The 71,594-nt window shown below is 40.4% G+C and overlaps 1 protein-coding gene across 1 annotated transcript; it reads right to left on the bottom strand.

Annotated features, from left to right (window-relative positions):
* Nucleotides 1-19,043: 19,043 nt before the first annotated feature.
* Nucleotides 19,044-64,438, bottom strand: TEKT3 (tektin 3). Its single transcript, XM_028534461.2, has 8 exons — nucleotides 64,312-64,438; nucleotides 55,611-56,218; nucleotides 53,208-53,291; nucleotides 38,384-38,454; nucleotides 34,825-34,968; nucleotides 29,940-30,162; nucleotides 26,274-26,428; nucleotides 19,044-20,317 (listed from the first exon to the last, which is right to left on the bottom strand). The coding sequence occupies exons 2-8, from the start codon at nucleotides 56,187-56,189 to the stop codon at nucleotides 20,101-20,103; spliced, it is 1,473 nt and encodes a 490-aa protein (XP_028390262.1). The 5' UTR covers nucleotides 56,190-56,218; nucleotides 64,312-64,438; the 3' UTR covers nucleotides 19,044-20,100.
* Nucleotides 64,439-71,594: the final 7,156 nt, after the last annotated feature.

The raw sequence follows: 71,594 nt of genomic DNA, 5'->3' as shown, positions 1-71,594 counted from the left end.
AGTTCATCTTACTAAGGTCCCTGGACTGTGTTGGCTTCTCCATGATGATAGAGTAAACAGAAGATGACTAAGTGTTTTTGGCACCCAAGGCCATCCACAGTCCAAACCAGACTCTGGGAGAAGTGTATTTTGAACATCTTAACCTCAACTATGTGAGGGAGAGAAAAACTGAAGTCCTCTTAAAACAATATTTATTCAATAGCTATTTATTAAGCAGCTACTATGTGCGGGCCAGGAGTGAACATCGTCACTTGGCTTCTTCAGTCTTCACCAAATGCAAAAATAGCTACAAAAACCTCTCATTCCTATATGTGTGCCTCTTTACAATGTGGCTGTTATATTTCCTCCATGAAAAGGTGCACTCTATTCTCTCACTTTGTGAATCTGGACCTGGCCAAGTGACCTGCTTTGGCTAATGGGATATTAACAGTGTGACATAAGCAGAGCTTGCATGGCGCTTGCTAAGGGCTTGCCCTGTTACTGCTGGAGATGATTCCCCCATCATTGCAACAAGCCTAAGGAGGACTCAGGGAGGCCTGCTGGGTATTGACCAACTACGTGGAGAGCAATTCTGACCAACCCAACCAACCCAGTGAGGCCCTAGACACGTGAACCACCCCAGGAGAAAACAGCTGATCTCCCAGATGAGAAGGGATGCCAAACAAGGCCAAGCCAGCCCTCAGAATTGGGAAAACCAGTAATACATCTTTTTAAGCCACTAAGCTATGTGGTGATTGTTGCACAGCAAAAGCAAACTGATCATTAAGAATCCTAGAAGTCAGGATTAGTACAAAACACACTATATTTAGAAGCAAGACTCTGCAGTAATCAATTGACTTCCACTCACTCTTGGTGCTCTGCAGCCTGGAAAATGGACTGGACTATTTGGCTCAGCAGCATCTTTGAGGAAGGAGAGTGGTAAGGTTAAGGAGATTGAGATGATTCCTGAGGTTCCATAGGAATTGCTCGACTCTGGAGACTCAGGTATTTTCTGAACCTTGTGTTTCTATGGAGAAGCCTGTGGGTCTGTGAAGAGTCCTAGATGTCTGTGGAGCACACTGAACTGCAGCATGGAGCAGGACTTCTCAAACTCCTTTCTTCCTCCCTTTCTTTCTTTTTTCTTTCTCCCTCGTCCACTAGTCAGTTACATGATCCTGCTAGACATGTGAGATGGACATGGGCACTAATCATGCACAAGTGTATCATGCTACATAAAATTGCTATAAACATTTTTAAGTTCTGTCTCTCAAATTCTGTATTTATGTCACAGCAGCCCTGTGACAGCTTGCAAGCTGGCTCTGGTTGTGCGTGTGGACCACATTTTGAGTAGCTGTAGAGAGGGCTGAGTTTGGCCCTATGGTACCTACAGTCCTGGCCTAGAACCACATACTCTTGAGACCTGGGGCATGAGCTTAACTATTACAATTTTTCTCTGAACACTGAACCAAATGGCATTTCTTCAAACCCCACTGCAAGATCAAATAGAAAGAATCCTTTCTTGAGAAAGGTGCTGAATAATAAAAATAACTCAACCTATAGCAGCTCATTGGCTAGAAAAAGTAGTGGTACTAAGAAGCATTGTTGTACAACCAACTGTGAGTCACAGTCTTGATGATAGTGCTGGTGAGAGGACCAGCCTTGTTCTGAGTGCAGCGGCAGCACTGCTGTGTGAGTCTGCACATGGGGCTGTGGGAGCAGCAACCACAGCCAGTGGAGCAATGCAGCCACACTCAGAGGCACCGTGCCCCCTTCACCGAGCCAATCCTTTCTTACCAACCTGCACACACCAGAAGCACAAAGGGTGTCATTGCCAGAAAAGTTTGCAGAGTGTCCAGTGAAGTGTCTTCCTGAGGGAGAGTCTTATGGCATTAACATTTTCTTCTCTCGAGTCAGAACAACATGTAATATATTCTGTATTGCCCTACAAAAGGTGTGAAAATGAAAAGAACAGAAGCTGACCTTTTGAAGAGGTAGGACTGCTGCAGCTCCTTGGCAAGAAACCTCCCTGGAGCCCAGGATATTCTAAAGCAGGGCTGTCACACTCATTTTCACCAGGGGCCACATCAGCCTAGCAGTTGCCTTCAAAGGGCGGAATGTAGAGCTCCTTGCCCCTAGTTAAGGAGTAGTTATATTTATACAGTCCTAAAATTACATTCAGCCCTTTGAAGGCAACTGTGAGGCTGATGTGGCCCCTGGTGAAAATGAGTTTGACACCCCTGTTCTAAAACCTGTATTCTTTCATCCATAGAGGATGAACAATTAATGAAATGTGACAGTTGTATTCACCTGTTTAGTACCAAACATTATCGTCAGCCCAGAAATCTTCTTCAAGCTCCTTCCCAGTTGATCCCCAGCCAGGGCAATCACTATTAACAATATTATTTTTGGGTCTATTATTTTTATAGTGATTATTTTTAACCAATGAGGAAAGCAAAGTTTAGAAAAATTAAACCATTTTCTCAAAGTCGAAAACCTCAGGTCTTCCTATTTTCAGGGTTCACTTTCAGAGTTCAAATGCCATTTGGTTTTTTCCTCTATGCTGCCTCCCAGTGCTTTATGATGCAGCGTTGTCCACAGAGGGCTCATCTTCATTCTGAGTTTTGTTCTAGAGTGCAGTTAAATTGCTTGGAAACAGTTTGATCCTTTCTGTCTTTGCTTTTAAGGTTAGTTAGCAGGTCCAGAACTGTGTTTAGTCCAAAGCTAATGACTGCTCACTGCTGAAGCAAGAGTCTTCTGACTACTCCTCCCAACACTCCCTGTTTTTCCAGTTTGGACAGCAGGAACAGGCGTCATTTCCAGCCCTGTGTGAGCCCTGAGTACTGTTCCCTCTCATCCCTTCAAGTGGTTCTTTCCCTGTGTCTCAAGTAGCACATACACATGTGCTTCTGCGTATTCCACTGAGTATTTGAGGGTTTTCTCTCTCCACTGCTTTCTGCGCCCTGAGCTCTAGTCCTGCAAGTGCTGGCTGCTTTAATGTTCTCAGAGGCTCAGCTCTGTCTCCTCTGCCTCTTTCCAGGTTCTTCCGTGCATTATAGCTTGCAAACTCTCTTAGTGTTGTCCACTGGGTGGCTATAAGTTCCACCTAATTTGTTTCTTGTCTCTTGGGATCACTGTTATTTGTTCCCTGATGTCCAGTTTCTATATATTTTGCCTGCAGTTTTTTGTTTTCTCTTTGTTTTCCTTTTCTTTTTGTGTTTTTTTTTCTGGTCAGAAGGTAAATAAAGTGCCTACCGCTCCTTCTTGGCCAGAAACAGAAGCCCCTTTGTTTTGTTTCTGACCAGTATTTTCCAAGCAGGCTCTGTATGCTCTTTCTCATCACTTGACCTTAGTCACGCAGTCATTAAATGACTTATCTTCCAAGAATCAGCTCCGAGATGACCCTCTTCCTAAAACTCCTTCTGAGACTCTCTCCCTAGAACTCTATACTTTATATAGAACAGATTCTTCTGGCCCATGAAAAATACATTCTGAGCACTTCATGAGTTTCCACATGGCTGCCCACTGACACAGTTCACCCTGTCTCTCAAGAAGACTCTGATTTCTGGAAAAGAACAATTGCTTCTTTAAAGGTCTTTAATATCTTCTCATTTTTTATCATTGTCACTAACAGCTGGCTTTTGTTTCAAGATTGTCTTTCACAACAAAACTAAGGTAGGATTTTATCACTTTGTGAAGGTGTCTGTGTGGGTGGCCCCCAGAGAACCGAGCTTCTCTGGACATGGAAGATGGTCAGCTGGCCACCTCCTCACTAGTGCGGCGACTTGTTCCTACCCATACATTTCACACTATGCTCTCAGCCAACCAGTTTATACTTTGCCTCAGTGATATTAAAATCACTACATGTATAAAGAAACTGTGGTACATCCAGGCAATGGAATATTATTCAGCACTAAAAAGATATGAGCCACCAAGTCATGAAATGACATGGAAAACCCTCAAATGCATGTTACTAAGTGAATGAAGCCAATCTAAAAAGGTCACATGCTGTATAATCTCAATTGCATGATATTATGGAAAAGGCAGAACTATGGAGAGAGTAAAACTATCAGTGGTTGCCAGGAGTTTGGGTAGAGATGAAGGATGAATAAGAAGAGCACAGAGAATTTTTAAGACAGTGAAACTGTTCTGTATGGTATTGTAATGATGGATACATGTCACCATGTATCTGTCCAACCCCACAGAATGCACAGCACCAAATGAACCTTAAGTGTAAACTGTACTTTGGGCGATTATGATGTGTCAGTGTAGGGTCATCAACTATCACGAAGGTCCAACTCTGCCTTCGTGGGGGTGGGGGTAGTAGGGGAGGTTATACCTGTGTGGGGGCAGGGACTATATGGAAAAAATGTCTGTTCCTTCTTCCCAATTTTTCTGTGAACTTAAAACTGATCTAGAGAACAAAGTCTTTAAAATAAATCTCTGCATATCACAGACCTGTATGACTTCTCAGAGACTGCTGACACCATGAATACCATATCTAGTTGTAATGGACCTACTTATACTTGATGGCATTTATTTTTTTTATTAGATTCCTCCTAGGTTATAAGCCTGTGGAAGACTCTGGGACTTGTCTTACTATTTTCCAATTCCTATGGCTCAGTACAGTTCCTGGCATAAAATAGGCACTTCACTGATATCTGTTGAAGTACTGAATGAACATGTAGTTAGAAAAGCATATGGCTCTTGCACCTCCATGTACTACTAGAATGACCGCACCACTGTGACCGGAGTTTGTATGTCCCACACTGTGGTTGTTGAACTTTGCTTTGAGCTGTTTTTCAAATCATCTACTTATGGTACTTAAACATTTAAAATTTTCAAAACTGTAGGCAACTTATCTTGGACTTCTAGCCTCCAGAATGGTGAAAAATACATTTCTGTGTTTCATAGACACCTAATTTATGGAATTCTGTTATAGAAACCCAAATGGATGAAGATATTGACTCAAAAGATAGAAGCAGCAATAAAGAACTCAAATGCAATATCAGGGCTCAAAGAGATGGGGTCTAGCCAGGTCATTCAGTGGGCACTCACAGTGATGTGAAGAAGAAATGAGTCCTGGCTGGTGTGGCTCAACGGACTGAGTGCTGGCCTGTGAACCAAAGGGTTGCTGGTTCAATTCCCACTCACTCATTGGAATCGAACCTGGGTTGTGGGCCAGGTACCCAGAAGGGGTGTGTGAGAGGCAAGAACACATTGATGTTTCTCTCCCTCTCTTTCTCCCTCCCTTTCCCTCTCTCTAAAAATAAATAAATAAAATCTTTAAAAAAGAAGAAATGGACTTCCCTTGGGCTCAAAGTGTCATGGGAATAGAAGACAAAACAAGATCAGTGTTATTCAAGAAAGACAAAGTGACAAGTGATAATTGGACCAAAGCAGGTAGAGGGAAGCTGTTGTTTTTTAGATTAAGAAAAGCTTAATACAAGAGGTGAATTTAAAGTTCGGACAGACGAATAGTACAAATTGTGACAGAGTTAAGGGAATGGTATGAATAAAGGTATAGGAAGAAGGTGAGGATTTTCTAGGTGGATGGAACAAAGGATCAGGGAGGAGAGTAGTGGAGGACATGCTGGAGAAGGCATGTTGAGCCATACGGGGGAGTAATTTGAACTTTGCCTACGCCCATGAGGACCAGGGTCAAGCTGTGCTTTGGGAAGACACTTTTGCCCATGGTTGATAGGTCTTTGAAAGGAGGGAGGGCAGGAGTGACAGAATTAGCAATGGGTGGGATAAGTTTTGGAAGAAAGGAAGTTTGCCTAAGAGATAATTGCAAAGAAATACAATTCTCATTTAAAAAAGAAGAAACCCAGAAGCTTCAAGGCTGTTCTAGAAAGAGAATCTCTTTTTGGGGGAGGCTAGACTTGAAGCTGCTATTCTCTTCTCCCAAAGGGTTCTTCCCCCTGGAAATCCCTCATTAATTGCTGAGGCCCCCCACTCTGTGTTAGGGATGTATTTGGAGCTGACTGTGCCTGCCTAAAGTTTCTATGTTTAACTACTAATGCCCTGTATCTCAGAATGTGATGATTTTGAACAGAGGATCTTCAAAGAAGTGATCAAGTTAAAATGAGGTCAGGTGGGTGGGCCCTGATCCAATATGACTAGTGTCTTTAGAAGAAGGGGAGATTAGGACAGAGACAAATGCAGAGGAAAGGCCACGCAGGGAGCACAGAGCCATCCACAAGCCAAGGAAAGGTCTCCGTGGAAAGCAGCCCTGCTCACCTTGTGATCTCAGACTCCAGCCTCCCAAACTGGGAGAAAATCAGCATCTGCTACCCCAGCCACCCAGGCTGTAGCCCTTTGTTACGGCAGCCCTGGCCAACTCACACAGGCTATGTGGAAAATTACTTTTGATATCTTACTGCACAGCTAAGAGAAGATGTTTAAGGCACGCTTTCATAAAATATGGGAGACAACAAAATGTGAGCAACCTGACCACTCAGGTAAGACCAATTCATCAAACTTGTAGTAAATGGCTTGCTTTTTAAGACTTGAGCACCCTATCCCGTTCATAAAATGGCTTCAGTGCCTTTGGCTCCTCCCACTGCCTGGGGCATCAGGAGGGGCAGCCTGACAGTACAACTCTATCATGTTTGTCATGCAGCTCTAAGCTCACATGTGCTCAGTCAGAGTGGGGTTAGGACTCAGGCCACAAGTGGCCTGTGGCTGGAGTTTGTGGCCAAGAAAAGAGCTGTGGAAACTGGTGTCACACCCCAGGCTTTGGGACAAACCAATCTGGACACCCTGGGCCTCTGTGTGGCCATGGTACCCCATGCAGGTGCTGGGAGGCTCATGCACTGAAGGGGGCATTCATAAGCATGCAGATGAATACTGTGTCCCACATCCCCAGGCCTGCCTGCCTGCCTGCCGGCAGAACAGGCAGCTGCCCTGCACGCACGTACAGGGAGGAACATTACAGGAACATTCTCTGGCACAGACTAACCCTCCAGAGCTCCAAGAAAATAGCTTTGAACACAGGAATTGCCAGGTCTGGATAAACATAGTTCAGTCCCTCAGATGTTTTGAACATGACTGAGTGCTCATACTGCACAGCCTTTCATCAGAGGCCTTCAAATAGTTCATGTAAATTCCTGATCTTGTTCCAGGCAGATCTGATCCCCTGTTCTGGTGACCAATGCCACAAAAGGTGGACTCTTTTGAGATGCAATGAACCAATGAGAAGGTCATTGGCTCAGTTTTAGACTGAGCTCGTGGCACAGCATCGCACTCACATGGGGTGGTCCGACTCTGGTCTTCCTGCTAATTGACTAGGGAAGTGTCTTCACATCACAAAACTCATTTTCCCCATGTTTAAAATGGGAATATAATAAAAGTGTGTCTTCACACACATGGCTTCCAAGTTTCACAATCAAATTGAAAAGCCAAAAGGACTGGCCTTTGCCATGGAAAGGTTCTCGAAGTCCCTGAACACCATGAGCATCTGGGAAGCATCACAGGGGGAGGTGGTGAGAGGGTAGTGATGCAGAGGTCCTTCAAGGGGATGTTCATCCCCACACTGGACATTCCAGAGATCTCCATACTTGAAGAGTCTGGTGAGCATCTGCTTCCCAGCTCATAGTTGGCTGTCTTCTCCCGATGTCCTCCTTGGGTGGAAAGGGCCAAGTCTCTCTCTGAGGCCTCCTTTATAAGGGCACCAACACCATTCTTCAGGGCCCTGCCATCAAGATATAATTATCTCCCAAAGCTACACCCCTTAATGCCATTCCCTGGGGGTTAGGTTTCAACATATAAACTTTGGGGAACACAAACATTCAAACCATAGCAGTCAACAATACCAGTGCTGATAGAAGGAATATTTTGCTCTATCGTTTCATATTTTGGTTCATAGAAGAATATGCCTTGCTCTTCTCCTCCCTGTGAGAAAGTGTTGAAGAGAACATGCTGGCCTTTCTCTACACACTCCAAGGAGGGTCCTCCTCAGAAAGGAGTGGAGATCACTGATTTTGCAGCCCTTGAAATTAATTTGTCTACTGGTGGACGGGGTCACTGGGTTAAAACCAGAGCTCCTGGGCCACATGCCCTGCCTGGTACTTGCAGTGGCTGCCTAAAGCCAGCTGGCTCTCCTTGATCCTGCAGGAGAGTCAGGGAGCTGACTCAGAAATTCTCTTGAAGCCCTTTCTCTCTCTCTCTCTCCATCAGTATCTGAAAATGTAGGCTCCCAGATTTCAATTCTGGGGGAAGAGTCAAGAAGTAAGATAACCCCCTTCTCATCTTGTTCCAAGCTTGGAAATTCTCCTTCAAGTCCATAGTGCAAGGCCTGCACTTTGCATTGGGATAGTGGGCTTTTCATTGGTGTACCCAATATCCCATTGGAAAGGAAGCATGGAAATGAAAATGTTTCTCTGTTGCTTAGAGAAACTTATGTATAAACTCCACCAAGAGGAGGAAAGACTGGCCCTTGAAACCACTATTCATGTCATGGTAAAATAGTCAGAAGGTTAAAGGAGGGGGATAAATTAAATAATTGGGGCAGTACTTGCAATAAAGGGCAAAACATAAAATCATTTGGGGATATTGCAAAAGACATTGTCTAATAGCACAAGGAATAAGCAGATTCTCTGGAGATTATCATCTTTGACCATTTCAGATTGTTCCCCATTTCCAGGGAATCAAAGAGGTAAAGTTTTCTATATCATCTGACCCTAGGGATAGAGCTCTGCCTATAATGTTTTTACCAGTCACCCAAATACAGGATCTCCTGGGCACAGGAGCTACCTCTCCCAAAATACTTAACTCAGCAATATTCTGAAGCAAATTTGTTGATAAATTACCTTCCCAAACCATCCACCCAATGGAAAAACATTTCCTGATGAAGATTGTAGAAAATGGGATACATTTTAAAGTCAACTTTTACTAAGTATATTCATCCTGTACAGTGTGATCTACCTAACTTAGTTAAGCACTTAGTTTTATTTTCTTTGCAAATTATTCTTTTAAAAATGTATACATTTTTGTTATTGTCACTGTTTTTTGTGTGTTAAATCCCAGTTCACAAAAAAAAGTCAATGACTTAAAAGTGGTTTGTTAAAGAAAGAGCATAATGAAAATAGCAATATAAATACTACAGTTCAAAATAGCATCATATATATAAATAGGAAAGAAGACTCCATTCGTGTTCAAATATAGACTATAATCTGCATGTCCCAGAACGAGCAAGTGATAGGCAAGTAGGCTGCCCACAAACAACCCACTGAGAAGTCAAATGGGATGTCTGACAGTGAAGCTTTTGACTGGATTTCACTGGACCCAGGAATTTGTCTCTGCTCAGTAATGATTTGTCTGTTTAGAAACTTAAATAAGAATATGAAGATTTTGTATTATTTTCTCACAGTGACCTTTTTAGTAACCCTATTGAGAATGTTTTTTCGAGGATGAGTACAAAATATTCCATTCCAGTTTTAAGTTAAATATTTTTATCTAAGAGTCTAAAACTTCAAAGCCTTCTCAAAGGCATAAACAGGTTTGAGACAAAATATTTTTCCAAAGTTTATAAAACCATTTTCATAGTTTTTGACACATTTATGCTGGGAGAAGGTAGAATAGGCATGTGGAAGTCATTAGAACCATTCACTGCCCATTACCAGGCCTTCACCTTCCACGTGCACGATAGTGCTGTGTCTCCCTGCTGCTTTTGGAGTTAGGCATGGCCATGTGACCGGCTCAGTCAGAGAAGAAAAGTGGAAAAACAACCATAAGAACTGGTTAGTGTGGCATGCTCTCTTCCCTGCTGCCAGGATAGCTTGTCAATCAATGCTCCAGCACTGGCAATGCTACTACCTGCCTAGACCCCGAAGGAGGAAGATATGGCACAGAACCTTCAACTCATCTATGCTGGATATGAACTTCACTCAATGAGATTCAGGAGCAATTTGTTACTGCGGCATAACTTAGGCTGTTCTAAGTGATACCCAGTGATGGATTTCTTTAATTGGTAGATACAAGTTGGGTGAGGTGGAGGATTAATAGCATATATTATGGAAGGACAATCCCATGGGTGCTAGGAGGGCTGGTGTTTGCTTTTGGTTTGTGGTTAAATGAAACCACTGATGTACCAAATTTTGCACTACCTCTTGGAATACAAGTGATGTATATTCAAGGAAGAAGAGGCTAGAGATTTTTTTCTGTTGGAATTTTCTAGTATGGGAAAAGAGGTATCTATTTGAATTGGTAGTTACTGTGTGAGTCATGGTGGGGGTTGGAAAGTATGTGTCAGGACCAGGGAACAGAGAACACTAGCTAAATAAGCTCTGAGGAAGGTAGTTATCGTGAAAATAAAAGAAATCACTCCTAAATGTCAGTCTTAGCATTCAGCATTGTACGAACTATTCATGTTGCAATAACACAGGAAATACACTAGAATCAGAGAAATTAAAATTGAGTGGTGCCCATTTGGTATATTTCTTTCCAGCACATTGTACGAAGATGTTGACAGAAAGTACAAGACTTCATTTTCCACACTGGCTGGATTGGACAACAGGCAATCAAATGAGTATTTGAAATAGAAATGAATTTAGTTTTTTTTAAGGCATTACTTCATGGCACTAATAATATCAATGAAAGCCATGTTATTGATATCAACTGATTTGCTCATGTGGTATGTGGAAATCTAACTAAATACTTGGTAATTTATGAAGATTCTTAAAGATATAGACACTGCAAATGACTTAATCACAAAGAATTTGAATAATTTCTGATATTTGATAATTTTTAAATTACTACAGGGAGACATAGATGACATGTTATTGAGTAGACAGCATTTTAAAACTGTAACCAAATGATTTCACAGAATTTTTCAAATTCCAAACCTCAATTCAACCTAAACATACATTTGTAACCACTCACTGCTACCTCACAGGTTTTGAGTTTATTATACTCTAATTGTACTTCTAGATGTTTTAGCTGATACAGAGAGTATGGGAGGCTTTCTTATAAGCTATTTAGTTTTCCATCAGATGATTTTTGATACAGTGACCTAGAATTTGCTTCTAGTTTCACTGGTCAATAACTCTGAGTTAGAATTTTGTGCTTTTGATATTTTTACATCATTACTAAATGTCCTCTATTTTATTTTTGTACATTCATGGTTTTTTAAAATATGTAATCATCTAGAATTTATATTAGCATATTACATTAAATTACATTTTAAATTTATTTTTTTCAAATAGCCATCCTTTCTCCAACTGTTTGAAGCATCAATTTTTATTAGATTCACATATATTTGTGGGCCTATTTTTGAATTTTCTATTTCATTGATCTGCCTGCCTACCCCAGTTTTAATTACTATAGTTTAAAAATATTGATTCTGAAATAATAAATAAGTAAGAATGGCTGAATGACATTTTTAAGAATACTGAGAAGCCCTGGCTGGCGTAGCTCAGTGGATTGAGCGCAGGCTGCGAACCAAAGTGTCGCAGGTTCGATTCCCAGTCAGGGCACATGCCTGGGTTGCAGGCCACGGCCCCCAACAACCGCACATTGATGTTTCTTTCTCTCTCTCTCTTTCTCCCTCCCTTTCCTCTCTAAAAATAAATAAAAAAATCTTTTTTTTAAAAAAGAAAGAAATCTTACCTTTAAAAAAAAGAATACTGAGAGATCTTACCTTACATAAATTGTTATCAAATCATTCATCTATCACTAGAAGATAACACATACAGTATGATTCTTCCAAGAGGCTTCATTTTTCATTCTCCCCATTGGGTTCTTTCTCCATGCTTACAAACCATGAGCACAATTTTTCTTTGCAGACGATACTAGAAAAAAAAGCATTGGCTTTCTTATGTTTTTCTGAATGTTGCATTTCTGTCCTTTTTTTCTGCTGAAACCTTGTTGCTCATGGTGCATATTCCTCTTTCCCTTAAATTCCTGTGTTATCTGGCTACACTGTGCTCCCCAAAGAGAACTGTTAAAAGTTATCAGCAATCTCCTTTAAGTCCTTCAAGTCTTTCTGATCTATTTCTGATCTTTAACCTCTGGTGACCCCTTACATAATATTGCACCAGTTAGCATGCTGCCTGGACTCACCTTCGTCCTCTCTGGCCGCTGCCTGAGCCTGGACTTCCTCTGGCTTTTCTCAGGTAGCTTCTCTACCTCCTCCCCTGCTGCCTGCTCTTTCTGTATTGTGTACACACTTCTGTGAGAATGGATGAGTTGGTTCTCCTCTAGTTAGTTAACTTTGCTTTCCCCAAATCCAAAGACTATGAGGTAGTTTAGCTCAAACAGCTTGTGTTCCTCAGGCATCAGCTGGCATTTTCACAACTCAGTCTACTATGAACTAATGCCTTCTTCACTTAAAAATGATGGCTTGCCTTCCTGTGGACTCCCAGGACAATTCCTCTCCTTCACATTCCTGTGCCATAATTGTCCGTGGTACCTCTTTGACATCTTCTGGGTGTGACAGAAAAGAGCCTCTAATTTACCTTGAAATACGTTTTTTCTTGAAATTCTCCCTTCTTTCCACCCTGACGCCATTACTAGCTCATTCATCCTATTTCCTACTTTCTCAGGAGCTTCCACTGAGAAGTCCATTCAATGCTTCCCTGGCTCCCTGCTGCCAATGGTTTAAACCCAGATTTCTGAGTCTACCATGCAAGACCACCACAGTCAGTGTGCAAACTCTGCTTACAGCATGTGCACCCATTGCCACTCTAATTAACATTCAGGTCAGAAGGATCTGGATTTCAAGCTGGACTTGGTCTCTTTCTCACTGTGCAGGTTTGGGCAAATTGCTTAGCCTAACCAAAACCAAAGATCTTGAAGTGGGACTGCCAGTGATATTTCCCAGACTGGGAGGGCTCAAGAGCCTGCAGAGCAGAGGGGCAGAACTTGACCCCTCTTGTACAACAGTAAGGGTACCACCTCCAAACTCCTGCTGGTGAGCATAGGGACCCTGTTTGCTTCTTTGGGACTCTAGGAGACCCACAAGCACTCCCCCTTCTTCTTCTTTGCTCTCAGAGGGCAACACAGTGATTTTCTTTTCTTATTGGTCACCCTTGCACTATATTTCTTGGCATCCATAAAATACTAATTATACTTACCAGATGCCCTATAAAACTATGAAAATAAATGGCTGTATGAGACTATCCATTTGTCGTAGACAGAAAGAATCACTGAGAGTCAGAATATCTAGGCTTATATCTAGATTTGTCCTATTCTGGCTCTGTGATGTTGAACAACTAAATAACTTTCCTGAGCTTTAGTGCCCAAAATTTTCATGTGGAGCTCTAGTCATTGTTCAATAGCCACACGAGGCTGGTTGCTACCATTTCAGACAGAGAATACATGGAGCATTTCCCTCATTGCAGGAAGTTGTATTGGTGTCAATAGATAAAACACTATGAGAAGACTGGTGGAACTGGCAGTAATGTCATAAAATGGTATTTACTGGAAATGCCTAGAACAGAAGCTTCACTAACAGCAGAAACACGGGAGTGTTAAGTGGGAGAGGCAGCCAATTGTCCCTGGGATGTATGCCAGTGTATCTGAAGAATTAGATTAGTGAAGATTCAGACAAACAACTGAAAAACCTCATCATAATTGTCTGGGAGTTATCTAGGCTTCTTCAATAATAGGAAGAAAAAGGAAAACAAGCTCCCACCTTATGTGGGAGTCTCCAGCAGGAAGCCAAAATATGAGGTAATTCAGAAGTTATTATGAGGTTTCAAATGCAAAAATGGTGGTTTTCAAATCTTTAAGCTTCTTCATTGATTTAAGAAATTGAGTCTTGAGTTGAAGAGACAAAGGGAATTGGTATTTATCTCAGAGAAAAAGAAAATTGGAAGAAGCTGGTAAGAGATTATAGCTTTCTGCAACCAGGAGACTTTGTCAGATAGGCCTCTCCTCCTTATCCCAGGGTCCTTTTCAATATATTTCTATAACTTGTTACTTTAATGATAGCCCCTGGCCAGATTGGCTTTACCAGCTGCACTATAAATTCCCAAAGGACAATAATGCCCACCCTTCTCTTCCAGAGTGGTCCTTCCTGGACAACCAGTGTGGTCCTTTATGAGTTGAGATTATGTCCCTCCCTGACTCTAATGGCTACATGACAAGATCAAACACCCACACCCAGGACCACCTATGTACTTTGAAGGGGCCAGTGAAAATGAAAAATACAGGGTTCCTTGTCAAAAAATTATTAAGAATTTTAAAATGGTGACCATAGAGCATGAAGCCAAGCATGAGTCCTTCTGAGCCAAGGGGCCAGACACTGCATGGGTCTTATGCACAGGAAGCCAGCCCATCCAGCCCAACTTCTGTACTCTGGGTGGACAATAGTAGGTTTACAGCCAGGAGTAGGTGAAGCAGAGTATTTCTAGTTATTAATTATTGTGTTATTTTCCATATGAACAGCTATAAAGCTACTTTTGCCTCAACCTGTGTAGTTTCTTGAATTTTCAGTCTTTTAAAATATAATTCTCTAGACCTGGAACAGCCATGGGGGCTCTCCTGCCTGCACCACATTGCATATTGATTTCTCACCTTTTCAGATAGCTGCTTAAATGTACAACTTTAAGAAAGACTTCCAAGGTCTAACCCTTCTCATATGTTTTCACATTTAACTCGGGGCTTTGTGTGATTATTTGATTGTCAGTCTAACCCCCTGGACTGTAAGTACCTTGAGGGCAGAGACTGTGTCTATCTTGTTCATCATCATATCTACAAAGTCAAACATTGCACTACCCTATGGAAGGCACTCTATAAAATTATATTTATTAAGTGAATAAATGAATGAACTGAAATGTTCTACATACTATAGCTCCAGAGAATTGGCTGGTGGGGCAGGCAAGAGAAAGATGACTCTGAAGGAAAGCATATCATAGTTCCGAGCCCAAATCCCAGTTCCTAGCATGGTTTCACTTCCTTCACCCCACCTGTGCTTTGTCAGAAATTTAGCCAGACAGTGAGAGGGACACAGCACAGTAGAGGAGCTAAGATGTGCATTTCTGATGACTGAACCATCCCTGCCATCCCTCTTGGTCTTGGTGTATTCTGCTCACTAGCCAGTGGATTTCACTTGTTTATATTTTATTTAGGGATTTTTACTGCTTATGTAAAATACTTAATTCCTTAAAGTCCTTTGTTTTTTTTTAATCCTGCTTGAAGGACACGGTGATGACTTCCAGAAGGTCAAACAAAGCCATCTTCCCAACTGGAACCATCAGACTGTCTTAAACCACTAAGAGCCCTGACCTCTGAGGAGAGAGAGGCTGGGGGAGGAGGTCAAAGGAGCATTTAGCCTCATCTTTAAGGTTTCATTATTTTAAAAGAATAATGTATTTCTATGTTATATAATTTTAAGTAATATTAAAATATGAAATATAAGTCCTTTGCTTCATTGAACTGGCCATAAAAATTTTAAACTCAAATCCTTAAAAACAATGATGTCCTAGCATATATATAATATATGTATATATGAGATATATTATATATGTATATATGCCGTATATATACATATATATTTATATAGTTTAAATGTAAAAATAAGCAGTTGCCTCAATACTATCACTTATGTGATAGTATCAATCACATAACTGACTTTACTGAGCTTTTCATCACTGGATTGATTTTGTTGACTAGTTTAACTTTTTTAGTTGTTTTGACTTCTTTTTTTAAATATTTTATTTATTTATTTTTAGAGAGGGAAGGGAGGGAGAAAGAGAGAGAGAGAGAAACATCAATGTGCCGTTGCTGGGGGCCGTGGCCTGCAACCCAGGCATGTGCCCTGACTGGGAATCGAACCTGCGACACTTTGGTTCGCAGCCCGCCCTCAATCCACTGAGCTATGCCAGCCAGAGCCTGTTTTGATTTCTTTACTGAGCCAGTGTGATTTCAATAACATCAATTTAGTTTTCAAATTTTTATTTGGTGTTTCTGCATCTCCAAGTTATACACTACCCATGCAGCCCTCTGTAAATTCATGTAAGAACAGGTGCCACCACATCCTTCACAATGACCATTTTGGGGTCTTGCAAAGTCCTCCACTGCATGCAGCCCACCTGTGTCTACCCCTGTAGCTGTCCTGTTGCATCTCAGTCTGAGCATTACAGAGTTCCAGGCTTCTTTATTTTTCATAAATAGAATTAAACTACGTGATCACACTGCTGTGTACACATGGAGGAATGTGGATTGTACTCTGGTTACATCTGATTGATTTCTTGAAACCGTATACAATACTTTTAAAGTTATTTTATAGGTCTTAGTTCTCCTGAATGATTTTTGATCCAGTTTCTCATTTTCAATTAAACTATATACTAGAGCAGCAAAGTAAAATTATTTAATATTTCCTGTCTTTATTAGTGCATTCTTACATTTCAGGGGCTGGTTTACCTCAGGCCCAATGTGGCTAGCAACAGTATAATTTATGGGGTGAATATAACAAACCTGTTCCAGGTCTGAATGAGGGCTCCACCTCCACCATTATCCTTATGAAGTTGCTCTGTAAAATAATCATCTGAAATATAGTATTATTTCAACCTTGCCCTCTCTCATCTCCCCAAGCTAAAGCCTCTTTACTCTTACAGGGTTTAAATAACCACAACAGCAGGGCACAGCACTGCCAGGCACACAGGACCACATTCCATTCGGCAATAACTGGCCAGAGCACAACAGTGGCTCCCTCTGTTAGGCTGGGCACATACCAGTGGTGATTCCCATGCCACCAGAAATGGTCGAAGGGCCAGAGGTAGAAGAGTGGACACCAGCAGGGTAGATTTGGGTGCCACAGTGAGCAGCAACTTCACTTCCTCCTTTGGGCTTCAGGTCAGCCCTGTGGAATCCATCCCTGTTTTCAGAGCAAAACAAAAGTTATAACCTAAAGCCAGACCCCACCTCAGCTATTTACAGTATGAACTCAGGATTCAAAGTGTCAGGTGAGATGTTTATGACAACACTCTCCAGAGACACAAATGGAAATTACTAAAATTATAGGTGACTCGGCTATTTAGGGGCAGTTACGCACACTTCTAAATCTGAATGACGCTTTGGTAGGTGGCAGCCTTTGACATTCCAGCAGCCCTTCGTAAAGCCACACAATATTAAAGATAGTGTGGGGTGAATATATACAGCCCAATCACATGCTGGTATTTGTGGTCTTGAGAGTCTGAGATGGGACTACACTCTTGTGAGTCTTGGCTGCTCATAGGCTTCGGCATCAGAATATTTGCCCTCACCAAGTAGCTGCAACATTTTAAACTAGAAACCAAATGTTTACTTGTGCAATTTAGCCTTGCCCACAGTTGACCAAAATAACAAGAGAACTAGCCTTTGTCTATGTTTGAACTGCATCTTCCTCCCATTACATTCTAGAGATGCTGGGAACATATGTTTAAGTAAAAGGACTCCACCAGCATATATTCCTAAAAAAAGATAACACAATTATAATTCATAGAAAAAGTTCACAAGATTTGCCCTGGAATGTATAACAAAGAAACATGTGGCATTTATGTTTATTCTCACTATTGTCTAAAACTGTGAACCATCAACACTTGATTGCTTTAATTGCTGAGTGTTTCAGTGGCACTTACATGTCCTTGTTTCCATTAGGAGCAAAGGGAGAATGACAAACCTACAATTTTATTTCTAAAATGATATACTGAGACCACAAAAAGAGCCCTAGGAGAAGCTTACCATGTTCATGTCAATTCTACTAGCATTTTGAGATGTTTTGTGAAGTTGACTAACCAAGGCCTGAGAAAGCTTTTAAGAACCAGAGAGAGGGGGAGAAATGGGGTTTGGGGTGAATCGGCAGAAGTTAGGGTGAGGAGCAAGGAGAACATAGGCATGCCAAGAGATGCTCATGGCAGGGCGGGGGCGTGCAAAGAGTGAGAAATATGAGGAGAAGATGAGACAAACCCTTTCCCCGTAGTAACTTCATCTGCCCATTTCAGAGCTTCTAGACTGAAGGCTTCAAAGCTAACATGCTATCTGCATCATATGGAATTGAATTCCAGCAGGTTAAATGTAAGTTAAGAAATCATTCAAAGAATTAGAAGAAATTATAAGTAAATAATCTTGGGAAGAGGAAAAGTTTTCCTGGTGTAACTCTAAGGGCATAAATTATAAAGTAATGCTTATATATGTTATCCCCCACATTAAAAACAATAAACAAATTGTAAAGGCAAGTGGCATGTAAAGAATATGTTCAGTACATATGATGAAAATGTCACATGACTGCAATACAGAAAACTCAAAAATAAATTTAAAAAAGATAAATACTAAAGGAAACAGGCAAATAACCAGGAGAAGCAACTGGCAAAAGAAATTCAAGAGCCTAGTGAACAATGTTCTACAACACTAGCTCCCAAAGAATGTGTTAAAGCACTAGGATCATTTTTATACTTTGAAATGGAAAAGAGAAGCAGCAAAGGTAATCAGAAATGCAGGCAGACAGGCTGCCGGGAGTGTAGAGTAGCATGAACTTGGGGAGGGCAATTTGAAAACACATTGTAGAAACCTTTTCAAAAATGTGTGTAACTTCTTATCCAATGATTCCATGTCTATGATGTTATCTTAAGAAAAATATTAAAGATGTTTACAAATATTTAGCTAACAAGAAAAAATCATGGCTCCATTGTTTGTCATAGAGCAAAACAGGATATAAATATCAAATAATGGGAAACTAGTTGTAGAATATTCTAGAACCTCAGTACAATGAAAAGCCATTAAAATGAAGTTGTGAAAATATGTTTAAATACACAGAAAGAGTGAACATTAACAGGGATGAAAAGTACAAATATGTTAAGGCTGACAAATAAGTGCTTTATAAGTGGTTATTTTATTAAGAAAGATTTCATTTTTGAGAGGAAAATATGTACATAAACACAGAAATAAAATCCGTGCATATCAAAATATTTAGTTTAGAAATCTGGAAGATATTTTCTTCTTTTGCTTGTCTGTATTTTTGAAATTTCTACCTAAATAAGTGATATTTACTCTTTTTAGAGATAAAAAGGAAAGGTTTTTAAAAAGCATGTGGTGGATTAACAATTAATGCCGTGGAACCCTATTTATAATATTTAAATAGGGAAAACAAGATTACAAATCAGCAGTGTGATCCCAAATGTGTGTTAATTATATACTTAGATACAAATATTATATATTATACATATTTATAAACAAATATAAGTATTACCATTACTAATATATGTAAATAACTATTATATACATATATAGTCAGTTGTAGAAAAAAGATTGAAAGCATACACAATAATGTATTGAAAACATCAATGATTATTTTTGGGGTGTTGTGATGAGTGTTTTTCAGGAGTTCTGTGTCCGTATATTTTCTCTTTGTCCAAAATACATGTCATGCAAATGTTTTTTTGTTTATAAAAATGAAAAAGTTATTTAAAGGAAAAAACTCTGATATACTGTACAGCTTCCTAGAATTTAAGCTGTCTCATTTTCCAGACCATCTGGGGTCAAGGCCACTGTATCCAGGTGGACCCCTCAGCTCTCCCTCCACTTGTAAAAGTCGTCATGCCCTATGACTTTGTTACTAGGTTTGCCTTGCTCCTTCCTTTGTTTCCACTATCATTGTTCAGACTTTCACTGCCCACTCCTAAGGCACCTCACCTGCTGTATCTTCTCCTGTGTGTCCTGCCTCGTGAATCAGTCCAACAGCTCCAAATGTACTCTAAGTTTCTCCACCTTTGTTCGTGCTCAACCTACCCCTATTACGATATACCCAGGGCCCTTTGTCCTCTCTCCAGACCTCCTCTGAGGCACATGTCCAAGTCTTACATTTGTGATTCCTGCTCCTACTGCCCCAGAGAAAGTATATCTCTCCTCTCTAGCCCATTCATGTTACACCCAGAATAAAAAGGATAATACAAATAAGTATTTTTATCTACTCTATGAAATTGATTATATTTCTTTATATCCTGCTTTTAGCCCAGAAGCCTAGTAAATAGTAGAAAATTAAGGCCTGGATGCAGAGCAAAGGCTTTCCAAGACAGGAGGCTGGTACATTTTGATCGAGACAATCCTTTAATAAGTGGATATATCAGCATTCAGCCTAAATGCTGCGGCAGGGCTCTGTTTCCTCCTTTCCTGGGGAGTAAGGAGATGCTCCTGGCAGGGCCCCTAGCAGAAGCCCACCAGCCGGAGGGTGTTGGGGAAGCTCTTGCGCATTCCCATGCATTTTTCCTGGTCGATATACAGAGAATTGGCTTTGACAGCCAGGTCGTGCTCCAGGGTGGCCTTGGTGTGAACCAGGGACTGCAGGGTGTCCTCAGCCTCTCTCAGGCGCTGCTGCAGGGTCTGGATAGTGTCATCCACCTCATACACCTCATTAACAAGGCTGTGGGATGGAAGAGACACCAGTCAGGTTAGCAGAAGTCACATTGCCAACAATGGTTATTCACTGAACTAAGGACACACCTCTTCAGGGGCACCTGGCCCACTTGTGTTTATAAGCTGCATATCCCAGAAGCTAGGAAAGACATAAGGAGCCTCAATGGCCAGACTGAAGAAATAGTCCTGTCTCCTACCTCACCCTCCACCCCTCAAGCTCCCTGTGAACAAAGGGCAGAAGCAGAAACCCGGCAAGCTGGACTCAGCAAACTGAATGCCTCTCAATACAACCATCTCATTTCCATTTGCAATCCCCAATGGGTAGGGATGCCAGGTAATAAACAGGAGGCCCAGTTAAATTTGAATTTTAGATAAATGTGTAATTTTCTAGTAAAATAAGGTAAAATACTTATGTATTTTTAAAATTCTGGTAAAATACGCATAGCAGAAAAATTACCATCTGAACCACTTTTAAATGTTAAGTGGCATTACCTACATTCACATGGTGAAACCATCACCACCATCCACTCGCAGAACTCTCTCCGTCTTGCAGAGTGATGTCCCCATTGAATACTAGCTCCCAACCCGTGGAACCCACCCTTCTACTCTGCCTCTATGCATCCAACCACTCTAGGGGCCTCATATAAGTGCCATCAGGCAGTATTTGGCTTTTTGTGACTGACTTATTTCACTCAGTACAATGTCTTCAAGGTTCATTTATGCTGTAACATGTGTCAGAATTTCCATGTGTCAGTGTTTTTCCTTAACATAAGTATTTTTAGTTTGAATATTGCATGCCATATGTAGGATATATATACTGAAAAAATATTCATTATTTATTTGAAATTCAAGTTCAACTGGCTGTGCTGTGTTTTAATTTGCAAAACCTGGCAACACTGCCCCAGGGCCAGCACAGTGCCAGGCCCCAGTGGGCTTTCACAGAGTGTTCACGTGGCACCAAAGCAACCACTGCTCTCCTCAAGACCCTTCTGCTTTCCTTTCCTTGAGGACAAATTGTAATCCTACTTAAGGAGATGCCCCAAATGACAGCTGTTGTAGGGGCTGGGGCAGTGAGAGGGTGGAGAGGGTGGGAAAAGGACTGCCATTTTGTATTCCATGTAAATCTGTACTATTTGAACTTATTTCAAAATCAGAACATATTCCTATCTTGTGAAATTAAAAACAAACTTTTAGAAAAAAAATGTAAGCAAGGTGAAAAGTTTAACATAGAACTAAAAAGGAATAATTTCTTCCTAGTGTTATCTTGTAGTGAGTAGGAGCATATGTCAGAAGGAGAAGGAACAACACTAATGTCTAATGATAACAGATGCTATCGGCAGATGATGAAATACTGTGCAAGCGATACTTTAAAAAAAAAACTTGCACTGGCCATCAGGAAAGAAACTTACAACATAATGTTGGTTGAAAAAGTCAGGATATTAAATCCTATATGCAGAAAGATCACAATTTTGTTAATGTGCCTGGTGGCAAATACAACTTGCTAACATTAGTTATCCCTCAATGCCACAAAGCATTGAGGGTGGTTTTGATTTCTTAGTTCATTTTCTGATATTTCTACCGTGAACTGATACTACTCTTAAAGGCAGGAAAAAAAACAATAAATATATTTCTAGAAAGGAAAATAATTTTGAGAAACTTAAACTCTCTTTGACCTTTAGAGAGGTTTCTGAAGTGACTCAATGTACCAGCACAACAGCTGGGAAACATCACATCACACTTGGACAGCACAGCAGTCCAATGCTGGATGGTTTACGGACTCCCTAGGATGGCCCTGCCACACCCACCTTCTGAGCACACCTTTCTGTTGGATGAGCTGATGTGTGGCTGACCCACGCCTGGATATGGAGCAGGTGGGCCACCAGCACCCCAGGCCACCTATGTGCCCCATCTTCAGCAATGGTAACATCATCCCCACGGATGCTGAAATCAACCCTCTGATCAACTTGACCCCATGCTCTTCATCACAGCTCCAGCCCTCAGTCATAAAGTCCTGTTATTCCCGCCTCCCAAAGAGCCTCACTGTGCACCACTTGCCCTGTGCCTGAGTCTGCAGGCACCTCCTAGAATGTGCTTGCTCTGTCCCTGACCTCAGAGCCTTCACCCTTCCCACCCCCTCAGCCCAACACTTTACCTACCACCCATCTGCCTGCCATCTGCTAACTCATGCCACCCTCCAAGCCCAGAGGAGCAGACATTTCTCCCTTAACCCTGGGACTAGGGAGCAGCCCCAAGTCCATGATGTCATGTGTCCCAACAGCACCAGCCCTCCCACAGCCCTTGGGGTGCTTGTCATACCTGTTTCCTACATTTGCCCTATGGGACATCGACTCCCAGAAAGCACCAGTGCCCTGAGCCAGCCTTGCCTGAGGCTAAATCCAGCAGCCTCTCCTGCAGTGGACAGGAGTGCCATGCATTTGTTGGATGAGGACCAACTTCAATGTCCTAGGTTAGGGAGGTCATGGTGGGAGGTAGGGAGCTATCCCGAGGCCCAAGTCCACAGGGTGTTTCAAGAACAAGAACAGACCCCAAGCCACAGAGACTGGGCCAGTATGAGCCTGGAGGCTCAGCTTCTAGCCCACCTGCCAGCAGCCTGAGAAGGGGAGGGATGCTGCAAAGCCCCGCAGCCCTCACCCCAAGCTCACAGAAGCATCTTCTTCCATCTTAGAACCTGTGCCTGTTCGCTCACTTTCTGTGAGGGAGGGAAAGGAAGGCAAACCTAGGTGCCAACTTTCTTTTGGTCTGGCTCTGGTAAAGACAAAGTCTGAGAACTTGTATGAAGCATATTTTGTTGTTGTTTAGATCAAATTGGATTCAAAATAAGTCTTTTTTTGATGATCCCAGGGTATAAAATACCACGAGAAAAGGAACAGATCTTCAGGGAGGCTGCTGCCCATGACCCGCAATGGCACTGACCACGAGGGCTGTTGACAGTCACACCCCTCCCTGGGCCCCTTCCATGGCTTCCAAAGGAACCTGAACCCACAGGTAGGAAAAGGAGTGGGAAGATATGTGAGTCTTCACTCCTTGCAGCCACATAATAGTCTAGTGGACAATTTACCTGAGGGAACTTTTGAAAATATACAGATTAAAATATCAGTTTTCTTTACAAAGGAATTCAAGATCTGTAGAGCACAGGCAGCTGACATCCTCGTTTCCCACTGCTGTGTGAACACAGCTAGTAGCTACTGCACTCCCCTTGGCTTTCACCATCAGAAATACTTTTCCTCGTCTTTGAAGGCCATATTTCTCTCTTGGTTTTCTCGTTCTTGGCAGATCACAGAGAGCTGTTCTGCTGAAACCACTCATTTTGGGGGAATTATAGAACTGAAAAACATTTTACATTCAAATACAAATAAAGCTACCATAGTTTAAAAAAATATATCAAGATCATTTAAGTAACACAGAGCCCAGCCTGGCCTGCCACCAAACATGCCAAGAATGTTTAGAATTACTTTTGAAAGAACCCATTTAGAAAATTTTAAATGAAAATAAAATTTTGAAATAAAAACAGCAACTTTTCTCAGTTCTCCTTCCCTTGAGTTTATGGGCTTAATTTTTCTTCATCTAGCTGGCCAAAGGGCTGCTTTCAGAATGATCAGTTAAAGAGGAAAAATACTCCCCTCCCCCAATAATAATCCTAAATTCCACTATTGTTACCCTGGGACCATATTTTTGGCTACACTATTTTAACAAGAAATCTTTATAGAAACAGAAGTAGGTTTTGTCCTAAAGTCAATGAAGGAGCACAGGAAATAGACATACTACAAAGTCGACGGGAAGTAAAGGAAAGGCAACTTGTGTTTAGCTCCGAAGGAGAAAAAAAAAAGAGTAAAAATCATTCAGCTTTGCAGAAGCTGCTGTGAATGACTCATTGTTTGATAATTCCAAAGTCAAATTAGACCACTACTCCAAACTCTTTTACAGAGCAACACTGGGTTTGTCTAATGGCAGTCTGACCCCTGTCTCTACTTGTGAAGACTCTGGAAAAATTTTCAGCAGTGTATGAAACTTCAGTTCAGCTTCCTCTAACCCTGTTTGCAGAAAGCCACTGCTGATGACCCAATCCTGATTGGCCAAAGGAGTGTGCATCCCTACTGGGCTCTTTTGAAGCACACAGACCTTGTGGACTGGTCACCAGGGGCCCCAGTGAAGGGCAGCTTACCCTCAATGATGGGCTCTGTGGGAGGGGTTCCAGAGAACTCACTGTGAGAAACACAGAGCTTGCCAAACTCCTCTGTGGCCATGACCTAAGACGATAGCTCCTCTGGGAGAAGCATGCTTCTTAGCGCCTGACACAGACACTGTATCAAACCAAACACGCTGATGCGTGATATGTTTTACAGTAACAATCTCCTCTGTGACCCTCAGTTTCATCCTTTGTGAGAGAGATGAGGACACAGTATGTGCTTTGCGGACTCACCCCATATGGGCATCATGATCAGATGAGAGCAGACACATGACAGGGAATGGTGAAAACAGCACATCATGAGGATTGGGGAAGCAGAAGCCAGTGGTTGGGTTGGTGGGAGAGCACTCTGCAGGGAGCTGGGCAGGGACTCAGGAGCAGCTCTCCTCCTCACCACCAGGTGCCACGTGGCCCAAGTCACTCAAGCCACTCCTATCTCAGTTTCCTCATTTGTAAATGAAGATAAACAATGAAGTGAGGTGCTCAGGACAGTGGCCAGCACAGAATGAGCTCAATAGGTGGTGGCAGCAGTCATTATTACCTCCATTACTATCTTTATTCTTATTTTCATCCTTGTTGGCCCCACAAAGATCACCCTTTCTTTTCCCTTCAGGAAATCCACACATGTTTCTTTGGTGGAGCTCAAACTCACTTCACCATTTGGATAAAGTCTGCATGCCAAGGGAATTCTATCGCAGGGCCAGGTAGTAAGACCAGTGCCTCCCACCCCCCAGAACCAAGCCTGGTTTCCAGTGATGCCCCTGTTCCTCCAGTGGCCTTGCCTCTGTGAAGCAGCACTAATGACCCAGTAATGGCCATGATGAAGGCCAGAGAGGAAAGGCAGAAGTGGGCTCTGGGAAATGAGAAAGGAACCCAGAATTGGGAGAGGGGGAATGGGGGAACCTTACCCAATTACTCACAAGCCCATCCTAAAAGGACTCTTCACAGTTAAAGTAATAATAAAATACATGTAGTGTTGAGTAGAGAGACCAGGTGTCAGACTCCTCCTGCCATGTGTGTGTGGGAGATGGGCTTGACGAAGCCCAGTTGTTCTCAATTTCTGCTGAGAACAGAACAAACTGAAATGACCCTAAAAGACCATTAGGGCTTACAGGGGCATGAGGATGGTTTTAATGACAAGACAGATACATTAACTGCCGTAAAAAGAGGCCAATGAGAGCAATGGATGAGAGCAGACAGACAGGGGTCAGTGGAATTGTAACTCAAATCTCTTTCCTGACAAGTCTCTGGCACTGAGAAGTACACAGCAGGCCAGCACACTCCACCACTTATAAGAAAGGTGTTCTGGAAACTCCAGAAGCCTCCAGGGAAGGGTGGAGGAAACCAAAATCCACCTTGGCTCCCTGAATGAGCCTAATGTTTATCACTTGTTTGTGTGTAATGTTGATGTCATTTCTTTTTAAAAAATTATGGCAGACTATACATAACAAAAATTACCGTCTCAATTATTTTTAAGTGTATACTTCAGTGGCATTAGGTGCATTTGCAATGTTGTGTATTCACCACCATCATCCATCTCAAGAATTGTTTATCATTGCAAACCAAAAAAAAAACTCCATACCCATTAGCCACTAACTCCCCATTATCAATACTTGTAAAGAACACTCCTATAGGGGAGCACTACTGTACACTTCCTTATCACTGGTATGTTGGCAGAAAGCTCTTTCCTGAAGAACACAGAGCCAGGCAGGCTGGTGGACTGTCCCCTCCTGCCCAGGGTGAGCCCTCTCCTCACCGTAACTGGGCCATGTCCCTGCAGAGCTCTATGTTCGGTCTCCTGGTCCGCTCGTCCAGTCTGGTCTGAGCCACCTTCAGGAAGGCAGACTTGTCCCTGATGGCCTTCTTGATGGCTTCTATGGTCATTTCAGTCTGGAAAATCTCCTGCAGTGTCTGCATGGAGAGAAGCAGATGCCTGAGGCTTTGGTGCTCTGCCACTTCCCACCTGCTCCCTTCCTCCTGCCTTCTCCAGTGGGGAGGCGGACTCACTGAGCACACCTGCTGTTTCACATCCCCATGCCTCCCCCATCCCACCCCCAGGGAGCCTCATTGCCCAGGAGAGCAGACTGCATGCACCTTCCAACTCCCACTTCAGGTAAATCAGATGGGGTGGGAGGGATTTACATGACAGATTGGCAAATGCTACAACTTCAGAGCTTTCCCCCCAGATCACCTGTTGTTAAATATTTACCAGCACACTGCTGTATGTCTCTGAGAAATGTGAGGCCCTGAGGCTGGAGTCCACTCACCCCTTAAGCTCTCCCTTCTCACTAACCTCACAGAGAGGGTTTCCTACCTGTGGAGGATTTGTTTTGAAGCAAATCAAGGTCAAGCTTTAGGGAGTCTCACTTGAGAGGGAAGGCCCCTGGCAATGTGCAGGCCTGATTTTATGTTTTTCTTTAAGAAGCTTCCCCAAACTACATGAACCTGGGCCTCTTCCTGATTTCTCCTCTGGGAGGTGAGCCCCTCCTCTATGCTCTGAAAACCCTTCCTTCTCCTGTGACCTTGACCTCTGCACTCCCATTTCTCCACCCCCCCCCATCACTCTCCCTCTCCCCCTGCCCCTTTCCTTCAGCCTGGAGACACACCCAAGTGTCACCCAATTCCTTTAAAACTTTATGTCTTTACACAACTCGCTCACACAATTCCACCTGGATGCTTCCAGTTGGTGCTCTTTCCTCACATTCACGGTCCAATAGGCTCAGCAGTGGCCTTGCTCACACCCTGCACCTCATGGTGGCCTTTGTAGTAGGTCTCTGGCCCCAGTTTTCCTCTTGAGACTGCTCTCAAAGCCAATGATGAGACCTCTCTGATGTCCCCCCTCTCTGAATCACTCACCTTGCTGAATTTCTCTGGCCAACTGCTGTCCTAATTACTTGCTTTTCTAACTATTGCTCCCCACTTCTGGTGCAGGGTATTGTCCCCAAACCACTCCTCTGCTCCATCCCTTACCCCTGCAGAGATCTCACAATGGTACAGATTTGGCACTGTGTAAGCCAGAATCTCTTACAACTGTCACACAAGCTTTGCCCACCCTCCTGCACTCCGAATTGTCTCCAATTATCAGCTTTCAACAACCGTTCTACTGTTCCTATCACCAGGCCATGCTCCAGAGCTCCCTGTGTCTCACCGTTGGAAACAACTGCTTCTTCTGCTAAATAAGCAACATTTTATGTCACTCTAAGGGGTTCATTCTACACCTTGGAACTCATCATTTTCTACATACATGTCTTGTCTCACTCTAAGATCCCACCTGGAAGGGTCAGTGTGTCATTCATGTGTGTGTCCCCAAAGCACCTACCTTGAATGTTGCTTTTATAAGCTGAATTCTATCCTCTTCTCCACCCTACCCCAAATTCATATCTTTGAGTCCTAGCCCCTAGTACCTCAGACTTTGACTGTATTTGGAGATATAACTAAGTTAAAATGAGGTTATTAGGCTAAGTCTAATCCAATGTGACTGGTGTTCTTAAAAGAAGAGAAGATTAGGACAAAGACACATGCAGAGGGAGGACAGGGAAAAGATGACCATCTACAAAGCTGAGAGAGAGGCCAGAAGAAACCACCCCTACCAACACCTTGGTCTCGGACTTCTAGCCTCCAGACTGCGAGACAACGTATTCCTGCCGTTTAAGCCTTTCAGTGTAGAAGTTTTATTTGGTAGCGCTAGCAAACAAACGTAGAAGTAAACAAAATTTTGTGGAACAAAGCAACTATATCACATCTGTCTTCTAAAAGGCCTTTACATGGCTTTTTACTGCCCAAAGGATACCTTTCCATAGCTATCCCCTATGGTCTGGCTCCAACCTACTGTTCCAAGCTTCTCTCCCAGAACACACAATACTATGCCACCCAAATGGGCCTCTTTACAAACCTGAACTCAACCCCTGATTGGCTTCCTCTAAAGCTCTGTTTCAGATGTTCACCTGTAATGTTCACTTCTTCTTCCAAATCCCCAAAACACTTCTTGTATTTGCTATTTGGCAACCACAGTTTGTAATTTTTCTATTGTTATGAATTATTCATGACCTTTTATATGTATGAATTTTTTCTCTACAAATATAAGCTTTCTGGGAACAAAAACTATTCAGTTGGCCAAAAAGACCATTTAGTTTTTTTCTGTAAAATAAGACACACTTTTCATTTTCACCAATAACTTATATTGATTTGGATATTTTTATTATGTTGCTATCTCTGGCTATTGGCTTCTAGTGGGCAAAGGCCAGGGGTGCTGCTAAACATCTTCCAATGCATAAGACATCCCCACAGCAGAGGATTACTTGGCCCAAATGTCAATAGTACCAAGAAACTTTGCAAACCACTTTTGACAGATTCGATCAGTCCCAGCACCTTCTCCATACACTGCACAAATCTTTTTTTTTTTTTTGCATTTCAGTTGCATTTTTACCTTTCTTGAAATAATAAAGTCAAAAATGTTGTGTATTTTCTTCTGTCTTCAATATTAAAATGGCTGCACCAAAATTCACCAATTTTGATAAGTTTTTAAAAATGCACACTGATATGACAGTTGTCACACAGTATAACAACATTGTTTTGAATGAGGTTAAAGACAATTAAGCGCTACTAGAACCATCATATGGAAAACATTTAGTGACCTTTTTGGCCAACCTAATACGTGTTATGCTTTGTGCTGCCCTTCACAGGAAGTAGCACACTGTCTGACTCAATGAACATGTGCTGCCCACAGAAAGCACCATGCAAGGAAAGGTAAATTGTTCCACCCCGAGGAAACATGGTGCCCTCTTTTGGGTAGTATCATCTTTGAGTGACATGAATGACTTGTAAGGTTCTCTAAAAAAGGAGTGACACACATGCAGCATAACCCACAGAAATAAGAGAGCTCCTAGACTGATACTAAGTAGAAGAAAAGCTCCTTGATTATCTTGAAACATGAATTCTAATTGAATCCTTCATTTTACTGTCATTGTAAAACTCTTATTCTTAGAGCACTTAAAAAGTTCAATATCAGAGTCACTTTGAATTGCCTAAGTTTCCAGTATTTGGTTTTGTATTCTAGGGCAAAAAAAAAAGTGCCTGAAATAATTTAGCAGAAGACATTCTTGCCATGTGTTCTAATAATAAATATACTTCCTAGTTATGCTTTAATAATATTTTTGTTTCTGTTAAAAATACAAGGACACTTTATTACATAGTGCATCCTTTGTGTTCCCAAAACCAGTAGATTCCAATTTCAATTTGACACCTGGCTACTTTGCTAAAATAAATGGTGCACTTTGTACTGCTTTTAATTTCTCTTAGTCTGTATGGCCAAGAGGCTGGGTGCCTTCTGGCATCTCTCCAGGAGTGGTGACAGATCTGTGGTCCCAGAGCCCCTGCCCTATCCATCCAGGTCAGCTAAGGGTACCACCGGTGCCTGACTTACCTTTGCTAAGTGAATCTGAATCTTATTTTTAGCATCTGCAGTCTCAGCAATGCGATTAGTGAAAGCCACATTTACTTTGTTGAACTGATTCCACATCTCATTGGCAGTCACAACCAAGAGATTTTGAATGTCATCTCTTAGTTTGGCTGAGGCTGCTCGTTCACTCTGAGATCGAAGAATGTTGTCATCTGTAAATTTGGCCCAGGACTCAGGCACTGAGACCCTGGAAAAAGGAAGCAGAACCAGACAATGGTGACAATGATGAACTGGCCTAGATGATCTGTAAGCAATCATTCATCCTGTTCAAGAGAACCGAGTCACTGATCTTGGTTTTCTTGCACACAGCATAAACATCAGAGAAAAGCTGATTTTAAAGCTGATTTCTTCATTGCTCCTTATTTCACTGTTAATCAATTTTCTATAAACCCAAAGCATAAATTAACTCCTCCACCAACTTGAGGGGGAAGACGATCGGTGAAGGGTAAGAGTGTGAAAGTGCATATAAATGTGTCACACTAACTTAATAAACCTATAAAAATATTCCACTGTAGAAATAATCAAAGAAGTAATGAAAACAACAACACACAAATAACCATTGTATTATAAAAGCAAAGAATGAAGAGAATACTGATTTGCTGGTGAGTATGTCTAGAGAAAGATTCTCTCATATTCTGCAGGTAGGAATTCTGAATTGGTCTGACCATGTTGGAGGGTAAGAGGTCAACAAACACCAAGATCCTTTTAAATGTGTGTGACCCAGAAATGCCACTTCTAGAAATATTTTTATTGAGGTATAATGGACACCTAACATTGTATTGGTTTTAAGTATACAACATATTGATTCGATATACAACATAGGACCTAAAACAAACCCCAGGATTATCTTCTGGAGGGTAGGCTTCTAGTAGTATAGGCTTCCTCTGCTAGCTGAGCATTCTAGGAACTGATTTGTATCAGTGTACCAGCTGGTGTCATTGTGAGAGGCTGCTTTTGGCTTCAATGATTTTTTGAAGACTCTTTCAACATGTTTGTCCATTTCTTTTTTCTTTTTTAAATTTATTATTTATTTATTTAATATATTTTATTGATCATGGTGATACAGTTGTCCCATCTTTTCCTCTTTATTCCCCTCTTCCCTGCACACCCCATCCTACCCACATTCCCTCTACCCTTTAGTTTATTTTCATGGGTCATACACATAACTTCTTTGGCTTCTACATTTCCTATACTATTCTAACTTCCCCCTGTCTACTTTCTACCTACCATTTAGGAGGTAGAAAACCTGTACCTTTTCCCCTTTTCTCCCCCTCCAGTTCCCCCACTAATAACCCTCCATGTGATCTCCATTTCTCTGATTCTATTCCTGTTCTAGTATTTACTCAGTTTGGTTTTTTTTGTTTGTTTTCTTTTTTAGGTTTGGTTGTTGATAGTTGTGAGTTTGTTGCCATTTTACCTTTGATATTTTTTATCTTCTTTTTGTTAAATAACTACCTTTAACATTTCATATGATAAGGGCTTGGTGATGGTGAACTCCTCTAACTTGACCTTACCTGGGAAGCACTTCATCTGCCCTTCCATTCTAAATGAAAGCTTTGCTGGATAGAGTAATCTTGGATGCAGGTCCTTGCCTTTCATGACTTGGAATACTTCTTCCTAGCCCCTTCTTGCCTGCAAGGTTTCTTTTGAGAAATCAGCTCATAGTCTAATGGGAACTTCTTTGTAGGTAACTATCTCCTTTTCTCTTGCTGCTTTTAAGATTGTCTCCTTATCTTTAAGGAGATGTCTTGGAGTTGTCTTGGAGGTTCCTAAGCCTCTCCTCATATTTTTGAATTCTTGTTTCTGCATTCTGTTCTGGTTGAATGTTTCTTTCTTCCTTCTGCTCCAAACCATTGATTTGAGTCCTGATTTCCTTCCCATCACTATTGGTTCCCTGTTTATTTTCCTTTATTTTACTTTTTATAGGCTTCATTTTTAACTGTTTTATGACCATACTCAACCAACTCTATGAGCAACCTGATTACCAGTGTTTTGAACTGTGCTACTGATAGGTTGGCTATCTCTTCATTGCTCAGTTGTATTTTTTTTCTGGAGCTTTGATCTGTTCTCTCATTTGGGCCATTTCTTTTGTCTTGGTGTGCCTGTTACATAGTATGGGGCAGAGCCATAGGTATTCACCAGGGTGGGCCAATCCACATTGCTGCATTGTGGTGCTGTATGTGGGGGAAGGGGTCAGAGAGGGAACAATGCCACTTGTTCAGCTCTCTATCAGCTTTCTGTCACTCTTGCCACTACCCACAAACAAATTGGGCCCTTCTGGTGCTGATTCCCAGGTGAGTGGGTTTGTGTATGTTCTAGGACCCTGTGTGTCTCTCCAACAAACTCTCTCATGAGACCGGGAGTTTCTCACATCACCTCAACCCCCACAGGTTTTTTCAGCCAGAGGTTTTGAGGCTTTATTTCCCTGTGCTGGAACTCTAGGTTGTGACGTCTGTCTCACTCCCCAGTTGTTCCACCCACAAATGTGGAATCACCTGCTCTGCCAGCCACCACCTTACCATGAGTCCTCTCCACCCAGCTGCCCATATCTGCCCCTCCTACTAGTCTGGATGAATATCTCTCCTTTAACTTCTTGGTTGTTGGACTTTCATACAGCTTGATTTTTTGTCAGTTCTGGTTGTGTTTTTTTTTGTTTTTAAATTTGTTGTTTTCCTTCTTTTGGTTGTGTAACAAGGCACAGTGTGTCTACCTATGCCTCCATCTTGGCCAGAAGTCTGTCCATTTCTTGATGGGCGATTTACAAGAACACCTGCCCACACCATGCTGAGTGATCAGCAGCTTTTGACCAAAAATGGCATGACCCCCATGCCCCACCCTCCTTATTTACCCAATCTCACCCTGAGCTACTTCTTTTTGGTCTTTTCCTTGATGAAAAAAGTCCTCAAAGGGAAACGTTTTGCCGATATGAAAGAGGTGAAGCAAAAAACGACAGAAGCACTAAAAGATATCAAAATCCATGAGTTCAAAAACTGTTTTCAACAGTGAAAAAAACATCTTGATAGGTGTATCACCTCAAATGGAGAATACTTTGAAGGTGACTAAAGTTTAAACATGTAAGAATAAATACACAATTTTTTATAAATAAGTTCTGGTTTTGGGGGGGTCTCACCTTATATGTATATATTTCAAAGTGATTACCACAATAAGTCTAGTTAACATCCATCACCACACATAATTACAAATTTTTTCCTTGTGATGAGAGTTTTAAGATCTACACTCTTAGCAATGTTCAGATATACAATACAGTATCAACTATAGTCACTGTTGTGCATGACATCCTCAGCACTAAAAATACCACAGGAACACTTTATGAGTTTCTGCATCATCCTTGCATAGGGGCCATGCTAACTGTCTGCTGTTTCAATGTTAATGTGTGTGCCGATGAAGCAAACACTACAGAGATTTACCCTAAGGAAATGAGGATCCCAAAGATGTGTATGTGAGGATAGTCATTCTCAGCAATATTTATGCCAATCCCTGAAACACTGGAAACAGCCTAAATGCCCAAAGTAAAATTGAGTAAATTGTGGTACATTTTAAAAAGTAATCCATATGGCATGCAAACTGATGTTGCAGAAGAATATTTCCACAATATTTTGGATATATCATGAAGTGAAAAATCAGACATACTATGCAAACAGCATGCATGAAATACCATTATTTAAAAACATAAATCAATATCTACACGTGTGGAAAGGTACTTGAAGCACTAATGGTTAGTTGTTAACATTGGCATCTCTGAGTGGTAGGCTTATGGGTGACATTTATTTACTTGCTGGTGAAATAGGATACTAAACAAGACTCTTACTGTTGGCTAGAGGTTTTAGCTCAGGCCCTGATGACCTAAAATAACACCTACAGAGTCCATACCCTGTCATTCTATAAGCACTGGCTAAGAATTCATGGTGGAAATAGAGGAGGCCCTTTATGGAGAGCTAAGTGGTCAGAATACATGGTTCCACCCCAGTCTAACTTGTCCTTGAAAGGAGCAGAGGAAAATACTTCCTGCTCACCTCAAGCCAGGTGAGAGGCATTGATTGCATGGGGACCACTTATGACATGTAGTGTCTGAATCTGATTCACACCTGCAGAATCTAAAAGTCAACACTGGTCTATCTGTTGCTCCCACTACAGGAGTGCTAAGAGAGGGGACTGCTTACGGGGTGATCAGCTCCAGAGAAGAGAATCCATTTGAGGTTCATGTTACAAGGGGAAGGGAGCATGAATCTGGGAAAGAGCACACGGGAGCTTTTGGGGAGATAAAAATATTCTTTATCTTAACTGTGGTCACAGTTCCATAGGCATAGAAATTTGTCAAGGTTTATCAAAATGTACACTCTCACTGAATGTATTTATTATAAGTGAAATTCCCCTGAATCAAGTTGGTTATTTTAAAAGGGAACGACTATAAGACCATGAACCCAAGATTGCATGGAAGTGCCTGGCAAATACCCCCAACCAGGAAGGTATAACCATTAGTGGTAATAAAACTGGTAAGTACACCAGTGAGTCCAGGGCATCAGACACAGGCAACACTTTTCTTTATGCTTGTCTGTGTTTTCTAGGTTTTCTACATCAAACAGCTGCTATTTCCATAGGCAGAAATGTGAATAACAGGTATTCTTTTCCAAAAGAATGCAGGATGTAAGTCTCAAGGCCTGACTGCAGAACACTCAAGCTTACTAAGACTAGTTCAAAGTGGGTGTGTCTGTTACTTTCCACATCTACCCATGTCTTCTGTTTTAACCTGTAGGTTGCATCATGTTGAAAGAAGGGAGAACAAGTTAAATAACATCACAATCACACAAGAGGTGTGCGCCCGACTTACGTCGCATCGACTCTCTCCACTCCGCAAAAGTAACTGATGCCATCCGATGTGTTTCGCAGATGGTGGCATTTGTCATCAATTTGGTAAGCCCTCTGTTTATCGCCCAGGTCCTTCTCCAGCTCGTGCTGTGCCGCTCTGTTCGCTCTGTAGCACAGAGGGAGGAAATGGAGCTCCAAATGTGGACCACAAGTTCATAAGAGGAAGAGTAATTGCTCTTCTGTGTGGGACCCACCCATTACTGCTCTTTGGTCCCTCCTCCTTCACACAATGTCCAACCTTCCCACTGAAAGGAGCCTGCCCCAGAGATATACACACATGTGAGTGATGAGACCCCTGCCCAAAATGCCCCTTCCACATGGTGGAGAGAAGAGGTGTAGGTAAACAGGACAGCAGCTCCTCTTCCTAAAACACCAATTGTTCTAGATAGGACACTGGTTTAATGTAAGCTGTCCACATCTGTGCCTCCCTTTCCATCTTCCTTTCCCACTTCTACATCCTAATCCCTTTGTCCTCCATTCTTGAACAAGAAGTTATAAGCATGTATAGCCTGGCTTCTCTCTGTCTTTAGGTGGCCTCAGTTTGTGGTCATGCAAGGTCAAGAAGTTGTCTAGGAGATAGAAGCCACAAGTCAAGATTAGCATCCAGAGCAGGAATCAGACTGTTTAAAAAAAAATCAGGAATGGATGGGCACCAGGCCACCCTCCTGAGCTGTGAGATGCATGACGTATCCTGCCCTGTCAAGCAGGAAGGAGGCCTGGCAGCTCCCTACCAAAAAGACAGGCCTGGAGCATGGGCATCGGGGAAAGGTGAGCCATAGCTTCACTCATGAAGGAGTTAATTCAACAAATAATAATTGGGTGCCCACTACACACCAGACAATTCTAGAAGCCTGGAATGTGACAAAGTAAACATCTCTTTCCTGAAGAAGTGTGCATCTTAACTGGGAGAACACAGTCAATACTCATAAAGAATAAGCAAATCATGTAGTCTGTTAGCAGGACATTGCAAAAAACAAAGCAGGAAAAGGGGACCAGGAGTGTAAGTGATGATTTCAAATAGTGTGAGTGATGACAGTTGAGTGGGACTCCTTGGGAAGGCCATATTGGAGCAAAGGCTTGGTGGAGGAGAACGGGATCATGCAGAGCCTTGATGGACATTGAGAGGCATTGGGTTTTCCTTCTGGTGAAGTGAGAAGTGACTGACTCACAATTCAGAGCATCATTCTGGTGCTGGGTTGAAAACAGACTGAAGGGGGCAGGGAGGGCCATGAGCAGACAGGTGCAGTTATGCAGGTGAGAGATGGCAGGGGCTTGGACTGGGGGGTGGCAGTGAAGGAGGTGAGAAGTGCTTAGATCCTGAATATGTTTTAAAGATGGACCCAAGAGAATCTCCTGGCAGACTGGACATCCATGAGAAAGAAAAAAAAAAAGCTGAAGGTCAGTAATTGGAGTAGCAGAATTCTCTCAACTAAGGTGGGCTAGGCTGTGGGTGAGTTGACTGGGGAAAAGGACAGAAGTTCAGCTGACATATTGAGCTTGAGTGTCCATTAAATATCCAAGTGGAGGTACCAAGCAGGTTGTTGGAATTTGGGAGAAAGTTCTAGGCTAGTAATACAATTTTGGAAGTCATTAGCACTTAGACAGTATTTGCAAAAGCAGACATCTGGATGATCTTAATCACTTTTGTATTCCCTGAACCCAAAAATTGTCTTAGCATGGAGGAGCCACTCAATAAAGGCTGCACTGATCTAAATAGACTAATTCTAGCTGCAGCTTCCCTTTAACTGAGCCTCTGCCCTTGGGTAAGTCACTTGACCTGGCAGATCTCTTTAATATTATTATTTGTAAAGTAGAAATGAGGGTAGCAGCATACAGGTCATCTGCATTTTGTGAATTCTAAAATAGTATACATGTGCTAAAGATGAAAGGTAACAAGGCTTCTTCCCCTTGCTATGCCTCCGTTCTGCCTTACTTCAAGGTATTGGTTGAGACTAAAGAATTAGAAGGCTTTTCTCATTTGTTGTCTGAGACCAAGATGCCCCATAGGTTTCCTTTCCTGGTCCCTCCAGCCCACCCTCAGAATCTCCTAAGGACAACCTAGAGGTGGCAGCACCCCACCAACCTACTTTATAGCCCAAGATGGGAACATCTTGGCTGCCATGTTGATGCCTAAGGAGATTCCATTTTCAGCTAAGATCCAAACTAAGTGCTTCTTCTAAGGCAAGTGGAGTTGAAAAACCCTCCTGCCATGACCTTGGCTGGACCAAGCCCAGTCACCGCATTGGGGATTCAGGCCCCCACACATCCTGAGGAAGCCACCCCAGGAAATGAGGTGGGCATTTTGCCCACAGTGTACTAAAGGAAAGCCAAGCTCTTTAAAGGCTCACAACCAGAGTCCAAACAAGAGCACACGCAAGAGCAGGACTGTCTGCAAAGGCCTGTACTAGGGCCAGCTCTGAGACCATGTGTAATGGGGACCGAGAACAGAAACAGTTCTTTGAATCACACCAAACTGTATTTCTGAAATTCCTAGGGAGCAGAAACCAGATATTAATATTAGAACTATACTGCCCTGTATTTATAGCTTAAGTAAGTTGCAGTTAAACATACCATGAGCAGTGAGTCATCCTTACTTAATCTTTTACCTATTGTCATAAATTCCTGAATTAAAGAGTCTTTCAAATCAGAGTTCCAGAGATATCTCAGGCATCTAAACTTCACCCACCAATATAGCATCAATCTTGATAGGTAGGGTGGGCAAACTAAGGAAGAAGTCACAACACCTTTAAAATGCTTATTACTTTGGGTATATTACACATAATCCTTGATAACATTAGTATAAGCAGAATCATTGTTTCCTTTGTGTGGCATCAACACGACTTCTTCCCTTGGCTGTAACTGAATGAACATTGATCTATTCATGTCAGGCAGCAGCCCCAGCCATACTTCTCCTAGTTGACAGCTATTGTCACTACTCAAGACCTCACTTTGATTATTGCTCCCCTTGCTCTAGTCTCCTGGATCTACTAGTGCTGAGAAAGGAGGAATGTGTATTCTTTTAGATAATAAGGTGGGTAGGCAATTATGATGCAATAGATGCAATGAATGTTGAGATGGTGTGACCAGAGCAGAAATGTGCATGGACCAGGATGTGCTGGGAAATCAGGGAAGGCTGAGTCCTTAAGCAGATATGGAAAACAAACATAAAAGTGAAGCCCAATTTCTTACTCTTCTAACTCTTGGGATGGACATACACAAGTCAATCTCTTATTGAAGAAATAAGTTTTTGGAGTTAAAAGAAATCTTAGTCATCCTGTAAGTTAGGGCAGAAATCCTTCCCATGGCATCTAAGATTATGTTTTTAAGTAAAAATTTGAAGCAAGCACTCTGAGTATTCATCTTACCTCGAAATAACAATGTATGTACATGTATGTGTGTATTCGTGTATCCATGTATAAGACATTCTTATATAAGGAGCTGAGAGGAATCTAAGTGGGAGGCAGAACACAAGCAGAGTTTTGTGGTAGACTTTATGTTGTATGGAGAGGAAAAGCACTTACGCAAGCTGGGCGATGGCCTTATCCAAATGTAGCTTCATCCTTTGTTGACAACACAAAATAATATCAACTTCCTACTTGATTGAAAAAAACACACATTAATGTTTTCGTTATCAAGTATGGCATTCAAAGTCAACAATGTAACAAAACATCAATGAAGGAAACCCTTCTGGGAAGACTGTGAAGGAAAATAAATAAACAACTTTACATCCACTTTTCCACATATATGCCCCCAAAATACTGCAATCTAAATAATAGGTTGAGATTCATTCTTTTTTTTTTTTTAGATTTTATTTATTTGTTTTTAGAGAGGGAAGGGAGGGACATAGAGAGAGAGAGAAACTTCAATGTGCGGTTGCTGGGGGTCATGGCCTGCAACCCAGGCATGTACCCTCACTGGGAATCAAACCTGCAACACTTTAGTTCGCAGCTCGTGCTCAATCCACTGAGCTACGCCAGCCAGGGCTGAGATTCACTCTTTATAGGACTATAGAGAAATTACATTGTGGAACAAGTTGGGGCAGGGGTGAAATTTTAGTGTTTTTTAAAACATTTTTATGTCAGATTCTAAACAAACAAACAAAATTGTGGTGATGTGCAAGGTTGAATATTAACTATTCTTCCATGACAAAGTATCAGGGAGGGAAAAAGGGCAGCCAAATAGGGGCTTCTCTCTGGCAGTGCACATAACCTCCAACACACTCAGCTCTTTGGTCTGAATGGAGACTGTCTTCCCCTTGCCCTCTGTCCTACCTGAGCTGTGCAGCCCAGCTCCTAGATTTGTACAAGTACCTTCACTAGCCCCGTGGCTCCACTTGGCCACATATGGTGTGTTGATGCTGGTATGATGAATACACTACATATAACATGTGTTGTACCAGAGTTTTTTAAATAAACATTTACTTTCCTCTGAAATTCATGTTCACATTAGAAGATCCAGGAATTCAAAAATAGTACCAAGGAGACATTTTAAAAGTGCACAAAATTGTTACCACTTTTTCAAATGGAAAGTGATCACACTGTACATAGTTATGTGATTTGCTTTTTAATTTTAAACTTGAACATTTTCCCATGACACTAAACAATGCTGTGATGAACAACTGAATAACTATTTAGACATCACCAAAGGGTCTGCCTTTATTCAAGGTTTTGACAACTGCAGCGAAACTGCCCTTCAGACAAGTTGTGCCTATTTCCTACAATAAGTGAGTGTGCATTTCCTTGCCTTGCACACCAAGTAGCCATTGTGACTCCTCTCAATCTCTGCCAATGTGATAGAACCCCTAAAAGCACACTTGCTAGAATTTATGGATCAATATATCCATATTTTTCTCCTTTTGTGAACTACCTGTTCATATGTTTGTCCACTTTTTCTGCTGTTTTTTAAATTAATGTATGTGTTCTTATATTTAAAAGTCAATCCTTTCCCATTACATGTGTCATATATGTTATATTTGTGGTTTTTACTTTTACAATTTGGCCCTTGCCTTTATATTTCCTGCATGGTGTGTTTGATATGTAGACATTTATGATTTCTATGAAGTTAAACTATCAAATAATTAAATAGCCCGTTTTGGTTTCTGCTTTTGTTAACTTGATTATAAAGTCATTCATTCAAATATTAATTATTAATCAACTTTATGGTCTTATCTCTTATCATCTAATTTTTAACATAAAAATACAGAATACACCTAGAGTTATTTCAGGGATTACTGGCTGATTCTTCAACACTCTGACTTCATGAAAAATGAAAAGCTAAATGTGTTACCAAGGTTCCCCTGCCCTTACAGATAGTGAAGATTACTCACAGGTCTTATAGTAGGTTGTGCATCAGTCTGAGTTTTTGTGTTGTTCAGTCTTCATCTTCATGGCTTACGTGTGTGTGTGAAGCTATTTCACTGAGGTGTTGGCAAAAGATACATGAAGTAACACTTAAAAAACACCACTTAAAAACCCTAAATCCTAGTGAGCTTTTATATTGTGTGTACACAACACACATAGTGGACATTCTTAGGAATTTTAGTGAAATAAAATACATTTAATGAAATTCTTGTTATAAAAAATTCTTCAACAATAATTTTATTATCTGAATTTAAATAATGTCATATGGTGAATGTCAGATGGTTGGGGACAGAAAGGTCTAAATGCACAAAACCAAACACCTTTAAGACTGTCCCCAAAGTTAATTTATTTTTTAATTTAATTTAATGTAATTTAATTTTAAATTGTTGTTCAAATACAGTTTTCTGCCTTTTACTCCCATCCCAGCCCACCCACCTTGCTCCCATTTCCACCCATCCCTAGTTTTTATCCATGTGTCCTTTATACTTGCTCCTGTAAACCCTTCCCCTTTTCCCCTGAAATTCCCTACCCTCTCCTATCTGGTCACTGCCAGCCTGTTCTCTATTTCAGTGTCTTTGGTTATATTTTTGTTTGTTTGCTTGTTTTGTTGTTTAGGTTCCTGCTGAAGGTGAGATCATATGGTATTTTTTTTTTCACCGCCTGGCTTATTTCACTTAGCACAATGCTTTCCAGTTGCATCCATGCTGTCACTAAGGGTAGGCACTTCTTTCTTTCTGCTGCACAGAATTCCATTGTGTAAATGTACCATAGTTTTTTGATCCATTCATTTATTGATGGGCACCTAGGTTGCTTCCATCACTAGGCTATTGTAAATTGTGCTGCTATGAACATTGGGGTGCATAGGTTCTTTTGGGTTGGTGTTTCAGAGTTCTTAGGATATAATCCTAGCAGTGGAATTGCTGGGTCAAAAGGCAGATCTATTTTTAGTTTTCTGAGAAAATTCCACACCGTTTTCCATAGTGGTTGTGCCAATCTGCAATCCCACCAACAGTGCACTAGGGTCCCCTTTTCTACAGAACCTCTCCAACACTTGTTGTTTGTGGATTTGTTTATGATGGCCATTCTGACTGCTGTGAAGCGGTATCTCACTGTGGTTTTAATTTGCATCTCTCTGATAGCTAGCAATACTGAACATCTTTTCATCTGTCTCTGGATCCTCTGTGTGTCCTCCTTGGAGAAGTGCCTGTTCAAGTCCTTTGCCCATTTTTTAATTGGGTTGCTCCTCTTCTTCGAGTAGAATTGTGTACGTTCTTTGTATATTTTGGACATTAAACCCTTGTCTGAGGTATCATTGGCAAATATGTTTTCCCATACAGTTGGTTCTCTTTTTATTTTAATACTGTTTTCTTTAGCTGTGCAGAAGCTTTTTATTTTGATGAAATCCCATTTGTTTATTCTTTCCATTATGTCCCTTGCTATAGGGGACATATCAGTAAAAATGTTGCTGCATGAAATATCTGAGCTTTTCCTACCTATGTTTTCCTCTAGGACTTTAATGGTATCATGGCTTATATTTAAATCTATTATCCATCTTGAATTTATTTTTGTGTACAGTATAAGTTGGTGCTCAAGTTTCATTTTTTTGCATGTAACTGTGCAGTTCTCCCAAGACCATTTGTTGAAGAGGCTATTTTTACTCCATTTTATGCTTCTCCCCCCTTTGTCAAATATTAATTGACCTTAGAGACATGGGTTTATTTCTGGGCTCTCTGTCTGTTCCATTGTCCATGTGCCTGTTTTTATGTTAGTACCAGGCTGTTTTGATTGGCTTTGTAATAGTGTGGTATCAGGTATTGTGATCCCTCCTACTTTACTCTTCTTTCTCAAAATTGCACCAGCTATTTGGGGTCATTTAAGGTTCCATATAAATTTTTGAAGTGTTTATTCTATGTCTCTGAAATATGCTATTGGCACTTTAATAGGTATTGCATTGAATCTGTATGTTGCTTTGAGTAGAATGGACATTTTGATGATGTTAATTCTTCTGATCCATGAACATAGTATATGTGTCTATTTGTTTGTGTCTTCCTTGATTTCTTTCTTCAGTGTTGTGTAGTTTTCTGAATACAGGTGTTTCCCTCCTTGGTTAGGTCTATTCCTAGGTATTTTATTTTCCTTTTTGCTATATCAAATGGGATTTTTTTCTTGATTTCTACTTCTGCTGTTTCATTGTTGGTATACAAAAATACCTTTGATTTCTGGATATTGACTTTGTATCCCACTGTTCTGCCAAATTCATTTATTAGGTTGAGCAGTTTTTTGGCCAAGGCTATAGGATTTTCTATGTACACTATCATGTCATCTTCAAACAATGACAGTTTTATTTCCTCCTTTCTGATTTGTATACCTTTTTTTTCCTTTTCTTGTCTGATTGCTGTGGCTAAAACTTCCAATACTATATTGAATAGAAGTGGTGAAAGTGGACAGCCTTGTCTTGTTCCTGATCTTAGTGGAAAAGATTTTAGTTTTTGCCCATTGAGAATGATGTTAGCTGTGGGTCTCTCATATATGGCTTTTATTATGTTGAGGAATGCTCCCTCTATTCCCACTTTGCTGAGTGTTCTTATCATAAATGGAAGCTGTACCTTATCAAATGCTTTTTATACATCTATTGATATGATCATGTGATATTTGTCTTTGCTTTTGTTTATGTGATGTATTACATTTACTGATTTGTGAATATTGTACCATCCTTGCATCCTGGGATGAATCCCACTTGGTCATGGTGTATGATCTTTTTAATGTATTGTTGGATGCAGTTTGCCAATATTTTGTTGAGGATTTTAGCATCTATGTTCATCAGCGATATTGGTCTGAAGTTTTCTTTCTCTGTTGTGTCTTTATCTGGTTTTGGGATTAGGATGATGCTGGCTTCATAAAAAGAGTTTGGGTGTCTTCCATCATTTTGGATTTTTTGGAATCATCTGTGAAGAATAGAAGTTAGCTCTTCCTTAAATGCTTGGTAGAATTCTCCTATGAAACTATCTTGTCCAGGGCTTTTGTGTTGGGAATTTTTTGATTACTGCTTCAATTTCATCTGCTGTTATTGGTCTCTTCAGGTTTACTGCTTCTTCTTCACTGAATTTTGGAAGATTATATTTTTCTAGAAATTTGTCCATTTCACCTAGGTTTTCAAGTTTCTTGGCATACAGTTCTTCATAGTAATTTCTTGCAATCCTTTGTATTTCTGTGGTATCAATTGTAATCTCTTCTTTTTCATTTCTGATTGTGTTTATTTGGGCCCTCTTTTTTTCTTGATGAGCCTGCTTAAAAGCTTGTCAATTTTGTTTATCTTTTCAAAGAACCAGCTCCTGGATTCATTGATCCTTAGAACTGTGCTTTTAGTCCCTATGTTATTTAATTCTGCTCTGATCTTAGTTATTTCCTTCCTTCTACTTGCTCTGGGATGTCTTTGTTGTTGTTCCTCAAGTTCTTGTAGGCATACAGTTAGGTTGTTTTTTGAAATGTTCCTTACTTCCCCTGCCTGCCTTAAGCCTGAAACAATGACAGAGGGTGCTGAAGCCCAGTGCTGGAAATGGCGGGTTCCCCAGGCAATCAGTCCTAAGAAAGAATATGTAAAATCCTGTGAAAACTGTGTTGTTTAGCATGCTCTCAATTAAATGATAAGGGTCAACTAAATGACAAGCAAGAAATGAGTTTGTTCCTCAAAGTTTTATGGCTCATTAGCTATCTGACCCTGAGTCAAAATAGGCCCTCCAAGTTCTTTGTATGTTATCTATTGTTTGATCCTTACTGACTGACAATGATTAATGAACTTTACCTATATTCCTGTACTAACAAACCTAATAAAAGCCCATTGAGGAAAAGTCTGTTGGCCCTTCTCCTTTGAGAAATCAGCCACCTTTCCTCCCCAAGCAGATGATGTCTTGGTAGACTTATTCTCATCTGTGGTGGCCAAGGGAGCGCTATGGGCAGAGCCCCTCCATACTTCCCTAATTTCATTCTTGACCCATTCATTGTTTAATAGCATGCTCCATGATTTTGAGTGTTCTGGGTTTTTTTTTTTTCCCTTGGTATTGGTTTCTAGTTTCAGTCCCTTATGTTCACAGAAAATGCTTGATATGATTTTTTTTCAGTTTTCTTGAAATTGTTGAGGCTTGTTTTTAAAAATTTTTATTTATTTATTTTTAGACAGAAGGGAAAAGAGAAAGAGAGGGAGAAAGAAAGGGAGAGAAACAACAATGTGTGGTTGCCTCTCTCACACCCCCTACTGGGGACCTGGCCCGCAACGGAGGCATGTGCCCTGACTGGGAATCAAACCAGCACATTTGGGTCACAGGCCAGCACTCAATCCACTGAGCCACATCAATCAGGGCTGTTGAGGCTTGTTTTGTGTCCTATCATGTGGTCTATCTTTCAAAATGTTCCATGTGCATTTGAAAAGAATGTGTATTTAGCTTCTTTGGGATGGAGGGCTCTATATATATTAGTTAAGTCCATTTCATCTAGGGTATTGTTCAATGCCACAGTGTCTTTGTTGATATTTTGTTTGGATGATCTGTCCATTCTTGACAGTGGGGTGTTAAAATCCCCCACTATAATTGTGTTGCTGTCAATATCTTTCTTGAAGTCCTCTAAGATTTTCTTTATGTATTTGGGGGCTCCTATGTTGGGTGAATATATATTTCCAATGTTTATGTCTTCTTGGTGGATTCTTCCATTGAGTATTATGAAGTGACCTTCTGGGTCTCTTTTTATGGTCCTTTTTTTGAAGCCTACTTTTTCTGATATGGGTATTGCTACCCTGGTTTTTTTTCTCCCGTTTTTTTGCTTGGAAAATTTGCTTCCAGCCCTTCACTTTCTGTCTGTGTGGGTCTTTTGTCCTGAGGTGGGTCTCTTGTAGGCAGCATATGTGTGGGTCATGCTTTCTTATCCATTCAGCTCTTCTATGTCTTTTGATTGGAGCATTTAATCCATTTACATTTAGGTACTTATTCATTGCCATTATGTACGTGTGTTCCTCTCTCTCTCTCTGTCTCTTTTCCTTCCTTTCCTTAAAGCAGTCCCTTTAGCATCTCTTGCAGAGTGGGTTTGGTGGAGGTGTATTCTTTTAGACTTCTTTTATCTGGGAAGCTCCTTATTTGGCCTTCTATCTTGATTGAGAGGCTTGCTGGGTAAAACAGCCTTGGTTGCAGGCCTTTGGTTCTCATTACTTGGAATATTTCTTGCCATTCTCTTCTGGCTTGGAATGTTTCCATTGAGAAGTCAGCTGCTAGTCTTATTGGGGCTCCCTTGTATGCTACGTCCTGTTTCTCTCTTTCTGCCTTTAAGATTCTCTCTTTGTCTTAGAATTTTGCCATTTTAATTATGATGTGTCTTGAAGTGGGCCTCTTTGGGTTCCTCTTGATTGGGACTCCCCGTGTTTCCTGAATTTGTGTGACATTTTCTCTCATCAAATTAGGGAAGTTTTCCATCATTACTTCTTCAGATAGGTTTTCTATCCCTTGCTCTTCTCCTTCTAGTATCCTTATTATATGGACATTATTATGTTTCCTATTGTCTTGCATTTCTCTTAATACCTCTTCTTTCTTTCTGAGCTTCTTTCCCTCTTCTTGCTCATTCTGAGTGTTTTTTTTTCTACTTTGTCCTCCAGCTCACTGATCTGATTTTCTGATCCATCAATCCTGCTTTTCATTCCTTCTGTGTTCTTCAGTTCAGAAATTGCATTCTTCATTTCCTCTTGGCCCTTGTTGATAGTTTCTATTTCCCTTTTCATGTTGATATACTTTGCAGTGAGCTCATTGTAGTTTTCCTGTAGTTTCTAGTGTGAGCTCATTGAGCTTCCTGATAATCATTGGTTTGAACTCAATATCTGATAGTTGAGTGGCCTCTATTTCATTTAGCATTCTTTCTGAGGCTTCCTCCTTTCCTTTCATTTGGGGACTGTTTCTTTGTCTTCCCATTGTTTGTGCGACTCTTCTTGTTAGCCTTTGCTTCTTAACTTGATCTTTTCTGACTCCCTGGGTTTATGGTGTAAACTTGCATTGTAGAAGACCTGTGAGTTTCAGTGGTACAGTCTCCTTGATCTCCCCAGGTCACCAGTGTTGGGCTGTCATTTAAGTTGGCTTTGTGTTTGTCTTTGGGTTTTGATTGTTGTTGGGTCTTTCTTTGGTGGTGCCTTCCCTCCAGCTAGTTAACTGAGGGTCACTCTGTCCACCACCTCTTGTATTTTGTTGTGCTGGTGAGGGCAGGTTGCGTTGAAGCTGGTTCTTCCATGTGTACAAGGTTTTGAGGATTCTCTCTTGCTCTTGTTCAGTTGTTTGTTCTTGGTAATTTCTCCCCCATTTAGCTTTATGTCCAGATAGGTCCTGGGTTGAGGTTAGTGTGGTTTCCACGCCCTCTTTCACTTTCTTCTGTTGTTATGTGTTGGTGGTTCCTTTGTTGTTGGGTTTCCTCTTCCAGTGGGTATCCTGGTGTTCACAGCTTCTAACTACTCTTTTTTGTTATCAGTTGGAGGGGGAAGGCAAAATAGTTTAAAACAGCAAGAGAGTATTCTATGATATTTACAGTAGCAGCTCATAGAGAAGGGATAGGAGATCCTTTGGCTATGTATACTGTTAACCATGATATTCCACCCAACTAGCCACTTTTTAGAAAGAATGGAAAGAAGTTAAGACTCTTGTTGGGGAGGGAAGGGTTGTGATTTGGGTCTTAAGGGTTGTTTGTTGGATGTTATTGGAGATCAGATTCTGAGGTAAGGTAAAAGTAAAGGATAGAAAATAGATGTAGTATGTGATACAATAGAATTAACCACTACAGTAATAGAGTTCAGAAAACTGTGAAGTGAGCTAAGATCTGGGAGGGGTGTTGTGTAGTATTTCCAATTGTATAGAACAGCTATTACTTACAATAATATTAGAGCAAAAATCATATGTCAGAATCTATGTGATCTAGATAACAAGAATAGAGAGTATAGGACCTTGAGTAGTGTGCTAATGGAACACAAGTGAAGGACAGTAAATTAGCAATACACTATGAAAGAGAGAACAGGGGAAACCTGTCAAACAATATAATATAACCAGCCAAGCAAAGAAGACTAAACAGAAAGAAGAGGGATACAAAAATACTATTAAAATAAAAGATGTAAGAATGATGAAAATAATAATAATACAAATATGCCATAACTTGCAGGTTCTCTGTAATAGCAAAGTGAAATTTGTCTCACTGTCTCAGCTGTTGGGATGCCCCTCTTTGGGTCCAGCTCTGTTCTTTTCATAATTCCAGGTTTTTTTGTTTCACTTGTGTGTATTAAAAAAAAGAAGCAGGATAAGGAAGGAAGAAGAGATAATATTGGAAATAAAGAAAGAGGGAATAAAAAAGGAAGAAGGAAAGAAAGGAAAAAGGAATTCAAAGATAAAAAATATTAAAAATTAAAAAATAAAACATTACTTTAAAAAAGTCTCTTGCTGGTTTAAAACTGGCCACACCATTTTTTCTGGTCTTGCTGCCTGCAGCAGGCTGAGGGACTTTTCTCCCTTCCCATTCTGCACTCACTCAGCCTCCTGCACTCTCCCCAGAGCTAGCCTAGCGCCTCTCCCAGGGGCCCTGGGTGTGTGATCCAGGCCTTCCCCAACATACTCTCCCTGGGGTTACAGGTGTGAGCTCGAGGCCTTCCACAGAGCACACTCTCCCTGGGTTGCGGGCATGTGTGGTCAGCCAGACTGCCTCCGGCCTCACTGGTTCCGGAGTGCACCCTTCCCAGTGCTATGGGGGCATGCAGGGCTTCCTGCACCACCTCAGGGAGTGCTGCCCGGCTGGGTGAGGAGGAGGCCAGAGCAGTTGCTGCAGGAGAATTCCCCAAACAGTGTCTTTTTTTTCACTTTTTCTTTTTGAGAAATTCCTCCTACTCAAGCCTGCCGATTCATACAGTGGCCTGGCCTCTTTCACAGCCCAATTTTCCAGCCAAAATGGTGACTATCAGGGTCTGGGCCCATCACAGTGCGACTCTCAACTCTCCCCAGCCAGTGTCCGTAGACTCCTTGGGTGCTCACAGCCCCTGTGTGTTTTCCACTTAGTCCTTATTCTTCTCTCTGTGACTTCAGGCAACCAGGTCTCTCCCAGTGCTGCTCAATCCTTGTTTGGCCAGGGAGGGAGCACTTGACCCAGCTCTCTCCCAGGGACCCCCTGACAGACCCAGCAGGTGCCAGGCCTGGGGCTGTAGCCGCCATGGTCCCTGTGCTGGTCCCCGGGACCTTATTGTCCTGAAGCACTCTCCTTACCATCTGATTTTTCAATGTCCACTACAATTTTTGGTCTCCTGTTTTCATATTGCTGGGGTACTGTTGGCTGTTTGCTCTGTTCCTCCATAGATTGGCTAGGTTTTTCTCCCATGTGTAGGGAAAAGTAGAATCTGCTCCCTCCTACGTTGCCACCATCTCCCTCCCTCTGTTAATTTATTTTTTAATTTTCACCCAAAGTTTCATTTGGCTTCAAAGTCCAAGAAGTTAGCTTGGTCTGGGAGTCCCATTGTTATAGTATCCTAATCAATTTCCCAAGAGATGCCATTGTGTTAAGAATAACACTAATTGTAATAGTCAACAGAATTCATGAAAAAATATTTCATTCCACCCAGTTTTAAAAAGCAGGCCCATTTCTTTTTTATATTTATTTAGTTATTTAAAAAATTGACACCCATTTTGGTAAAAATAAAATATATGCCAATAGCATTACCTTGAGTAGGCTACAGGATACATTCTCTACCAGAACCTCTTGGCGATGGCTAAGGTGCCCCTCAGTTGATGAACCATCACTCCAGTTGCAGACTCAGTTATTTTGAGGTAAAGCAGAGTCTGCTACTGACCTAGAAAATATTTATCTCCAAGGCAGCGGTTTTTGTTGGTTTTTTAAAATATAGTTTTATTGAGATATTATTCACAATACAGTGCGATGGTTTTGAGTACATTCACAGAGTTGTGTAAACATCACAAGAACCAATTTTAAAACATCTTTATTCACCTAGGAAACAACATACCCCTCAGCTGGTACCCCAGTTTCCAATCCCCCAAGCCTCCTTCTTCTGGGCAGCCACTAACCTACATTCAGTCTCTATACATTTCCCTGATCTGGACATTATATATAAAAGGAGTTACATAATACATGGTCCTCTGTGACGGGCTTCCTTCCCTTAGTATAATTTGTTCAAGGATCATTTGCATAGTAGAATGTAGCACTATTCTATTCCCTTTAATGGCTGCATAACATTCGATTGTATGGAAATACCACATTTCATTTATCATTCATCAGTTGATGGGCATTTGGATTATTTCTAAATGGCTGTTATAAATAATGCTGGTACGAACATTCATGTACAAGTTTTTGTGGCCACATACTTCCTTTTCTCTTGGGTATACACAAAGAAGTGGAATTACTGAATCATATGGTAACTCTCTTTAACCATTTTCCAAAGTAGCTACATCATTTCACATTCCCACCAGCAAATGTGTGAGGGTTCTAATTTCTCCACATTCTCACCAACACTTGTTATTATCTGTATTTTTTAGCATAGTCATTCTAGTGGCTGTGAAGTGGTATTTTATTGTGGTTTTATTTAAATTTCCCTGATGACTATTGTTGCTGACCATTTTTTCTTATGTTTATCAGCCATTTGTACACCCTCTTTGGAGAACTAGAGAGAATTCAGATCTTTTGTCCACTTTTGAACCAGGTTACTTGTCCTTTTTTTTTTTTGGTGTAAAAGTTCTTTATATTTTCTAGATACAAGCCTCTTATCAGATATATGATTTGCAAAGATTTTCTTTTATTCTGTGATTGTCTTTTCACTTTATTGATGACACTCTTTGAATCATCAAAGTTTTTTATTTTGATGATGTCTAGTTTATTTTTTTCTTATGTTGTTCATGCTTTTGGTGTCAGATTTAAGAAAGTATTGCCTGTTCCAGTGTCACAAATATTTACACCTATTTTCTTTTTAGAGTTTTATAGCTTTAGATTTTATATTTAAGTCCTTCATCCATTTTGACTCAACTATTTTTTAATGTGGTGTGAGGCAGGGGCCCCACTTCAGTCTTTTGCATGTAGATATCCAGTTGTCCAAACCCCATTTGTTGAAGAAAATAGCCCTGTCCCATTTGAATAGTCTTGGCACCCTGGTTGAAGATTAATTGATTATAAATGTGTGAGTTTATTTCTGGATTCTCAAATGTTATTGCATTGATCTATATGACTATGCTTAAGCCAGTACTACACTGTCTCACATATTATAGCTTTGTAGTAAGTTTTGAATTCAAGAAGTGCAAGTCCTCCATTGTTCTCCTTTTTCAATATTATTTTGACTACTCTGCATCCCTTGAAGTTTCATGTGAATTTTAGGATGTGCTTGTCAATTTCTGCAAAGAAGTGAGTTGGAACTTTGACAGGAATTGTACTGAATCTAGGATCATTCTGGGAAGTAATGCCATCTTAACACTATTTAAGTCTTCCAACATATGAACATACTATAATAATTTATTTATATATTCATTAATTTCTATCAATACTACTTTATAGTTTTAAAGAAGTGATCCTTAACTCTGGCTGTTAATTAAAATTATCTGGGGAATATTTTAAAATACCAATGCCTCAGATTTGAATCAGAATCTCTGGAAGAGGGATCTAACCACTAGTATTTTAAGACCCTTCACCAGGTGCAGACTTGAGAGCTAGAATAATGGAAGCACTAAAGTTGCCAAGTTTGAAAAAAAATCTTTTAGAAATATCATGCTGTGTTTGTGGGCAAACTGATGAAGTTGAGCTATTAGAAGTGGCTTATAATGTACCTCATAGAGAACATCTCAGGGTCAGTGACAACATGGTATTTGGGGATTTTATGTTCACCAGCTATGAAAGAGGAAAGGATAATTTAGAACACTGGTTGGGAGAATGAAATGAAAAAGAGAGTGATGGGAAACAAAGCAGAGGAACAACATGCAGGAGCTGAAGCTGACTACAGAGTGGATAGGGTGATGGTCAGCAAGACCTGCCCTGGTAACTGAATAGCCTTGGTACCATCAGTAGGAAGGAGAAGGCAGGAGCACCAGGAGAGAAAAAAGTTCACTTTTAGGTTTCATGAATGTGAACCAAAAGGTGAGTTACCAACATAAATATGTTTGGCAAGTACTTAGGGATACAGAACTAATACTTAATAGAGGATATGGCTGAGAGAAAAAAAAAAGAGGTCAGGAAGGGCCCCAAGCACACAATGGCTAAAATCGTAAGAATGGCAGAGACCTTGTGGGACTGAATCTTTTACAAATACCATACTGTGTCTCTGGGCAAACTGATGAAATTGAGCTAAGTAAAGGTCACAGAACTTAGAACTAAATCATATTTAATTGGTGGAGGGTAGAACAGAGTAGTGAGAGAATCAGATTGGTTATATATCAAAAGCTTTCCAAATGCACATACCCTTTGACACATCAATTACATTTTTTGAAATGTATTCTAAGGAAATAATCAGAAATACATACACATCGATAATACTTTTGAACATTGCAATGTTATTAAAATAGTAAAAAAAAAGAATGAAAACAAAAAGAAGACAGGGAAACCACCTACGTATTTGAAAAGAGAGGATTGATTATTTTTTAAGATTTTATTTATTTATTTTAGAAAGGGAAGGGAGGGAGAAAGAGAGAGAGAGAAACTTCAATGTGTGGTTTCTGGGGGCCATGGCCTGCAACCCAGGCATGTGCCCTGACTGGGAATTGAGTCTGCGACACTTTGGTTTGCAGCCCACACTCAATCCACTGAGCTACGCCAGCCAGGGCTTGATTTTTTTAAAAATGATAGTGGAACACTGTGTAACCATTAAAATAATGTCTTAACATATATAATGATATGGGGAAGTAACTCCCAATATAATATTTAAATGAATAAAGCACTATTGGGGTTGAGGGTGAAGTAAATAGGCAGAGTAAGAGGATTCTTGCTTAGGGCAGTGAAAATACTCTGTACAAATCTATAGTGGTGTATATATAACATTGTACATTTGTCCAAACTCACAGGATCTACAGCACCAAGAGTGAACCCTAAGGATAAACTATGGACTTCAGGCCATTATGATGTGTCAATGTAGGTTCATCCATTGTAACGTACCATTCTGGTTGGGAGGTGTTGATAATAGAGGGTGCTATGCATGTGTGGCTACAGGGGGTATATGTGCCTTCCTCTCAATTCTGCTGTGAATCTAAAACTGCTCTAAAAAAAGAAAGTCTTTTTTTTATTTTAATTGTTGTTCAAGTACAGTTTTGTGCCTTTTATTCCTATCCCAGCCCACTCCCCCCAGCCCTCCCCACCTCTCTCCCATTTCTACCCACCCTAGTCTTTGTCCATGTGTCCTTTATGCTTATTCCTGTAAACCCTTCCCCTTTTCCCCTGAAATTCCCTCCCCTCTGGTCACTGTCAGCCTGTTCTCTATTTCAGTGTCTTAGGCTATATTTTGCTTATTTGTTTTGTTGTTTAGGTTCCTGTTAAAGGTGAGATCATATGGTATTTGTCTTTCACCACCTGGCTTATTTCGCTTAGCAAATAGCACTGTCTTCCCATATGTATATATAGGAATAATCAGCACTGAGCATTTATTCAACAAAAAAAAGTCCTAATCCAATTCAGATACACTGCATGATTTCAATCTTGAGGACATGTCTATATGTCTTTAAGTTAGGTAATAAAAAAGACTTAAATACCCCAAAGTTAATAGTGATTTCTGTGTAAGTGAAATTCAAGTGATTTTTTACCTTTCCTTATTCTTTTCTGTATCTTTCAAATTCTCTAAATGAACATCTATTGATTTTATCACCAAAAAAGTTAGCATTTCTAAATGCTATAAACACTCGATACTGTAACTTCTTATTTATCAGTGGCTTTCTGTAACATCATTTCATTCTGTACATTAAACACCTGTTTGCCACTAAGTTTCTTGTGGAAGTATTGTCCCCATATTTACCGTCAGCAGTTCTCTTTCCACTTCGTCATGAACTAGGTCAATGCCCATCCTCTTCTCTCGATGAAATAGACATTCTCGAGCTACCTACAGACACACAAATAATGGAAACCACTAATGTAAACTGACTAAAGTCAGTGACCAGAATTACCTGTTTCTAAAATGAGTCAACCAATACTCCCAATACCAACTTTTCAAGCCATTTTCTTGGAAATATAGCCTGAAACCAACCATGACAACTCTGTCAATCCCTGCTTGTAGTTAAAAGGTAAAGAGTTAGTTCTTCAAAATATTATGAAAGCATTCCTAATTTGGAAAGCTGGCAAAATGCAGCAGATGGCATCTACTTGAAATTAGCATCTGAGAATATTACTTGGTATTCATTTCTTCTACAGAAGTACTTCAATAACCTGAAATATAGTCTTCAGAATATGACTTCTAAATATTTTCTACAGGGAAGGGTAAAGATAAAACAACTAATTATCTTTAAAGACATTAAAATATTTGTGTAGCCAAAATCAAAGTGATTATTTTTGAAGTACCAATTATAAAAATAAATTGTCTTATCCATTAAAGAGAAAAAATACAGAAAAAATAAAAGATGAGTTAACCATAGTCCTATTGCTGTTTTGTTTGTTTGAACAAAGCAGAGATTATATTGTCTTTATAATTTTACATACATTTTTAGGGTTAATGTTAAATTATAGGCCCTATTCATGAAATATTCTTGGAGACAAAGTGTATTGACTCCAGGGGAAAACAGCTTAGATTGCTGACAATAAATTAAGCATGAAAGAACATTATATAATTTTTAAAATCCCATTTCAAATACTATTTCATGATGGGATGATTGTATAATGCTAAATTTAAAAAATTGAAATATAATAGTATGCACATTGTAATTCAGATATAATATCATTGAACAAAATCTTTGAGTAAATCTTTAATTTTTTAAATAATACAATGTATATTTACTAGAAGGTGGTTAATGGGTTGGAAGGAACTCCAGTTATTTTAAAGTGTAGTACTTAGTCAGTTTTCAGGAAGTTTCTGCTTATTATAATCCTACCAGCAGTATATGAAAGTGTCCATTTTCTGCACTTTTGCCGATCCTGCATGTTATCAATTTTTATTCTTGTTAATTTGATAGGCCAAAGATGGTTGCTTCATTAATTCTGAATTTTTACTGAGTTTTAACACTTTTTTTTCATATATGAGTTGATCATCTATTTTTTTGAGAGGTATCTGTTTATGTGACTAACTTTAATTTTAATCAGGACCTTCTGATACTATGTTGATAGTTAATGTTCAAACACTCAAGAACATCTGGACAAAAATTACAGAAAAATATCCAAATTAGTACCATCTCACTGAAAGCAGGTATCACTGAAATGAGCATTTTTCCAGATAATTTACAGTAAAGGGGGCCTTCAATGGGGTGGGGCATAGAACAGACAAGAAATCCTCAAAATGAGCAGAGCACAGAGAAAGGGTAGAAAGGCTTCTAATCCTGAAAATCAATTCATGATGAGTTAGTGAATTTAAAATGACATCATTAGTGTCTATCAACCTCTCTTAAAATGCCTGGTGGTTGTATTTGTATGTGCTTGTTTTTAGTGAGGCAGAGGCACAAAAAGAAGTAACAGTGTGCAGAGTCCAACAAACTCCTGAAACCACAGGACTTCTAAACTCTGGCACTACAGATGTAATGATAAATTCCTATAGTAAATGCCCTTCACATGGGAAATAAGTCATACAAACATGAAAACAATGGTATGAGCTTTGCTTACATATACACACACAAACACACACACACAGTCTTCTTTCCATGGTGGTGGGTAGAATGAGGTTGGAGGACCCCTCACACACTCAGAGCTTGGTCAGGGGCCAGCAGTCAAGCACAATGTGGCCTCCATGATCACACTGACATCACCTCAGTCTCATTTCTCTGTCCCATCAAACCCATCCCACCTCCTAAGAAGGTCTCGTTTGATCATTTCAATGAGCCCTGAAATGGAATCATGACATATGCCCAGGAGGCATTTCACAACACAAACTAAACAAATAGTTGATTTTGTGGATTTTATTTTTCAAATATTGTTTATACTAATCCAGGGATAGCAACCACCAAGCAGCCTATTTAAGACATTTTCATCTTCCCATCTCTTAAATATATTGTGTGTCCTAAGGTGTCTCTTTAATTAGTCTCCTTTGCTTTGCATTCAGAATTCTTTCTGTTTAAATGGTTGTTCTGGACAATATGTAAAAATGGTAATCATCTTACCATTCCTGCTACCAGCTACAGGTGAAATAAAACACAATTCAACGAAAAAATAAGCTCAGAAATTCAACCAGTGAGTTATAACCATAAAATGCAGAGTCATTAACATAACGTCTTATACTTACCTGAAGAGGGGCTTCCGTCTCCATCAAAGCCCTCTCCAATTTTTTCTTAACATCAGTTAGTTCATTTGTCTCTCCAATCATTGCATCCAACTCATGAATGATTTCAGATTTCCAAAATCCTATGTCATTGACTCGTTCTCCCAAATTTTGGGTGGAGTCTGCCTGGGTTTTTCTCGTTTGTTGATACTTGTCTTGAATCAGGCGAGAGGTATCTACCCTTAGTCTTTCTGAATTATGTCGGGAAGTGTTTGATTCCTGGTAGTTAGTTAAATTGGACCTGTACCAATCATCAGGGGTATACCTTGTGAAGAGAGTTGTTCTGTTGGAAACAAAGGGGAGCATGGTGCTCTCGGATACCTTCTGAGAATTGGTGCAGTAGGGGCCCAAGCTTGGCAAGTTGGAGGCTGCTTTGTAGTATGTGCTTGGTCTCCAAGGAAGGCTCAAGCTGTGGGTCAAATTGTAGTGGGGGAAGCGGTCCCTATAGCTTGATGTCATGGTACTGATGGCTGGTAGAAAGTTGGTTGGTGTTGGTCTAGGGTGGGCATAAGTTGCTGTTAAAGTAGAACCCAAAGACTCCATGATGCTCAAGCACTACTTGTAAATCTCTCCTGTTTAAAAGGGAAAGAAGGTAAAAATAGATAGTCACATAACTAAATCTTTGGTGAAAATTTAAAATCAAAGGCCACATGACTTAGTACTAGTAGCAGTGCTCCCTAATACATATATTCCAAATTTTTTTCATCTCTGCGTCTCCTGATGTATTAAAAATCATATTTTTAGATTGGCTATTTGAAATTTTAAAATATTTTTAACTTATAAGAAGTAATAATATCTTACAACAAATTTAAATTAAGAACCTGAACTACGCATTTTAACATATAGGGGTTCAAATCTTGGCTCTGGTATTTACTAGCTACGTGACATTGTACAAATTACTTAATCTCTCTGTGCCTCAGTCTCCTCATCTCTGAATTGGGAATAATAGTACTTACTTCTTTGAATTGTTATGAGCAATGTTAGCATCAAGGGTTTGCTTGGCAGCTCCCCCCTTAACCAAGTCTTCCTAAATAAACACACAACCTGGGTAAAAATGGTGTGGTTGGTAGGCAAACAGTGTTCAAGGCAAGAACCTAGCTGTCCTGTCAGACAACTTGCCACCTGTTAGCACTTCCAGTATAAACATTCTAGGGCAGCCTCAGGGGTATGAGGATTGAGTAAAACAAGTTTAAGTATGTGGAATGCTAGGCACAGTTCTGGGCACATTGTAAATGTTCAATAGTTGTCAGCTTTTAAAATTACCAATACAGAGGAGTATATAAAGTAAAAAATAAATATCCATTTTCCTCCAAAAACTGAACTCAGAAGTAGGCACTGAATAGTTCACTAATAGTTGTTTCTCTCCAGGTTTTTCCTATTCATGACAACATATTTATTATTTTAAATCCTAAATAAATATACCATTTCTACATATGCAGAGATTTTTAATACAAAAATAAATTATCTTAACCATTGTTAAGTATTACTCTAGAATATACACTTTGAAAATACATATGTTAGAACATACAGATCCACTTCATCTTTTTTTTACCAGTTGAAAGTATTTTATTGTCTGAAAATCTGGGTCATTATTAGTCCAGAAAGGCAAGGTTACCATACATTGTGGCATACTTTTCAGCATCTAAACATCATTTGGTTCGGGAGTTAATGTCTATAGACCCACTTACTGAAAAGGAAAAATAAAATTATATCCAATTCCATAGCCCACTCAGAATAAAAATCATTCAGTTATTTAAATAGCTATGTATTGAAGCCTTTGGTATCGAAACCACAAAATAATCTATTCATAAAATTGTGGTCAAACAAAACCCCTTTGGACCACACTAGATGAAACGGCTGCCACTGCCAGTGGGGTATACCACGCAACCTGACCTCCCTGACTTTTTTGTTCTTCCTTCCCTTCACCCCCAAGCACCCATCCAGGCCATGCTCAGAATGTGATGGTGAACAAGAACCTTTACTAACCACTTGTCCTTCTTCACTTGAGTTTGAAACTTAAACACTGCCTTTTTAAAAGTTAAATTCAAAGTAATCTGAGACCTTAGGGTCCTCATAGTAAACATTAGGCTACTCTTAGTTCCAACCCCTTCCCCAAGAAATAATCCAGTCAGTTTTCTTTCAGCAAGAAGCTTCACATGGTGTTGGACCACTCTTACTTGGCTCTTAATTGTTTACAGTAAAGGATCTAAAAGCTAATGTCTCATTTTGATCCTTCAACCAAGGATTTCTGAGTGTAGAATTACCGTGTGTTTACCCAATGCCCACTATGTTGAAATCTTGAGGGACCTCTGTTTCTCAAATACTGAACCACGGTCACCTACTCCACAGGGTGACCTGTGTTGACACAGGTTCAGAAGCCATAGGAGACATATGAGTTGAGAAAATCAACATAGTTTAGAAAAGTATCCAGTGATATTTCTTTTAATTAGAGGTGGGATATAATTCAGACTCTGGACTCTGAAGCATAAAGCTCAGTTGTTTAAAGGTCACAGCTGTAGAGCTCCTTATGCAGGGCAGTAAGTTGCACATGACAGACAACGTTCCACAGCCACACAGAAGTTGTAGGTTCAGTCAGCCTTCTCATATGTTGTTCAGGAAGATTGAATAAAAGACAACAGCATGGCAATGTCTTGTGTTTTTGTTCATTACTGATCAAAAATATTGAGAGTGTCATGGCTTTAAAAAATACTCAAAAGCTCAAAATAGACTCTGCCTCCAATCAGGACAGAGAAATAAAAACTAGACCTGGCCTCCTCCATCTAAAGAACTAAACAGAATATATGAAATTGTTTTTAGATGTTGGACAAAAACCATCACAGGACTCTGATCCCTGAGAAAAGAGAAACAAATAAGGTGAGCCCTTAGATGGGAAAAACAGGTGAAAACTGAACAGAGCCCTTCAGCATTTGTGAGTTGAGGAGATCAGAATTTGGGGCACTGAAATGGCTTGAAGTTGTGAAGCAGGATTCTGGAATAAAACAAGCTATGCAGAAAAAGAGCTCCATAACCTATGCAGGGGTCTGCTTGAGTCTTTGTTGAGTAGTAGGCTGCCCACACATCAAGGGGCATTCCACAGACCTTGGAAAAGAATGATGGCAGGATTGTGAGTGGAACAATTTCTAGAACTCATAGAGAGTGGAGACATCCTGAACTTGTCCATTCTCCATTTTGAACTTGTACCAGTCGGTGTGGAGAGTCAGTGGTAATCACCTGGAGCAGTCCGTGGAGAGTCTGGAGAGGCCACACATTAGAGATGGGACTGAACAAGTTCTAGAATGCCAGTATTGAAAACTCACTTGAGAAAAGCTTAGAAAGAGACCTCAAGGAGATGAGATTACCCCACAAGTAATTAAACTATCTGACAACATCAAGACACTCAAATATATAACATCATGATGCTCAGCATCTGATCAAAAACTTATAGACATGCCAAGAAGCAGACATTTCTCCATAATCAGGAGAAAAATCAGTTAATAGAAACAAGCCTGTGAATAGCAAAGATGTGATGGCAAACTAGGTACAAAACAAGAATATAATAGAGACATTGAAGACTATAAAGAGGCAAATGGAATTTACCAATAAAATATGTGATATATACTTGCATAATTTCACTAGGTGGGATTAACAGCATATTAGACATGGGAGAAGTAAAGATTAGTGAGCTGTAATCTAACCAAGCCAAGACAGACTTCTTTTAACTAAGAAAATAAGATAAAAAGAGCCTCAGTAATCTATGGTACAATATCAAATGGTTTAACATCATGTCCTTGGAGTGTCATAAAAAGAAGGGAGGAAAACAAAACTTTTTGAAGTGGCTGCATATTTTCCAAATTTAATTAAAACTAGAAATCCCTAGGTCTAAGAAGCTCCATGCATTTCAAAAAGATAAATACACACCCGTATATGCATGCACACATGTACTACTACCACCACTACCATCACCTCAGGACTCATAATCAAATTGCTAAAAATCCACAATAAAGATAAAAACTTTAAATCAGAGTTAAAAGACACAGTAGCTACAAAGGGACAAAGATAAGAATTAGTGCAGAATTCTTGTCAGAAACTATGCAAGCCAGAAGACAAAGGATATCTTTAAAGGATGGAAGGAAGTATAAGCCTAGATGAAGGTGAAATAATTTTTTTTCACAAATACAAAGAGAGAATTCACCAGCAGCTGAACTGCTCTGAAAGAATTGTTAAAGGAAATTCTTCAGGCAAAAATGAAAATTATACCAGGTGGAAACTTGGATCTAAACAAAGAAATGAAGTGTCAGAAATGGTAAGTATGTATTCGAATATAATTTTTTTAACTTTTAAATTTCTTTAAAAGATGGTTGTTTAAAGTGAAAATAATAAAAATTTATTGTGGAATTTATTTCAAAAATAGAAGTAAATGACATGGTAATAATGCATGAATGCTGGTAGGGCCAAAGTGGAATATATTGTTATAAGAGTTTTATTTTATAACTAAAATGAAATAATGTAATTTAATATATACTGCAATAAGTTAAAAATGCATGTCATAAACTTTAGAGCAGTAGTTCTCAAGATGTGATGCAGGAATTCACGGGCTCGTCTCAAACCTCCTCAGGTGACAAAGTGAAAATACTGAGATATAATTTGCCACTTTCACTCTCATTCTCTCACAGATTTACAATAGAATTTTCCAGAAGTGACATGATATATCACAACAGACTGGGTGCAGAACCCAGCTACTAAGATAGAAACCAAAGGGCTTTGCCAAAGACAGTGTCACTCTTCTCACTAATTTTTTTTTGTTTCAGAAAACAGATTTTTAAATAAAAATGTTATTTATATTACTATACAATGAGTTTTATGGTCTTTTTAAACATTAATATTTAAATTTTAAATATAATAAACATCAAGAGGTGTAATTTATTTAAATGAAAGATCTTTGAAGCCTTTTGAGTATAAAGGAGTTCTAAGACCAAAAAGTGTTTTAATCGCTGACCTTGAACAAACTCAAATAAATAAATAAATCAGAGTTCAAGCTAATAAGCTAATAGTGGAGGGGGGGGAATGGAAGCCTTACAAAAGACATATGATTAATCCTATAGAAGACACAAAAATCAAACAAAGAGAAAACAAGTAGCAAGATGATAGACACAAACCCAATCATACTGATAATGACATTTACAATAAATGGCTGTTATTAACAATCAAATTCAAAGGCACAGATTCTTAATTTTAAAAAGCAATATTGAGCTATATGGTATATAGAGAAAAATAAAATTTTAAGTAGAAAACACAGACAACTTAAAAACAAAAGTATGGGAAAACATATGCTACGTAAATGCTAATAAAAAGAATACTGGAGTGGCTATATTACTATCAAACTGATCAAATTTTAGAACAAGAAATATTATCAAGAGAAAGAGAGGAATAGGATAAAGGGGTTAAGCAAGGAGATATAAGAAAATTATCTTAAATGTCTATGTAGCCATTAACAGAATTTTAAACACACAAAGTGAAACAAGCAGAAGTAAAATAAAAAATAGACAAATCCAAAGTTACAGGTGGATGTTTCAACACTCATCTGTCAGTAATTGATAGAACAAATGGAGAAGTAGTTAATACATAGGATATTTGAACACTACAAATTAACTGGACCTAATAATATACCTCTATAGAACACCCCACCCAAAACATCAGATTATGCAATATTTCCAACTGCACAAAAAACATTCACTAAGGTAGACTATATTCTGAAGCATAAAACAAGTCTAAATAGACTTAAAATTCTAAAATCATGCAGACTATATTTTCTGACTATATCAGAATTAAATTACAAATCAGTAATGGGAAGATGTTTGGAAAATTCTCAAGTAGCAGGAAATTAAACAGTACACTTCTAAATATCCTCTGGGCCAGTGAAGAAATCACATAGGAAATTGGAAAATATTTTGAACTTAATTGAGAATGAAAACACAGTATTTCAAAATTGTGAAATGCAGCTAAAATAGTGTTGAGAGGCAAGTTTATAGCTTTAAATGCTTCTATTAGAAAAAAAGATGAGCTAAAATCAATAATCTACTCTTTCATCTTACTGACTAGGAAACAAAGAAAGCAAAGCAAACCTAAAATAGAAGAAAGGAAATAATAAAGAGAAAGATCAATTAAAAGTAGAAAACGGGCAAATAGGGGGAAAAAAGCAATGAAATCCTAACAGTAAAATTGATAAACCTCTTGCTAGGTTGATCAAGATAAAAAGAGAGGACAAATTACTAATATCAGGAATAAAAAGGAAACTATTACTATAGACCCAGCAAACATTAGAAAGTTAATGAAGCAATATTACCAACAATATTATGCCAAGAAATTTGACAACATAGATGAAACAGACATGTTTCTTTCAAGATGTAAGTAACCAACACTGTCTAAAGAAGAGACAGATAACCTGAAAAGCTTCAGAGTAGTTAAATAAATTGAATCTAGGGGTTCATTGATGAACTCTACCAAACTTTTAAGGAAGAAATAACACCTCAGTTTGGTGCTTCGCCTTTTCCAATGTTTAAATTATTCTGTAAATTCTAACTCAGTCACTTACAAAGAGAGTACATGTGATACATACTAAGATCATTAACTGTTATTATAAATATCTAATATTTGCAAGTAAATGAAACAAATTTTTTTGAAAAATAAATGAAAACAATTGTGGAAAAGTCCATCCCCTAAATCATGTCATTGGTTTTTTTTTATTATACTTTTAGTCATGACCAAAAAGTACTGTAAGAAATGAGACACGTGCTGCGAAGTCAAATACAGTGTTTGACTGTGTTCATTTAATGTGAGGTCAATAATCATTCACATACTAGAAAAATGCTATAATAGTCTCATAAATATTAACATGATAAAAAGATCAGCAATCACACAGAGATTTTAAGTACTAGAAAACTTCACTTACAATCCAATAGGTAGCCTCAAGTTGGATGAACATTTTATTAGAAAATTTAGAATCATAAACATTTTAAGGTATAAAAATCTATAGATCATTTTCTGCAGAAGACATGGCAAGTGGAGATGGTTTCCATGACTTGTTCCACTCCCTACCTTAGATAAGTAACAAGCATAGGCTTGAAATAATCACATACAACCCCCATTCCTTTGATCATATTTATTTAATGCAGCTTCAAACTGGAACAGAAATAAAACATTGCCCCAATATATTAATAAACACAAGAATTAGAAGAAATTTTATCCAACTTCAATGTTTAAGTAATTTATCTTTATTAATATACCTCGTATTAAATAAGGATGCAGAAAAAAGTTGAATAATCTTTTTTTTTCCAAAATAAGAAAGTTTGATAAGAAACTCTCTTCACTGATGGCAGAAATATAAATTACTACCCATTAGGGAGCTACATGGCAGTATCTAGTGAAGGTGAAATAGCACAGTACCTGTGATTCAGTAATTCAACATTCTGATATCTTTAGGTAGTTTCTCTACCTAAAGAAACTTCAGTATGTATACAATCAGAACTTACAAGAATATGTTTCTAATATGTTTTTAAAGGAAACAGGCTGAAAAAGCCATCGACAGGAGTCTGCATGCATAATTTGTGAAAAATTCATACAAAATTTTTCAGTTAAAATGAATGACCCAGAGCATGTATAGCACATCACTATGTAAACCTTAAAAATAACACCATATATTGGGTTTTGAATAAATTCATAAGGAACAATAGTATAAAATGTGCAGAGAATAAGTAAACACTGATTTCAGGTGGGGAAGGAGAGGGGGGCAGGATTCCCAAGGGTACATAGGAGGCCTCTTCTGTGCTTGTAACGGTTTTGAGGTTGTTGTTTTAAATGAGGCACAGGTACATGGATGCTTGAACACTCTGCTGTATGAAATATTTCACTTTAAGTCAGGAAAAAAAGAATTTTTTATCAGACACCTCAAAACACTTTGCTTATTAATAAAACTATTAGCTTGCTTTTTTCACAATGACCAAAAGAGTAATGTTACCCATTTAGAAAATATTTATTTATCCAGAACACCGTAAGCATCTAGGGAAAAAAAAAAGGAAAAAATAAAAACATTAAAAGGCGGGGGCGGGGCAGGGGGTGCTGGTCTAAACTGTCAAAATGCAAGTGAGAGCTTCACAGCCAGAGGTCAACAGAAATAGCCAGGGGCGGTGAGAACGCCCGCCTTGACCTGAGTCTCCGGAACGTGGTCTGAACCTGCCTTCCCCTTGGCTGCACTTGGAAGGCCTGGCTAACGAAGCAGGAAGAACAAGGAACAGTGTTTGGGGACACAAACACCACAGTGGAAAAGCTCAGCACTGCTAATAGATGTAAGAAATTTTACGCATTAGCAGAAGATCCAGGGTTCGGATGCCCCTTTTCCTGGTATCGCATTTAGGGAGAACTTTTTAATCCTTCAAAAACCTCAGAAACATAAATTCCAAAGGCATGGGGTGAAGACCTCTATAGGGTTGTCTATGGGCTTATATGGTTTTTATTTGGGGTGGGTAGTGGAAATAGAGAAGTGAAGGTGGGGGTAGGAATTCCAAGGTTTCCACGACCTCCCCGGAATTCTGAGGTCAGACGTCAGAGCCTTGATGGGGAAGGGGTCTCTGTCGGGTCTTTCAGGCGAGGAGCCAGCGAGCCCACTCACCTGTCAGAGGGTGCAGGGCGGAGGGCGAGGAAGGGACGGTGAGCCAGGAAGGTCGCGGACCCACCACCTAATGCCCTCAGACGCTAGACCCGATGGGTCCAGCCCTGGCACCGCCTTGCTGTGATGTCAAAGCCCGGGAACCAGTCACTGGCTGCCCCTGTCCGTTTGCCCGGCGCCGATTGGCGGGTGGGTGGAAGGGCTGGTGATGGAAGCTGGAGGAACAGGTTACCATGGACGCCGTTGTGCTTAGTAACCACGGCTCCGGGAAACACCTGCCTGATCCAGGAGGTTACAGTGGTGAAAGACAACCCTACTGACAGACCGCGGAGATTCCTCCCCCAACTTCTCTCTGGCACCTGATTCAGAGCTTGTCTGGCTACGCAAAGCTTGGTGACCCACTCTAACGTGCAGGATGCTGACAAGACCCCACATTTACTCTTGTCTTCTGTCTGGCAGATCTCCCGTGATGGGATTATCTGGTGATCTTTCCCTAGCACTCTTTCAACCTCGCACTTTTCTCAGTGGCTCCATTAGTTCTGGGATGTTTCTGTTCATCTCTGTATCCACAGTAATGTGGCCTAGTAACCTGCCACAAAAGAGGTGCTCAATCAACATTTGTTGAAAGAAAGAATGAATGTGTCATGATTAGTGACATGAGATCATTAAGAGTATGGAAGTGAAGAAGAAATAAAGCAGATTTTGCCTGTTTTATAGTGTTGCCTAAGGAACACACTACTTGAGGCTACCTTTACTCTCTTTCTTATATGCCCATTTTCATCCCCTACATCCCCAAACTTCCTCTCCAGTCTCCCTGGGACTTCCCATCACTCTTCATCAAGGATGCTATCAGCTCTTCCCAGCTACACTTCCTCATAGAAACCAAGTGTGGCCCTATCCATCTTTGCCCCTTAACTCCTGCCCCCCGTTTCTATTCCCATGGCTGACTCATGCCCACAGACTTCTTCCTCCATGCCACCTCCCAGACTACAAGTTGTGCTACCAGTTTAGCATATGCTGTGCAAGTCAGTGGCATTCTGTCCAAGCCTTGATGTACTCAGCTTTGTACATCTCCCTAACTCACATAGGTCTTCTTTCCTAAAACTCCCATTTCACCTCTAGATGCAGAAGACTCCTGGTGAGTGGAAAACATAGCCTCCAATTTTATGAAGCCGAGTCATCACCCATGGCTGTGTTTCCCACTCCATACCTTGCTGCCCCACAGCTCTTCTCTGACTCAGGTCCTCATCCTTAGAAAAAGATTTTCTCATTAATGCTCAGTCACCCCAGTGTATCCTGCAACCTAGATATCTGAAATATATCCTTCACTCTCCAGCATCTTCTCTTCCTCCCAAGGAGATTCCCTTCCACCTTCCAACATACCTCAACCATCGCTGTTACTGAATGAAGCCACCAGGCTTTCCTGCTTCTTCAAGTAACAGACCTACAGCTCCCTTCCTTTTCTTGTCAAATCCCTATATAAGTGATCTATGCCAATGGCTTCTACATGGATTCTTCCCTAACCTCATGACTACACCCATGCCCAAGGGCCAAGGAGTCAAGTTCCATGTGTAATTGTTGGCTCCCCTGTCTATATCGCTGATCTGGTGCTCCAGCCTGATGTGATACATTCGGCACAGGACAGGCTATCACCTGGAGGTATCACCACCATCCTCTACTATGACTGTACCAGATTATACGCAATTTGGGCTGGAGGCACATCTAATCTATCCACATGATGCCCCATAATGTTTAGCATGATCTCCTTATGGGAAGCAGGGAAACCAATGTTGAAAGCAAAATACTGAAGCCCTGTTGTCCCTCTGCTTCCCCATTCCCATCTGTGAAAAAAATCACAGGATAGAAACCTTTCATTCATGCATTTGTGCATTGTAAGTGCCTGATACAATGATCCAGGCACTGGGGAGAAGGAAACAAGTAACACACTGTCCTTGCCCTAAAGGGGTTACAAGTTAGGAAAGGTAGAAAAGTGGGTGTACCCATGAGTGAGGTGAGCTCCTGTGAGTACATGGTGAACATTGTTCAGGGCATAGTAACCACACCATGGAGCCAACTCTGCTTTGCTCTAGGGAAACTGGAAACTGATGGGAAAGGGCATTCCAGGTGGCAGCAGAAGCAAAAGCCCAAAGACAGGGCAGCTGGAAAGGCAGACTGGCCCCTTTGCTGCTATCTGACCTAGTCATGCTCATCTTGCTTCCCTGGGCATATGGTCCATGCCATTCTCCACACTTCCTGTGCCCTTTCCCCTCCTCAACACCTGCCCCAAAGCTGGCCCCCTCACCTTCCCAGAAGATCTCTGACTACCCAATTCTCCCCTGCCTTATTTTCATCCATCAGTTATACCGAATGGCCTAAGTTTGGCTTTAGGTTCTTGGGTGCAGTCTTGGCTTTCCAGCTTCACGGTACATTCCCTGACAGCAGAGAGCGTGTCTCAGTCTTCTCAGGAGTGTTCTACTGCAGTGACCATGGTGTGGAGCCTGCCCTCCTGCTGGGATTCTCCTTTTCCATAAATAATACCAGCAGAGCTCAAACAGAAACTTAGGAGTCCTCATTAATGCTCCTTTTCCCTCATCCACACTTCCAACCCATCACCAACTCCTGCCAACTCTATCTCCAAAAAGATAATGTAGATACATCCATTTCTCTCACACCCCAATGTCATTATCCTACTTGAAGTCACCACACCTCTTGCCTGAATTATAGGAATAACCCTCTAGCTGGGGTTCTAGTTTCTAATTTTGTTCCACTATAGCAGCCAAAGCAATCTTTTTAAAATGTAAGATGATGTCACAGCTTTGTATTGCATTTATCATAAAACACTTACTTCTGAATATGGCCAGTGTCCTGGATGACTGCATCCTTCCTACTGTCTCACACCAGCCCCCCTGCACCTCCCCACCTCTCCCCACTGCCTCGCCCCTGGTCTCAGACCATACCTCTCTCTTCCTCACTCATTGTGTGTGAGCCACACCAGCCTTTCTTTTGGTCTTTTAATGCTTCATGCTGTTTTCCATCTCAGGGTCTTTGCATATGCTTTCCCCTCTTCCTGGACCACTTTTCCCCTCAAATGTCCCCGCCTAAGAAGCAGTCACCCAGACTCAGTTAGGTCACCCTGATGTACTCCCCCAGCTCCTTTCCTTCATGGCATTTATCACATTTTCTAGTCATTTATTTATTTGTATGATTATTTCATTAATATCTGAGTTTCCTTAGAATATAATTGGCAGGAAGGAAGGAGCCAGGTCTCCTTTCCTCACCACTGAATACTCAGCAGTCAGTCTGGTGGCTGGCACTGGAAAGAAAGTATCCACGCCTCTAACAACCTCAGTGCGGGGGAGCATCACCTTCACAACCAAGCTCTCAGTTTTGCTAAAGGATTGAAAATCAGACTGTTTCCAATTCCAAAATGTGGTGTGAATGGTGAGAAACCCCTGGCACTTACATGTCTACTCCAATGTTCACAGAACCCAGTTCTGACAGTAGCTCCAGATACCCTTATTCCTGCCCTGGCTACATGTGTGGTCTTCTACCATTTGCTGCAGCAAAAACAAAAGTGGGAGCCACGGCTTTGGTGACAGAACAAGAAGATCCACCAAACTGCCACAGAAGAGAGAGGCTATCTGCATATACTCAAAGGCAAACAGTTCAGAGATACCCTGACTACACTATTATCCTGCTTATAAACCTTTGCTGGTTCCTCAGAGTTTATAAACAAAGTCTAAACCCCTTAGGTTGGCATCCAAGGACCTCTATGCCCCAGCCTGGCTTTCAACCATGCCCCCCTCTATGATCTCAAGTTTGGGGAATACATAACCTTTGCCCCAGCCTCCCAGCCTCTGAGTGGGCCCCAAGAAGATCCTGTGATTCTTCTGCATCCATGATTTGCTCGACCCTTCTCTCTACCCAAAGTTCTCCTCCTCCCATCTTTGTCCGTACAAATGCTGCACATTCTTTCATGTCAAGGACAAATACTGCCTCCAAAACATTACTTATCTTGCTCATCAAAACTCATTTCTCCTTCCCTGTGTTCATTTGTATTGCATGTATTGCATGATCTGTTTGATGCTATATTTATTTACTAATGTTTTAACATTACTCCATGGACTAAAACTCCTTGTATGAGCACACACATGCCCCCCACTATTGCATGGCAATAATATAAATCATAGTTAATATTTAATGAACCCTCAATGTGTGCTATATATCATATATTATGGTAGGATACATACATCACCTAATTTAGCCTCCTAATAGCAGTATGGGACAGATTATTATTATTATTTCTGGGATGTAGGTCCTTGTCTTTCATAACTTGGAATATTTCTTTCCAGCCCCTTCTTGCCTGTAAAGTCTCTTTTGAGAAATCAGCTGACAGTCTGATGGGAACTCCTTTGTAGGTTACTGTCCCCTTATCTCTTGCTGCTTCTAGGATTCTCTCCTTCGTTTTTACCTTGGCTAATGTAATTGTGATGTGCCTTGGTGTGTTTCTTCTTGGGTCCAACTTCTTTGGGGCTCTCTGAGCTTCCTGGATTTCCTGGAAGTCTATTTCCTTTTCCAGAACGGGGAAGTTCTCCTTTATTATTTGTTCAAATATGTACTCAATCTGTTGCTTTTCCTCTTCCCTTTCTGGTACCCCTATAATTCGGATGTTGGAACATTTAAAGATATCCTGGAGGTTCCTAAGCTTCTCCTTGTTTTTTTTGAATTCTTATTTCTTCATTCTTTCCTGCTTAGATGGTTTTTCTTCCTTCTGGTCCACTCTATTATTTTGAGTCCCAGTTTCCTTCCCTTCACTATTGGTTTTCCATGCATCTTCCTTCATCTCTTTTATAGTAACCTGCATTTTTTCATGTAACTTGCACCCAAAATCAACCAATTCTGTGAGCTTCCTGATCACCAGTGTTTTGAACTGTGCATCTGATAGATTGGCTATCTCTTGGTCGCTCAAAAGGATGAGTCCTGGGGGATTGAGCTGTTCTTCTGTTAGAGACAAGTCTTTCTCTCTCTCTCTCTCTCTCTCTCTCTCTCTCTTTCTGGTCTGGTCGCTCTGAGGCTTGGAGCCTTAGGTGTTCCTCAGGGCTGGGCACCCCAGTTGCTAGATCGTGACATTGTATGTGGGGGCGGGGGCAGGAGGGAACAATGGTGGTAGTTCTGCTCTCCTGGGGCATCAGTAAGTCAGTAAGCCCCCTGGGATCCCCCAGTGCTCTGCCCTGGTTCATAATGCCACCTCACTGGGTCCGCCAGCCACTGCCTGCATACTCAAGGTCCACTGCTGCGCTGCAATCTTGCATGTCCCGGAAGGCTTACTTGCTTGGTTGCCTTATGCGCCCAGTTCTCCCCAATCTCCAAGTGCAGCGACCGGAGCCCACTCCTCCTCTCTGCCCCACCTACCAGTCTGGATGAACGGGTCTACTTCAACTTCCTGGCTGTCCGACTCCCATTCAGATAAATTCTATCAGTTCTGGGTGTTATTCTGCCTCTAAATTGTTGTTGTTCTAATCTTGGTTGTGTGTGGAGGTACAGTGCATCCACCTATGCCTCCATCTTGCCAGAAGTCACTCAGATTATTATTATTTCTAGATGAGGTGAAATAGGTTTAGAGAGAGGGGAGATTGCCTGCCCAAAGCCACACAGACAGCAAGGGGAAAAGCTGCATTTGGAAGTCAGGTCTGTCTGGTTGTAATTCCCATGCTTTTCACCTCTACATCATAAACAAATAAAAGTGAAATAAGTAGTAAGTCAGAAACACACTACCAACTATGAAGAAGTAGCTGAGAGTGACTATGCCTTGCCAGGCACCACCCTTGCACCCTGAACTTCTTTGACTCATCACCACTCCGGTGACAAAGGCACTTCTGCCCCATTACATGTCAGTGTGTGCTGACAGTCTGTCAAGTTATTTTGTCTGAGTCTGATGACAGCAAATTGAGCTGGCACTGGGGGAGAAGTCCCCTGTTGGGAGCTTCACAGTCAACTTTCATAGGAATAATACCTTTGGTAAGGCAGTCTAAGTAATTTAGACATCCTCTAGAAGGGAGGGTGAGCAGCCCACAGAGCAAGGTGCAATGGCTGGTCCAAGAAAGCTTAACACAACCTCCTCAAGGTCCTAGGGTTGGCATCCTTAAACAAGATGTTTGTTTTCAGCACAGAGTCCAATAGCACCACAAGAATAAGGGCTTAGGTGGCCAACAGCAGCTCACAGCTACTTTATGAAATTCTTTCAGGGTCTGCCATATGATAAAAGGATGAATGGCAGCACAGGAGATGAGCGGGGAGCTTGTCAAATGAGTATAGGTGGGAAAGGAAGAAGATAGCCTGGCTGCAGCTGGCAGAGCAGCCCTTGGAGGCTGATGGAGTCAAAGACATCCTGTCCTCAGCCCCTCAGCACAGGGAGAAGAAGATTCTCACTGCTTTGGGTGCCTATTTCTCCCAGTGTGTTTCCTGGACTAGTAAAGAGGCTAATCAATCAATCAATCAATCATCACTTTATAATCAAATAAATAGGTGAATTTCTGGCACAAAGTCAAATGGATTTCTTTAACACAAGAATTCTTAGAGTCTTTAATGTGCCAGTTTGTTTTTTCCCACAGGATTCAACCCCAGTTTTTAAAACTCAGTACCCTTGTTGATATCTCCATGGAACACAGTTTGGAAAACCCTGGGTTAGAATAAAATGTGTCCTAAAAATATGTGTCAGTGAGAGAAAGAAAAAATTATATCTATATCCAGCTAATTGCAGACATTCTCCAAAGTCACATAGAAACCAATGATTTATTTGTGTGGTCAAAAAACATTCTACCTCTAGTAATTTGATGATGGTTCCCCTTCTAAGTAGCCTGTGTTGGAATGTGGTGGGGGTGGGGGTGGGGGATGATTGTGTGTTAGAGGGTGGATCATGGAAACCTAAAGGAAGAAGCAAAAAAGGAGAGAGAAAGGGAGTGAAAGCAGGAGTGATTAGGAATGAAAGTAGAAAATATTGTCTTTTTAACCAACCAACTATCATCTGCTTATTTCTTCTAAATTCTTTTAATTCTATCATTGCTTTTTTATGACTATTTATTCAAGGAAATTGGAAATGTTGCATTGTCAAAGGTTAGAAAAGTAATAGATATTTTTGTAGCCTAAATTTTGGAATAATTTTGGAATAATGATAAAGAATATATTTCAAGAAACAGATTTGAAGCATTTTATTCCAATTTGCACCACCCATATCAATAATATTATTTTTGATGAGTGCTGTGTTAGACGTTAGTACTTTTGGAAAA

This window comes from Phyllostomus discolor, chromosome 8 (genome assembly GCF_004126475.2).
Source record: "Phyllostomus discolor isolate MPI-MPIP mPhyDis1 chromosome 8, mPhyDis1.pri.v3, whole genome shotgun sequence".
Lineage (NCBI taxonomy): Eukaryota > Metazoa > Chordata > Mammalia > Chiroptera > Phyllostomidae > Phyllostomus > Phyllostomus discolor.
Note: the sequence above shows the minus strand (reverse complement) of the source record. Positions and strands in the feature narration are given on the sequence as shown.

Excerpts from the sequence above, each read along its gene's own strand:
- TEKT3 (XM_028534461.2), bottom strand. The coding sequence starts at position 56,189 with ATGGAGTCTTTGGGTTCTACTTTAACAGCAACTTATGCCCACCCTAGA. Across the intron at positions 53,292-55,610 it reads AGACGGAAGCCCCTCTTCAG|GTAGCTCGAGAATGTCTATT; the intron begins GTAAGTATAAGA and ends GTGTGTCTGTAG. Across the intron at positions 34,969-38,383 it reads AAGGCCATCGCCCAGCTTGC|AGCGAACAGAGCGGCACAGC; the intron begins GTAAGTGCTTTT and ends TCTGTGCTACAG.